At 41.4% G+C, this 72,089-nt stretch overlaps 2 protein-coding genes across 2 annotated transcripts; both read left to right on the forward strand.

Annotated features, from left to right (window-relative positions):
- The first annotated feature begins 364 nt into the window (after nucleotides 1-364).
- On the forward strand, nucleotides 365-1,853 carry HSPB3 (heat shock protein family B (small) member 3). Its single transcript, XM_010725410.4, has one exon. It carries the CDS (start codon nucleotides 487-489, stop codon nucleotides 934-936), a length of 450 nt encoding a protein of 149 aa, XP_010723712.1. The 5' UTR covers nucleotides 365-486; the 3' UTR covers nucleotides 937-1,853.
- Nucleotides 1,854-16,287: 14,434 nt separating this feature from the next.
- SNX18 (sorting nexin 18) lies at nucleotides 16,288-35,001 on the forward strand. The gene is made up of 2 exons (XM_010725415.3): nucleotides 16,288-18,147; nucleotides 34,157-35,001. Exons 1-2 carry the CDS (start codon nucleotides 16,596-16,598, stop codon nucleotides 34,408-34,410), a joined length of 1,806 nt encoding a protein of 601 aa, XP_010723717.2. The 5' UTR covers nucleotides 16,288-16,595; the 3' UTR covers nucleotides 34,411-35,001.
- The last annotated feature ends 37,088 nt before the right edge of the window (nucleotides 35,002-72,089 follow it).

Genomic DNA, 72,089 nt, shown 5'->3' on the forward strand with positions numbered 1-72,089 from the left:
CTTCCTCCCTTAGTATAATGCAATAACTATGTACTTTCATTAGAAGAAATGCATAGTTAATCTCTATTGCAATGTATACTTTAGAAAAACTGAATAATTAAATGCCCATTTAAATACCATTTACATTATTTGTCTACTCATTGTTTACAACAACGAAGAGTACTATTGCATTCACCAGAGGAGCACTGCTTTTTGCTTTTGCTACTTACAAATGGAAGCACATATGAAAACTGTTGATGCCACTCCAGACCGAAGCACTATAAATAGTTCTCTGTTGTTAGAGGATAGGAGATGAAACAGGTCTCACGGAGCTGGAGCACAGCATGTCCTATCAAGTGCCTGTGTTCTGCCTGCCTGCTAAAAGTGAGAGGTGACATCAAGTGATCAGTTAGCCTGTGAGCAAGGCACACGCCTGGGGAGAGTTTGGTCTAATAGTAGGTTCCCTTAGGCAACACGAACACAGCAACTTGTCTTTCTGCCTCAGCAATGGCAGAAGCTGTTATAAGACACTGGGTGGAAACTCCTGTACGCTATCAAGAGCAGTTTGCTGCCAAGGAGCTGGAAGAACACAAACTGAATCACTCTCTTTATGCTTTGCCGGGACCTTTTACAGCTGCACTGAGCAGAAGAGGGCAAATTACAGAAAGTACGGATGGGGCCGAGGCAAGTGGCCAGGAAGAAAAAAAGACGGGCTTTCAGGTCCTGCTGGATGTTGTGCAGTTTCGCCCAGAAGATATCATTATTCAGACTTTTGAAGGCTGGCTCCTGATCAAAGCTCAGCATGGACCCAGGATGGATGAGCATGGCTTCATATCCAGAAGCTTCACCAGACAGTACAAACTGCCCGATGGAGTGGAGAACAAAGATTTGTCTGCGCAATTCTGCCATGATGGCATTTTGGTTGTTGAAATGAAGAACTCGGTGGGAATTAATTAGAGTCTTGTCCTATTGGTGAGATAAATTTATTCTTAATATCACAAATGGTATTATTCAAGCAATGCTGTGGAGTGTAGAAAGCACGTGGCTGCGTTAATATTACAGAAAAGGAAAATAATCGTGTATGTTTTTCAGTATGCTGAATTTGTTGTTTGATGTGAAATGTTAGACCAACTGTCCCCAGCTAAGTATATGCTGAATAGCCAGACTTTTTGAACTGTAGAAAAGTTAGGTTAATCACAGTATGAGAAAAAAAAAAAAGATATATTTGATAATACTGAAAATAAAGCATATTTAATGGTTCATTTAAGGATTTGTATTTCTAAGCAGTAACTATTTGTAATATATAATCATAATCATTAAAGAAGCAATGATCAGGTTGTGAGTTTTATGTAAATCTCATTTACATACTAAAAATGTGTTTTATAATTTTTTTAGATTACTTTTCTCCTGCAAAAGCGCACAAAATAAAGAACATTATCAAGAAAAAAAAAATCACAGTTTGAATTTATAAATAAATTATCCTTGAGAGAGTACGTTTTATGTGTGTTACATATTTGAAAGTATACAAAAACAAAATAAACACTGACTACCTTTGTTTGGAAATGCAGTAAGTAGAAATGATATTTTCTGTCAAAGATGAAGGAAATACTGTAAAAGATTTGGGAAGCTGTTTTTGCTTAACACATTGAGGTATCTGTTAGCAACTAAAGAAAAAAATATACTGCTTACATAACTCAAAAGGACCAAGCCATTACTTGTGAATCAATGCTAATAAAAAGGCACAACTGGAGAATGGATGCGTTGATTATTGTTCACTGTCTTGTTCATCAATCAGTTGAATATTTTATTCTTTGTGCTGCTTGGCAATGTAGGCTGTCACACTCTAACTATATATTAAAAAATTTTTCTGCTAACTTTTTCTCTCACACTCTCTATGGGCTCTAAATCAATCCAATTTTGAGGGAAAGAGGGGGAAGGAGTCCTTACTACAGACACATATCTAATTTCTCTCCTTGTTTCTCTCATCTAAAAAGAATGGTAGAAATTAAAAAACATCTGTCCACTATACCTAGTTTCTGGACTTCTCAACCTTTATAAAAATGCTCCATGTGAATTTGCAAGTGCTCAAACATTTGAGAATATCTACACTTGCAAATTGAACTGTCCCACGTATACAGGAGATAAGTTTGACTGCTGTGCTATGAATAGTACAGGAATGTGGAAAGGAAAGTGCCAAGTTAAATACAGACTCTTTATGATAGCCATCTACTTTATGGCCAAATGAAAAACATATTCAAATGAAATACCAATACATATTCAAATATTGAATACCAATACAATTTGAAGACTATAAAAAAACATCTCATGAACAAAACTCTGGCTCTCACCAGCTGAGAGTTCTTTCAGCTTTAAACAAAAGCCTAAAGTGTGTACTTCTGCACACATCCATTCATTCAGTCGTGACTGTTTAACTTCAAGGCATTTGAAAACAGTTCACTTAGAAAAGCGAGGAGTCCAATTTCTTGTGTTTTATTTTGCATTTGTACTAACATGAAATTCATACAAAAAAAAAAAGAGCAATTATTTTGTTGTTGTTGTTTTAGTAGAAGTCAGAAACAGCTGTTTTCTATAAAACTAGGCTAAATAAAATCATATGTCCCTATATTTTCATTCAATCCACACTTCCTTATATTGCCTTTGTTTAATTTGTGTATTAAGGTAACAAAAGGACAATCATATTAGAAAATTAGGTCTATATTTAAATGCTTCTGAGTCAAGCAGCTTCCTCAGCCAGGAATCCTATGGAACACGTAGCATGGATTAAATGAATTCTAAATGCAGGTCTAGATTTAAATTTTGCACAACAACTTTATGAAAGCTCACATGTTCAGAGCTATGGTTTCTATATCACCTTATGGCACAACTGTTGGGCTGCAGCTCAAAGCAACCAGTTAGTAAATGCCTTGGTGGCTTTTGTTTACAGAGAATTTTGTATATTTGATCATTTAAAATCACAGACATATATAAAAATTACTCAGCTTGTGGTGCTGGTATTTATAGCCCTAGAGATTTTTAAAAAAGCATTTTTAAAAGAAACAAAAAACACATAACTGACTTAATTATTTTAAATTAGGTCATGATTAAACTACTGGAAACTTGGCAAGGAGTTGGATGAGAGACAGCCAAAATCGCACCGTTTGCTCTCTGTGTGTAAATGCCATGGTTACACACAGCTCTGCTCATGTCTGGCTGCCTCACAAAACAAGAGAACATTTGACATTTACCTCCCTCTGTTGTCTTTCCACATCACTCTGCATCCAATTCTGTACTTGCTGATGACACTGTCCATCCAAACCCAGAGGAAAGTGCTGACCCAAATGCATGAAGGTTTGTACACTGCCATGTTTCATCTTCTTCATGAATATCCAAGTCCATTCTCCCTCATGTGTGGGAATAGCAGCAGCATGATGGCAAACTGAGACTATGCTTTAATACAGACCTGACCCTAACTCCCATAACACAAAGCAGAGGGAAGTGTTTCTGTCATTTGTTTAGCTTACTGAAAGCTTTGGGACGTTTGCCAGAACAGCCTCTAAGTACCAGGCAGAGCTCTTGCTTCTGAATTGTCTGTGAGGAACTGTTTCCATTCATCAAATGTGATGTTTGACTTTAATAGTTTGATTAGAACTGAACGCAAACATCAAGGAGAGAGCTGTAAATACTGTTCACGGACAGCCAACAGTGAAATTTGTACACAGCAAAAAGATTGCAGAACAGTTACAGCTTACGGCAGGTTTAAGGCACCCTGATTTGATTAAATTAAGGACCCTGATATTGCCTATCTGCAAAAACCTGGCCCAGAATAATCAATATGGGCTGTTGCAAGCAGTGCAGAGCAAGTTACTGGACATTCTCTGCTCCCATCAGTGAAGAATTTACCTTTGTAATTGATTGGGCTGCTCTTCCAAATTGAGTCAAGATGATTTCATGCATGAATCTAATCATTGTGATAAATGCTCTCATAGAAGAAGATGTCTCAGTATCAGCACAAGGTGCCAAAATCAAGGTCACAAATGCATTTCTGGGTTGACCCCTATGAGTAAAAAGCCACAGATGTCTTGGGCTTTTCACCTTGCTTTTTTATAGAATCTGCCTTTTCCAAGGCATGTGAGACAATGCTGCACGTCCCAATACTTGCAGTGCAGGGAATTGAGGCTGACATGGCATCGTCATCCACTCAATCACAAGTCAGCTACAGCTCTCAATATTGGAAGAGAGGAAAAGAAACCCCCATGGTAACTGTAGAACAGGCCTTTCATTCCTTATTCAGTTCAGAGTTGGAAATTGAAATATGCGTTTTATCTGAGTAACACAAAATTTATCTTTTAATGGGAGTGGAAGAATTTCCAAAAAATATTAAGTGTGCCTTCTCATTTGAAAGAGACACTTGCTTTAGTCTTACTGACTGCCATGCATAATGTCTGCCTCCGGTCATCCAGAGGACAGTATCTCAGCAGCCTTACTCTGAAAGAAGGGGGGAAGTCTGAGGGCATAGACCTGTGCCTTACATCTGAGAAACCTGAGTTGGATGCACCCATGTAAACTTTGGGGCCGGAAGTACCACCAGTCTTCACCAATCCAAGTCCAGAAAGCCTGGATCACCCATTGCTGTGCATAAACTGCAAACACAAACAAACAAATAAATAAAATCCCTCATTTTAAATATTGTCAGGGGTTTCAGCTCTCTGCTCCACTGTGGGTTGTAGCCTTACCACAATTCCCATCAGTCACTGAAATGTCTTCCTCAGCCCTTTAAAATGTTAATTAAAACTAAAGAAGTCAGGTATTTCTCACATACACAACCACACAGTATTAATGCTGATGATTATATTTTCAGGGAAAAATATGTCTAGTAGCCACTTCCACAAGCAGAACTGATACAAGGAGAGAATCATTTACAGTTTTTCCTGACTTCTTCTGTTTGCTTACTGTACTTTGGGCTGATACTGGTGAGCAGTCCTGCTCTGCTGTTGAAGCGTGCCATTTCTCAGCCCTGTAAACTACTATAGAAAGAGCAGTGGGGAGCTCTACACACAAAGAGGAGACAGAAAACTGTAGGACCCAAGAAGTTCACGGGTCCTACAGTTCAAGAAGGAATAAGGAGCAGGAAAAGCCTGCTCCAATTAATTTGAAATACATATTTACAGAATCACAGAATCACGGAATTGTAGGGGTTGGAAGGGACTTCTAGAGATCATCGAGACCAACCCCCCTGCCAAAGCAGGTTCCCTACACCAGGTCGCACAGGTAGGCGTCCAGGCGAGACTTGAATATCTCCAGAGAAGGAGACTCCACAACCTCCCTGGGCAGCCTGTTCCAGTGCTCCGTCACCCTCACCGTGAAGAAGTTCTTACGCACATTCGTGCAAAACTTCCTGTGCTGCAGCTTATGTCCGTTTCCCCTCGTCCTGTCTCCACGTACCACTGAAAAGAGACTGGCCTCACCACTATGGCCGCCACACCTCAGATATTTATAAACCTGGATCAGGTCCCCTCTCAGTCTTCTTTTCTCAAGGCTAAACAGACCCAGTTCACTTAGCCTTTCTTCATAGGGAAGATGCTCCAGGCCCTTCACCATCTTTGTGGCCCTCCGCTGGACTCTTTCCAAGAGATCCCTGTCTTTTTTGAACTGGGGAGCCCAGAACTGGACACAGTACTCCAGATGAGGCCTTACCAGGGCAGAGTAGAGGGGGAGGATCACCTCCCTTGACCTGCTGGACACGCTCTTCTTAATGCACCTCAGAATGCCATTGGCCTTTTTGGCCACGAGGGCACACTGAGGGCTCCTGGCCAACCTGTCGTCCACCAGGACGCCCAGGTCCCTCTCTGCAGAGCTCCTCTCCAGCAGCTCATCCCCCTGTATTGGTGCATGCAATTATTCCTCCCTAGTTGTAAGACCCTACACTTGCTTTTGTTGAACCTCATCTGGTTTCGTACTGCCCAGCTCTCCAGCCTGTCCAGGTCTCGCTGAATGGCAGCACAGCCTTCAGGCGTGTCAGCCAATCCTCCCAACTTCGTATCATCAGCAAACTTGCTGAGGGTGACCACTATCCCCTCATCAAGGTCATTGATGAAGATGTTGAACAAGACCGGACCCAGCACAGACCCCTGGGGGACACCACTGGTTACAGGTCTCCAGCCAGACTCTGCACCACCACCGACGACCCTCTGCGCTCTGCCAGTCAGCCAGTTCTCAACCCACCTCACTGTCCACTTGTCTATCCCACACTTCCTCAGCTCTGTTATAAGGATGTCGTGGGAGACAGTATCAAATGCCTTTCTAAAATCAAGGTAGACTACATCTACCGCTCTTCCCCCATCCACCCAGCATGTGACAGCATCATAGAAGGCCACCAGGTTGGTCGAGCACGACCTCCCCTTGGTGAACCAATGCTGACTACTCCTGATAACCTCCTTTTCTCCCAGTTGTCTGGAGATGGTATCCAGCACAAGCTGTTCCATCACCTTTCCAGGGACGGAGGTGAGGCTGACAGGCCTATAATTACCCGGATCTTCCTTCTTGCCCTTTTTGAAGACCGGAGTGACATTGGCTATCCTCCAGTCTTCAGGGACCTCCCCTGTTATCCAAGACCTCTCAAAAATGATGGAGAGCGGTTCTGCAATGACCTCCGCCAGCTCCCTCAGCACACGTGGATGCACCCCATCAGGTCCCACGGACTTGTGGACCTTAGTACTGCCTAGGCGCTCACGCACGTCCTCTTTCCTGACTAAAGGGAAGTCTCCCATTCCCCAGACCCTCTCACTAACCTCCAGGGTGTGGGATTCCTGCGGGAGAGCCTTTCCACTAAAGATGGAAGTAAAGAAGGCATTCAGTATCTCTGCCTTCTCAGTATCCCCCGTTACCAGAACCCCCCCCTCACTTAGTAAGGGGCCCACATTCTCTCTAGTTTTCCTTTTGCTATTAACATACTTGAAGAAGCCTTTTTTATTATCCTTTATCACTTTAGCCAGATTCAATTCCAGGCGGGCTTTAGCCTTCCTCGTTGCATCCCTGCAGGTCCTGACTACATTCCTATATTCTTCCCAAGTGGTCAGACCCTTTTTCCACATTTCATGGACCTTAACATATTTTAATATTTTAAGGTATAATATTTCAACTTTCTGTGAGAAAAATCTGACTGCTTTTAAAAAGAATGCATCTTTAAATGGCTAAAAAAGGCATTTTGAAATGGCTTTAACAAATTTAGGTTATTAATAGAACCGGAATGAGAGAATAAGACATCCACTATCTTCAGCCATGTTTCTTTCCAATTGCACATTCTGATATTTTTTCCATCCATTAATTCTCCACTCCCTCAGGTAATCAGGGATACCATAGCACAATCTCCAAAGGTTTTTGCGTAAGTAGAGCTGTATGGCATTGGGGTTACAGTGTGAGTGTCCCATCTAAACCAGCCACCCTGAAGTTATTACTACAGACATAACCTCACCATTGCAAGCTGGTTTGCCAGCTTACAGTAAAGCAGAAAACATGCGCAGCTGTCCTTCCCAGTTCTGCTTAGAGGAGCTTTGATCCAAAGCGATGTAGTCACACAGGTGGCACTACACAGCCGACAGGGCCATCTAGTGTCTAGCTCTTACATCATGAAACCACTGCTCAGACAGCTAATTGAGATATCCCAACAGGCTTCTGCAGATGAAAGAGCTGGGGAAACATAACACCAAATCAGCCAGCTCGTGCCATTTGGAGACAGCTGATGTACAACAGCATTCAGTGTTAGCGCTGCCCAGCATTTGTGTGACTCTGACCAAGAGGCAAGACAGGATGAGAAAATATTTTGAGGTTCACTGGCAATAATTACTTTAATATTTTTCCATTTGCCATTTTCGGAAGATGATCTTGTTCTCTTCTTTTCCTGGATGCTTAGAGCTAAGTGCTCTGCAGATGAAGCAAGTACTTGAAGCAGACACAGCTTTTGCTGGATGTCAGGTTTCAATAAATCTGTGTCTTAACTAAAAGACTTAGTGAGACTGCATCTGGAATGCTGTGTCCAGTTCTAGGCCCCTCAGTTCAAGAAGGACATGGAACTGCTTGAGAAAGTCCAGAGCAGAGCCACAAAGATGATGGAGTGGAGCACCTCCCTTATGAGGAAAGGCTGAGGGAGCTGGGTCTCTAGCTTGGAGGAGGCTGAGGGGTGACCTCATTAATGTTTATGAATATGTAAAGAGTGAGTGCCAGGAAGATGGAGCCAGGACAAGGGGGCAACAGGTGCAAGCTGGAACATAGTAGATTCCACATAAACATGCAAAAACCTTCATGGTGAGGGCAACAGAACACTGGAATAGGCTGCCCAGAGAGGTTGCAAGGTCTCCTTCTCTGGAGACATTCAAAACCCACCTGGATGCATTCCTGTGTGACCTGATCCAGGTGCTCCTGCTCCAGCAGGGAGATTGGACTGGATGAAGGTCCCCTCCAATCCATGACATTCTGTGATTCTGTTAAATTTATCATTTTGAAAATGTCAAAGTGAAACTGCCTCAGCAATTTGAGACTTACTACTTACGTCTTTAATGTAGGAAAATCATCACATCAGTCAAATTTCAGTGCTGATTTCTGTCAAACAGCACCTTCTGATATTGATGATTAGTTCTACCATTTACACTAGCTTCCTTGCATTTGCACATGGAACAGACGCATTTCTTTATACACACAGGAAGTCATGCAAAACCATGGAAAAATGAAGGTATTTTTTACATAATCTCATTTTCAAAAGATGTTAATGGAGAATTTGGAACTTCAGCCTGAAGTGGCTACAGCGTGGATACAATCAGTGTTTTCAAATTCATATGCTAAAGGTCAGAATGATCAATGGTAATCTCCAGTGTAACCCCCTGAACAGTTGACTCCACATAATCTTACCTGCTTATTTTCTCATTGCTCATAATGTTAGAGCAAGAACATTTATTTAAAGACTTCAGATGTTTTAAAAACCCATCACTCACTTTCCTAAATTATTCAAGTGTTAATAATCATCATGTTGAAAAAAAGTGGATTTTCCCCACCCCTCTGAGATTTGCTCAGTAAAATAATTCTTTCTCCAAAACTCAAATTATTACTCTCAATAGCTCCTAGGGCAATGTCCGTACTATCCCGATGTTGTGATTTACTTTGTGTAATGAAAGATACAAATATGTATTAATACTTGCTGCTGAAAACCCTTTTCAGTTACTAACATAATTCATTTTCATTAAGAAGCATGAATGTCACTTTCCCACATAAAAAACAGAAATATTTAATACCTTTGGTATATATCTCTCTCCTGTATCACAACTGATAGTTTTGTTATCACAGAAGCATCTGGATTGAAGCAGGCCTTCAAGATTCCTGGAGTCCAACCATTAACCCAACCCATCAAGTGCTGTCTTCATGCCACACTCACCTAAACTACTGCTAGGGTTTTGTTAATTCCTGAGGAAGTTCTGTCTGTGGTCCCCCTGGCCATAGAAATTTTAGTATACTTTTAGCTTTTTCTCATAATGATATGAGTGTCTTTCTATCAGCTTCCTAATTTTTCCATTCCTACTTTAACATGTCCTTTCAAAATAAAATATTTTAAATATTCTACTTACATGAATACAGTTATGTATTTATGGGTACCTAGTAAAAACTTCTAACTGCTTGCAGACCATAAAGAGGTTCTGACACTGGTTCTGTTAAAAAACAATGATCCCTAAAGTTTCTGTAATGGTATGAGATGCCTGATATGTCTTCCCTTCAGAAGGGTATGAAATCCCTTCTAAAATAAGTATTTTATAATGAAAGGGACAGGATGGACTCTAAGGAAATCCTAATATTCTCCTTCTTACCAACCCACACCAACAAATCAAGTACAACAGGAACCTTTTTCACCATCTGCTGGTCAGTATTCAAGGACCATCTCCTCCAAATCCAGAAGCAGTGCATCCTGAAAAAGAGGAAGGCAGGTGAGGACACCAGGAGGCCTCTGTGGATCAACAAGGAGCTCCTGAACTTACTTAGGCACAAAAAGAAAGTCTACAGGGAAAAAAGAAAGTCTACAGGGAGTGGAAGCAGGAATGGGTTACTTGGCAGACTACAAAAAAGTTGTGCTAACAGCCAGAAATCAGGTTAGGAAAGCTAAAACCCAGATAGAACTAAATCCAGCCAGGGACATAAAGGGGAACAAGAAGAAATTCTACAGGTATATATATCAGTGATAAAAGGAAGGTCAGGGAAAATGTGGGCCTCCTCTGGAAGGAAATTGAATACCTGGTCGTGAGGGATACCAAGAAAGCTGAAGTGCTCAGTGACTTCTTTGCCTCAGTCTTTATTGGCAAGGGGTCTAGCTGTACCTCCTAATCTGCAGAAAGCAAAGTTAAGAACTACCCACTGTACATGAAGATCAGGTTCAAGAATATCTAAAGAATCTGAACGTGCACAAATCCACGGGACCCAATGACAGTCATCCACAGGCTCTGAAGAAATTGGCAAGTTAACCACTATCCATCATATTTGAAAGGTCATGGCAGTCTGGTGAAGTTCCCACTGATTGGAAAAGGGGAAACATAACCCCCATTTTCAAGAAGAGAAAAAAAGAAGATCCAGGGAACTGCAGACCAGTCTCATCTCTGTGCTTGGCAAGATCATGAAGCAGATCCCCTTGACGGCCTTACTAAGGCACATGGAAAATAAAGATGAGGTGATTGGTGATAACCAACATGGCTTCACCAAGGGGAAGTCAAGTCTGACAAACTTGGTGGCCTTTTATGATGGAGTTACAGAATCAGTGGGTAAAGGAAGAGCAGCTGATGTCATCTACCTGGGCTTTTGCAAAGTGTTCGGCACTGTCCCGCATGACATCCCAAACTGGAGAAAAATGGATCTCATGGATGGGCTACACACTGGATAAGGAATTGGCTGGATAGTGGCACTCAGAGAGTAGTAGTTAACAGCTCAATGTCCAAGTTGAGGTCAGTGATGAGTGGTATTGCTTAGGGATTAGTGCTGGGATCAGTGCTGTTTAACATATTTGCAGGCAACATGGACAGTGGGATCGAGTGCATCCTCAGCAAGTTTGCAGATGACACCAAACTGAGTGGTGCAATTGACATGCTAGTGGGAAAGGATGCTTGAGAGATAAGCCCATGCCAACCTCACGAAGTTCAGCAATGCCAGGTGCCAGGTGCAAAATCCTGCACTGGGGCAATCCCAAGCACAAATACAGGCTGGGTGGAGAATGGCTTGAGAGCAGCTTGGAGAAGAAGGATTTGGGGGGTGTCAGTTGATGAAATCTCAGAATGAGCTGGCAGTGTGTATTTGTAACCCAGAAGGCCATATCCTGGGTTGCATCAAGATAGGATCAGAAGGTTGAGGGAGGTGATTCTATCCCTGTTCTCTGTTCTAATGGGACCTCACCTGGACTTCTGTGTCCAGTAGAGCCCCAGATTGGAGCCCCTACACAAGAATGACATGTTGGAGCAGGCCCAGAGGAGGGCTGCAAAGATGTTCAGAAGGTTGGAGTATCACCCTCATGAGTACAGACTGAAAGAGCTGGGGGGACTCTTCAGTCTGGAGAAGAGAAGGTTTTGGAGGGTCCTGATAGCAGCCTTCCAGTACCTGAAGGAAGCCTACAGGAAAGCTAGGGAGGGACTTTTATAAGGGGATGTAGAGATAGGAAACAAGAGGAAATGATTTTAAATTGGAAGAGGTAGATTTAGACTAGATATCAGAAATAAATTATTTACTGGGAGGGCAGTGAGACACAGGAACACATTGCACAGAGAGATTGTGAGTGCCCCTTCCCTGGAGAGCTGTTGGGCGGTCAGGTTGGATGTGGCTTTGAGCAACCTGGTCAAGGTGGAGATGTTCCCTCCTTCAGGAGGGTTGAAACTAGATGATCTTAAAGGTCCCTTCTAATCCAAACCATTCCATGATTCCGTGATTCTATGATCTCATCCTGTGGAGGCCTTTATATTTGCCAAAACACCATTAAAGAAAAAGCCCTCTCTGAGAACCCAGAAGCTAAAACAGTTCTAATAGTAACTTTCTGTTGTTTTCAGCCACTGAGCTTCTAAGAAATCCTCATCTCTTGAGCTAACACAGACAATAAGAACATCTATCCCATCTATCCCAGTCTTTCTGCATACTGCATGTCCTCAGTGTGAGAATCCTTCTTTGTTTTTTTGGGGTTTTTTTTTTGGCTCAAAGCTGCTTCCTGAGGTATTTCTTGTGATAAGACTATAACTGATTTATTGAGGAGGCAAGTGATGGGTGCTACCGTGTGACAATCAACATCACTTCGTGGACATTTGAAAGCACCTTCCTCTTGAGCTGTTTGCCTCCAGAAGAGAGTGCTCAAGAGTGTTTACTGGCAGAAGATCTGGCCTGTGACTAAATAGCTCCAGGTTGGTATGGGAAAACTGGGAAATGATACTATCGTGTCCTGTGAAAAACAGGATGTAGGTGGGCATCCCTGCTCCCCGTTATCTGCTGGCAAGGCCTGGAAGATGGGAACAAAGGAGTTTCTGCTGAGATCCCAAAGCCAGAAGCTGCCACTTCAAGGAAAGCTGACTCAATCACTTTGAATTTTATTTGTCACTCCAAAGAGAGCTGACTCGACCATTTTGGACTTATACATAAGTTGGTACTACCATTGAAAATTGTCATCGTCAACGGAACAACAATGCCCAACGACCCACCACTACTGAGGATTGATGACTGAACTATGAACCACGCTGCATCCATGGTGGTGACTATCTCCTTCTTGCTTCCTACAAAGACTCCTTACTTTTATTTCCTATCACCCTTCTCCCCTTCCCCATTTCTCTGATTAGGATCTATAATAAACTGGTTGGACCAACATTTGAACCGTTGTTTCTTAATCTCACGCCAGGTACACACATATCAAAGAACCTTCTCTCCCTCCCATAAATTGGAGCAAGACAGTCAGAAAGAAAGACAAGGTAAAATTTCTTTGAAGACGTGATATCAATGTCACTTAAATTTAATGTCACTGCTTCCTCTAGCAGAATATGCTGTCTCAGACTAAAAGCAAGTGTTAAGGGAATGGAAAATACCTCTGCTTGATGCCAACTGCTGGTTGTCTAAGTTAGTGAGAACTTCCTTTGGTTTCAGGCTGAGACAGAGAAATCATTCTCAAGGTTCCACAATGGCCAGGCAAATCCACAAACATGTAAGGTTAAATTTAAAGTCATCCATCCTTATCAGTGAAGAGGTACAACTGAAGAGCTGCTGGTGACTCTAGCTCTACTTTCTCATGCCGGCCTTTGCCAGCCACCTTCCTGAATAGCACCAGAGCAACTTCATTTCAATGGACCCAAAGCTCACAGATTTCCAGAACTCAATGGCACTTATTTTCCTAAGTTAAATGGCTGTTGGGAGTGTCCAGGATTAGCAGAGGTGCAGAACATTATGAGGAAGTCCTCTGTCCTTTGCCATGAACGAATACTCAATTCTTCATTCTTGTTATGCTACACTTAAATCATTGTTTACAATAGTTCTACTGCTAAAGTTATTTTATTTTCATGTCACATTTATATGACACAGAAACATAATGCTGGCTTTACCTGGATTTCCTTGCCTGTTACCCATTTCATGGCTCAGAGTCTTGTTTTTTTTTTTTTTATACAATTTTTGTCACATAATGGGTATTAGATTGCAATATACTAAGACAGACATTATTCCTCAAAGACCTGTGCAGTCTGGGCTAAAGCCCCCAGTGCCACAGCATGGAAAGATTCATACATAGTAGATCTATCTTAAAAGCATATTTGCATTTTGGTAAAACGTTATCCCTGCAAACAAAGAGCAAAGACAGACATGTATTCCAAACAAAATCAAATGCAGGACTAAGAATTTTCCCATAGAAATCATCTTTTGAGCAGACAGAAGCTGAGATAACTAACACATATTGCAAAAAAAACCCTCAATTTTCTGCTCAATTATCTCTCATTTTACACAACCTAGTTTAAGAAAAAAAGAAAACAAAAAAGAGTTGTGCAATTTCTGATGAATTTATGTTACTGTTTGAAAACACTGTTTTATTTTCTCCTAAATTCCACCATATAATTTTCCTAAATTCTATAGCATGGTATAAAATGTTTTCATTTCTCTTAGACCGATAACTTGTGCTTAAAATCATTTTGTGCCCTCTAGTGGCAGCTCTGTTTGGCAACGGCTGATCTAGGAAGTCTCTGCCTGCTTCCAGCTAGACGTTGCAGTTACAGATGAAGTAGAAAATGGAAGAAACTCATTTCATATACATTTTTTTAAGTGAAATTTACTATCCATCTCTACAGGTACAAAAAACTGAAGTCACTTCTAGTTATGAAAAGATAGTACTGCTGGAAAGCAAAATCATAGAATCACAGAATGGCTTGGGTTGGAAGGAATTTCAAGGATTATCAAGCTCCATCTCCCATGCCGCAGGTAGAGCCATCAACCTCCCCATTTAATACTAGACCAGATTGCCCATGGTCCCATCCAATCTGGCCTTGAACAACTCCAAGGATGGGGCATCTATAGGCTTTCTAGGCAGCCAGCCTGTTCCAGCACCTTACCACTCTCATAGTAAAGAACTTCCCTTTGATATCCAGCCTAAATCTTCCTTCCTTCAACTTAAAACCATTTCCTCTTGTCCTGCCATTATTTATCCTTGTAGAGAGTTGATTCCCCTCCTGTTTGTAGGCTCCCTTTAGGTACTGAAAGGCTGCAATGAGGTCATCCCACAACCTTCTTTTCTCCAGGCTGAACAAGTCCAGCTCCCTCAGCCTGTTTTTGTAGGTGAGGTGCTCCAGCCCCCTAATCATCTTTGTGGCTCTCCTCTGTCTTCAACAGCTCTCTGCCTTTCTTGTACTGGGGACTCCAGACCTGGATACAGTACTGCAGATGGGGCCTCACAGGGGCAGAGTAGAGAGGGACAATCACCTCCCTGTCCCTGCTGGCCACCCCTCTTCTGATGGAGCCCAGGATACCATTTGCTTTCTGAGCTGCAAGAGCATACAGCTTGTTCATGTGAAGTTTTTCACCCATCAGGACTCCCAGATCCTTCTCTGCAGGGCTGCTCTGAAGGACTCCCCCTTCCAGCCTGTATGGATGCCTGGGATTCCTCCGTCCCAAGTGCAAAACCTTGCACTTTGCTGTGCAGAGCCTCATTAGATTCACCTGGGCCCACCTTTCAGGTCTGTTGTAATCCCTCTGAATGGCATCTTTTCCTTCCATTGTGTCAACCACACCATTCAGCATGGTGACATCAGCAAACTTGCTGAGAGTGCACTCAATTCCATCATCAATGTCAGTGATAAAGGGCCTTGCATGTCCATATAAATGACATCACCAAAAATCACTAAAGATGGAACATAAATAGCAACAATAAAATGCACTCTGTAGACGTTTGGCTGAGTTTGCTCTCAGAAATGATATTTGGCCTATTTGTATCCATTTCCTACCACAAAGCACTATCCTGTGTGTTTCCTACTAGGCACTACACAATAACCAGACACATAGTTTTTCCAGGGTGAAATCCTCATAATGGTAAAAGTGAAAAGGCTAAATACTACCAGAGCTTCATCTTCGCTCCTGGAAAATCACCGTGTTTTCCTTCCTGCTTGCTCTCCATCAACTTCCACCCCTTTACTTAATTATTCTCTGGTTCATATATACTTGCATGTCAGATGCCTTTCTGTCAGACTGCTGTCATCTGTCATATGGCAAAAAAATACATCAAAGAATCACAGAATCGTTAAGAATAGAAAAGACCTCTAAGTTCAACAAGTCCAACTGTCAACCCATCGCTATCATGCACACTACGTCCCTCAGTGCCACGTTTACATGGTTCTTGAAAACCTCCAGGGATGGTGATCTCACCACCTCCAGCTGAACTATGGCAGCAGAGGTCCAATCTCTCCCATACAGCCATACAGTCACCATCCACCTCTGACACTGTGGGCCAAAAAATAAACTAGGAGGCACTATTTTCAGAGCATATCTCTTAATTATGTTCATAACTTCAAAGTGTGCACATCGCATCTCCCGCTCTGTCTCTGCTGGTAGCACTGAGAGGACCAAAGATACCTCCCTGAATCAGCAAAGACGCGAGTCTTTGCACAGCGGGCACAGCGTGGCCCCGCAGACGCCACTTGCCTCCCCCGGGGCCGGCAGCGCCCCAGTGGCCGACACGGCGCGGCCGACGACGCCCGTCGCGCGGGCAGCCCCGCGCCGGCCGGACAGAAGGGAACGGGCGGGAAGGGGCGGGCCGGGCCCATCGATGGGGGCGGCCGCTCTGCGCTCGGCTCCTCCGCCCTGCCTCTCGGCTCTGGATTAGCGAAACTGGCGACGTGGGACGGTCCCCGGCCCGGCCCCGCGCCCTGCCTCGCCCGCCGGGGTGAAGCCGGGACTCGCTACCCGCCGGCCGAGCCGCAGCGCAGCGCAACGCAACGCGCCGAGGAGCCGGGGACCGCCGCACCGTCCCTACGGGTGGGACGCGGAGCCGGCGCCGGGCGGTGGCGACGCCCTCTTCCCGCAGCCCCGGGGGGTGAGAGCGGGCGGCGGGTCCGGGTCCGGGTCCGGGGGGCGACGGGCGGGCGCTCGGCGGGGCCATGGCGCTGCGTGCGCGGGCGCTGTACGACTTCAGGTCGGAGAACCCGGGGGAGATCTCGCTGCGGGAGCACGAGGTGCTGAGCCTGTGCAGCGAGCAGGACATCGAGGGCTGGCTGGAGGGCGTAAACAGCCGCGGCGACCGCGGCCTCTTCCCGGCCTCCTACGTGCAGGTGATCCGCGCCCCCGCCGCCGAGCCGCCGCCGCCCGCCCGCTATGCCAACGTCCCTGCCGGCGGCTTCGAGCCGCTGCCGCCTCCCGCCGCCTTCAAGCCGGCCGCGCAGCAGCCCGAGCCGTTCCCGCTGCCGCCTGCCGCCGCCGGGTACCCCTTCCCGCCGGCGCCCTACGGCGGCTCCTACCAACCCAGCCAGGGCAGCGATGACGACTGGGACGACGACTGGGACGACAGCTCCACGGTGGCGGACGAGCCGGGCGCCCTGAGCAGCTCCTACCCCGACTATGAGGCGGCGGGCGGCGGTGCGGCGCCAGGCCGATACCGGCTGTCCACGCGTTCTGAGCTGTCGCTGGGCTCCCGCGGCGGCGGCCATCCCGCGGGACACCCGCACCCGTCCGGCGGCGGCGGGGCCAAGAGCTCGGCCACGGTGAGCCGCAATCTCAACCGCTTCTCCACCTTCGTCAAGTCGGGTGGTGAGGCCTTCGTGCTCGGAGAGGCGTCGGGCTTCGTGAAGGACGGCGACAAGCTGTGCGTGGTGCTGGGCCCACGCGGCCCCGAGTGGCAGGAGAACCCCTACCCCTTCCAGTGTTCCATTGAGGACCCCACCAAGCAGACCAAGTTCAAGGGCATGAAGAGCTACATTGCCTACAAGCTGGTGCCCAGCCACACCGGGCAGCAGGTGCACCGCCGCTACAAGCACTTTGACTGGCTCTACGGGCGCCTGGCTGAGAAGTTCCCTGTCATCTCTGTGCCCCACCTGCCTGAGAAGCAGGCCACCGGCCGCTTCGAGGAAGACTTCATATCCAAACGTCGCAAAGGCCTGGCCTGGTGGATGGACCACATGTGCAGCCACCCTGTGCTGGCACAGTGTGATGCCTTCCAGCACTTCCTCACTTGCCCCAGCACGGATGAGAAGGCCTGGAAGCAGGGCAAGCGCAAGGCCGAGAAAGATGAGATGGTGGGTGCCAACTTCTTCCTGACCATCAGTGTCCCCACTGGCCCTGGGGCTGTCCTGGACTTGCAGGAAGTGGAAAGCCAGGTGGATGGCTTCAAAGCCTTCACAAAGAAGATGGATGAGAGCGCCCTGCAGCTCAATCACACCGCCAATGAGTTTGCCCGCAAACAAGTCACTGGTTTCAAGAAGGAATACCAGAAGGTGGGGCACTCTTTCAAGTGCCTCAGCCAGGCATTTGAGCTGGACCAGCAGACCTTCTCTGCTGGCCTCAATCAAGCGATAGCCTTCACTGCAGAAGCCTACGACACCATCGGGGACCTGTTTGCTGATCAGCCCCGACAGGACCTAGATCCTGTGATGGATTTGTTAGCGCTATATCAGGGGCATTTGGCCAACTTTCCAGACATCATCCATGTCCAGAAAGGTAACATCCCTATATATTTTATAAAATGGTAGTTACATAAATTGGTGATGTGCAGACAGATATAGGAACAAGCAGCTAAACATGCTGCATCTGGCTTGCTGGCCTTGGGTTAAATGTTTCTGTGTTTACTCAGGTAAGCTGTTGCTAAAAAATACCCAAAACACATCTGTGACAGCTTTCATTCTGTGCCAGAGGTGCAGACTTTATTGGGAATTTGGTCGGAGGTTACTCAGTTTGGCAGCGGGTCACTGAAAGAATCCACATCGACCTTTATGGCTGATACATTAAGGATCAGTGAGCTTGTTTATAACCCCCAGTATTAGAAAACATCTCTTTCCGTTTGATGTAATTTAGGTATTTTAGATCTCCAATGTTGCAGATAATAAATCAGAAGCAATCTGAAGATGCTCATACTCCAGTTGACCACCTAGTTTGAGGTATGCATAGTGTTACTTGCTTTTTGCAGCATCAGATGTTTAGATGAGATGTTGAAAGCTGTTGGTATTTGTCAGTTTAGCCTTGCATTAAAACTCTTTTCATGCCTTTGGTGGGGGTAATGATCAATGTTCATAGTTAGAGTTTTTCATACTCAGTCCTAGTTATCATGGAAAAAACGTTGCTCACCTGTTATCCTGTCAGCAACTTTCTGTCTAAAACTTGCTTCTGAAGTTCACATTGTTGTTTTTTAACACTTTGTGACCCATCGGGGGGAAAGAAACACCAAGCATGAAAGAATTGTCTGCTGGATAACTAGGGTCACTTGTTCAGAAAATTGAAGTTTGGAGCACTGTATATGTGTAGGTGATATCCCTGCTGTGAACTTAATGTTATTCATATGTTTGTCATCATTGTGAGAAGAATAGCCCACTGTTCATTGTTTTTGCTGTTATATTCTTGACCTGTGGCTTTCCAGAGGTACAGAGACTTAGAAAAACATCACCTGTCAAATAAAGAAATTGGCGTGCTTAATATTTATATGACAAAATGTAAGAGCTTCGTTGCAGGAATTAATTTTGTAGTTTTGTAAGTGTTGGTCTGTATACTGAGAGGCAGAGCTTTGTCTGTGGCCCATGGTGAATCAGTGCCTCTGGCCCTTATGAGACTTTTTCAAGTGCTAGAAATCTTAAGTTTTATGATAAAATGATCAGAGGAGTTTTTTCAATAGATCACAAAGGCAGGCTTTCTGGAGGCACGCATTGTTGCTGGGGAAATCTGAGGAGGAAGAGTTGATAAAATGTATACAGTTTGTTGTTTAAGAAAATGTTTCACTTACAAGTACATGCATTAAGTTTAGATTTTTGTTCTCCTGTTGAAATTTGAAAGTGTTGAGTGGAAACTTCAATGATCCTGACATTATTTTGAGGAGAAAAAGGAAGAGCGCAATCTGACCTTTCATGATTTGTTGTGCTAGCTGGTGTGGCATTGTATTCTGATAACAGCTCTTAAAATATTTAAATTTGGAGAGAAAGGGGATCTTGGCAATGTTTCATGTTTGGAAGTAGACTACTTTAAAGTGAGATTTCAAATAATGGTGCAATTGTCTGTAAGTTTCTGGAAGGATTCAAAGGGAAAGATTATTTTATTGGGTCAAATAAAACAGTAGATGCTATATACTATTTAAAATTATATCTTAAAGTTGTTAAATAATGTAGGGGTTCACACTGTAGGTTTTTTTGGAGGCTTTACCTTGAGAAGAGAATGGGGAATAATATGATAAGTGCTTGACTCAACCCACGTTTCCTACAGATTGCACATCGCTGTTTCTTTTTCAGTTCTGTTTGAATTTAAACAGTGGTTATATTTACCTTCTAAAACTGGGGAAGAATCATCTAAACAAGCTTCCACCAGAGAAGTGCATGAGCGTGACATATGTTGAGTTGATTTTGTGCCAGAAGACTATCCTGGAGCTGGTTGGAGGAACATACAGCCAGTCTGTGTGTGCGTGTTAATGTTCCAGCACCCCTGGGCCAACGCCGCCTTCAACAGAATGTTATCCCTAGTACATATTTGTGATTAGGAAATGGCTTGGATTTGAAAGGTTGGTCTCCTGAGTGTTCATAATTGTCACAGGAATAGGGTTAAAGCTGGGTTATGTATATGTTGTTGTTGTTCCCTATACAAGAGATAAACTGAAGAAAAATTGAGTAAAAATACATTTTTTATCCAATTTATTGCTGTTTTATTATTCGTAAGAGTTACTTGTAACAAGGTATAGCTTCTCAATTCCAAATTGTAAACTCTGATGAAAACACAAACCATTTGGTCTTTTGCTACATAAGACCTATCTTTTAAATTTATGACCTGGGATAGTTGCCAGTATTTGAGAAATATTATTGTCTTTATGGACCAAACAAAAATCTGTTGGTGAAAATAGATGAGCTGAAAACAGAGTTGTGTCCTTTCAGTATTTTATTTTCTATTGTACAATATTTGTGCAGTGAAATGACCCAACAGTGACCTCTGAGGTGGTACACATAGCAGCGTTTTGATTGATACATTGGCAACGTGGGCTTGGCTGTAGAAAGAATTTATGAATGCTCCTCCAATTTTTCCTACATAGTGCAAATATATTGTTCATATATATGAAGCCATTTGTAGATTCCATTTCTGTATTCATTTGGACCTAAGAAGGACTAAAAAGAAAGGCAGCTGTGCCAAAATCATATATTAAAATGCTTTGTTTTGTTAAGGATTTGATTTACTGCAGATGAGCAGCTGCTTGATGTGATTTGGAAATGTTTTGTGCTGCAAACTGAGAAGTCTGCATGTCTCGGTTGTTTAATAATTTCTACAAATTTTCTTCTGCAAGAAGAAGGCCAAACAACCTGAACTGAAGGCAAGAATCTTCCTCCATTTGGTCTTTTATGTATTCTTCTAGAATTAAGAACCAAAGCCACATAAACCCACTGTTGCTTTGTCTGTGTATCAGCAGGTAAATATATTATCCCTTGTGCTTATAACTGCTCAAGGATCCAGATCTTTCTACATTCTCTGTGAGACATCATGCATTGATCTGAAATCTGCAAAAAGGGATTGCCATTTTGCTCACTTCAGTGTAGATATGAAATCCAATGGAATATTTTCAAGTTTTTGTTATTACTATTTTAAGTGTTTAGTTAAATGGCAATAGCTTCAGTAAGATATTTTTAAAAGCTCCGTTTTCTGTGGCTTCTTGCTGTTGAGTACCCAGTATTAAGGGATTTTCTGTGAGGGAAGGAGGAGTTAAATTTCCTGCTCCAAAAGAAATGGAGGAGGGATTTGAACTTCATTCTCCCATCCTCCAGCTGAGGACCAGCTTGGCAATGCTTTATGAGAAACCGTAACCCATTTTGTGTGTGCTCCAATTCAGGTCTGAACGTTCATTGGATTGAGCCCTACAGTGAGGAACGTAATGGGATGGAAATCCCGCAGTTCCATCTGGAAGTGCTCAGGAAGAACTTCCCACTGAGACTGGAAGCAGAGCATTTCAGTCCCAAGACACGAATTCCTTACAAACAAGTTGTTGAGATACATTTTATTTTGAAAACTAAGCTCTTATGGGAAAAGTGATCTTTGTAGGAGGAGGTGATGATAGAGTGCGGTCTCTGAGCATCTAAGCACCCAAACACTTCTAAAAATCTTGTCCTCAACCCCTCACAGAGAAGTTTGTCTAGCATGCTTATGTGAAATATTTCTGTGCATACCTGTGTTTTTTTGGAATGGAAGATGCAAATAGTTAGATGAATATACTTGTACTTAGTTTTCTTTTGCCTCTAGCAAAACGTTTGTTAAGAGGAATATTAAGTTCAGTAGGCCTGAAAACTGATCTGCACCTTTGCTCGCCATTGTCATTTTGCAGAACTAGCGTGTCTTTCAAGAAATAATATATTCAGTTGCTTTAGTCTTGAGAAGAAAAACATCCTGCCCATCTTTATTTCTGTGTTTTTAAGGTCTACTTGTGGAAATTCCCTAGGCAATTTTGGCAAAATAATTCCTAAACAGTAATTACTATAGCTTCAATAAACTGATGAGATCGCCTGAATTCCATAATCTTCAGCATAAATGCTCACTGCAGGCTGGTGCAAGTTTAGGTTCAGGAAATGTATGCACATGTAAGTGAAATGGTGTATGTGTGTATACTGTTGGTGTAGTGCATTCTTGTCTGGCTGTCTCATTGTGATACTTGCTTAGTGAGAGTAGAGAAGTTATTGAGGCTTGTTTGTTTGTTTCCAATCCTCTTCGAGGAATTACTGTAATTGGACTTTATTGGACTTTTTTTTTCTTTTTTTTTCAAATTTCTGACTGTTGAAGAAACACTGGCTAACTTTGTTTCATCTCTGCTTTCCAGAACCCTTCTTTATCTTATTTTGTTAACACTAAATAAATTTCTGATTACAATTTTTGCAAAACGCACTTGAAATAGTGGTTTACATACTCTCTAAGATGTAGGTGGCACACCAGGATCTAAAATAATTATTTTAAGAAAATCTGAATGACGCAATTACTTCTTGATCACTGTTTGTGAAAAGTAAAATAAAGCGAATGTCCATATTTGCTTGAAGCAAATTTGATTCTACACACTGGCTCTAAAAATGTGCTGGGTGTTGTTTTAGAATAACTTTAAAAATTTGGGCTAAAAAAGCATTCCAGCTGTTAATGCACTGAAATTTCAAGCATGGAAAAACCCCAAACAGCACTGAAACTTGGAGTTCTCTATGATGCTTTCTACAGTTCTTGTGGGAGGAGGAGGAGGGAGAGGGAAGAGGGCTTGGTGCGTCACTGAGTGAATAAGGCTGGTCAAAATTCATGCCTAATTTTTAATAACAATGTAAAAGCAGTGCCCATCTCTCTTGCTCGCTTTCTAGCCCATTAAATTTGTTGTAGAGACTTGTTCTTTCCTCTGTCTCTTATTTTTCCTTTTATCCACCTTCTTCTGTCTCTAGTACACAAACACATATACCTTGCATGCAGTTCAGCTCAGTTAACTTAAGTGCCTGAAAGCGGGGCATGTAATCCTAGCCAGATGACCCCTATAGCAGTAAAGAGAGATGGATACCAATGTTTCATGTGCTTAAGGACTTTGATGAACAAAAATGGATTGTCTTAGGATGTCTGTTGCCATCTCTCTCAGCTTCCCCATTGTTATTACAAGAGAGATGTGGCATTTTTATACTTGCTGCCTGAATCACCCAGTTTCAACCTCCCACTACTTGAAAGTGGCCTAAAGGAAATAAATGTTTAGGTGTCTAAATACTGAAAGAATCCTCACATTTAGTACCACTGTAAAGTTACAGTTTCCTTTGTGTGTGTAAGTCACACAGAGACCAACAATGGGCAAGACTGAAATTGAGCAATGCCCTTATGTGAAGAGGCTTAAACAGAAATCAGACTTCTGTGTCCTATCTGCCAAAAAGTTGCATTTGTCTTTTTAAACTATTGTCTGTTTGCTTGTTTTTTTTTTCTTTTTTCCTTCCTCTCCCTTATCTCTTCTTACCTTATCTTTCTGAATGAACAAGATTCATGCAAGTAAGATGTTTCTCTTTCCCAGTGCCTTTTGAACTTCCTAGCCTGATATCATTCAAGTTTGATGGTTGCAAGACATTTCAAGAATGGTAAAATCCCCGTGATCATTTTTCAGCAAACAGCTGGTAGCAGAGGAAGGACTGCATGCGTTACTGCAGACCCCCAGGTCTGCATGCTGCAGGACAGCCATTCAATACCAACAGACTAGAAGATGTTGACTCAGGCTCACACTTTCAGTTCTGACTGCAGGCAGTGGATATTCTTGACTTCTTGCTAAATATATGCATTAGAGCCTTGTCTACTGGAAAGACCTTGAGAACAGCTAGAGAGTATCAGGACAATGCAGAAATTAAAGTAGAAATTATTTTGTAAATGGAAGAAGCAACTTTATTTCAAAGATTGTGCAATAGCTTTTCATCTTGAAGTTTCTAATAATCTTGATGGTGAGAAAGGATTCCTTGCCTCCCTCCAGCTGGGAGGTTTTCAGGTCATGTTAGGACTTCTATGAAGACAGAGATTACCAGAATTGGCATACAGAAAGCAGAAAGCAAGTCCTAGAGCTCTCCCATGTCTTTGTAACTGCATTATCAATACTGAACAAGCTGGCTGATTTTTCTGTTTTGTAAGTCACCTTTGGAACAAGGACACGTTTCAGCCTTTCCAACATCTTTTCCATGACTTCATCATTAGACTTTGTTTGAACAGTTAAAATGCCAAGTTAATGTGTGCAGACTGTATAAACTCATCCAGATGGTACCTTACTTATTTTGAATTGCCTCATTCAAACAGCAAAGATTGGAAATTTTAATTTAAAAAAAATGAAATCACATTTGGCGTAGCCCCCAAAGCTTTTCCTTATCAACAGACTGGGGCAAATAAATAGCAAGTGCTTTCTACACAGTCTAATATATATCCTTCATGAAGGCCACGAGGATGAACTTCAATAAAATTTATTTTAAAAACATTAAAAATGCGTTTTAAAATTTTGAGTGAATGCCTCATGAAATTGGGGACAATATCTGTAACTTAACAATCTGCTCTGGCCTTGTTAGTGTCTTTGGGCTGTCCAGCCTGTTTTGGGTAGGTATGCATCATATGTGAGCAGCTTCTCTGTTTGTGGTGAGAAAGCTGCCTTTTTATGTCTGCATGGAATGTGAAAAGTGATGCGAAAAGCAGGTTAATGCTTTGGTTTGCCTTGGCTGTTTGTATTGCAAAGAAGAGTCTGCTTTGCTTTGTCCTCATAGAGATGCTGAAGCATGAAGGTTTCTAGAAGAGAACATTTAGATGCACTAAGGAAAAATGGAGCAGGATCTGCATTTGATTTGCATCTCTACTCTTCTCATATGAAGTTATGTGAGTGAGCCGTGCTTGTTATATTTACTCACCCTAGGACAGTTTATGCAGAAGATGGTGGGCAATCAGACTCCATGAATTGTCCTCATTTTTAGCATCTCTTCTGCCTTTTTGGGGAAAAACATCCACAAGCAGGCCTTTCAAAGCAGGGATATGAGAATAGGTGAAATCTGCATTTATACTTTTCTTGATAACATTGTAATACAGGTATTGATATATTTTGTAACCTGTATTCTCCTTTCCATACATATCCTATAAAATTCAAGAAAATTTTAAAGCTACTGTTTAATATTGTGTTGCTTATATCAGCTTTGGCAATACCTTATGTTCATCTTTTATAGATCTGGAGTGCTTGTTGCTACTCCTGAATGTAAGCTCATAAGACATGCTTAAAGTCACTGAGAAGTTCCATCTCAGTACTTGTGCAAGTTGCAATTGCTTACATTTTTAAGTGCCTGTCCAGAAACTGTTCAGTTACTCACAGTGTTACTTGCTTTTTGAAGGGCAGATGTATTGCATTTCCAACAACTAGCTTGATTTTACAGTTCATGCCTTTGTGTACTTCTAGCATCAGCTGAAGTGCTTTGGTAGCAAACCTCCTTAAACTGGAGATAGCTTGTACTTTCGTACATTTCTGTCTATGAATTGGGTAAAGTCTGTGCTAAGGAATGTTTGCCTCTCAAGCTGTAATGCAAAATACTATGTTTGTGATAATGGAAAGCAGTGGACACCATTTAGCTGGATTAAATTTCTGCTGACAGTTCTTCTCTCAGGCATCATTATAGGTAATGTATAGTGAGACGGAACACTTGCAAGCACATGCTGCACTGCTAGAGTATAGTCATTTGTTTGCTGGAAATGCTGTCTGCATGTGATACATCTAAAATGTATGTATTTTAAAACTGCTACATGCAACCTTTGAAAAAATAACCTTTCAAAAAGTTTTCACAATTTTTATCTAGCAGTGTGTGTTCTGTTAATGGGATTGTGCGGAGTGATAGATGCTTGTTATTCAATTGTGTTTGTGTCCTTTGTTTAGCTATCTTGTTCTCACCTCCTCTTATCAACATTTTTAAAGGCAAACTGTGGCATGTTGCTTCTTTCTTGCCCTGCCTGGCTTACTGTAACATCCTTGCTGGAGCTGCTAGATTTATCTGGGGGACTCTAGAGCCAGTGTGCACCTTGACAATGTGATCGTGAACACACTCAAGTATGATAATGGTCCTTGTTTCACTGGATAAATAGGTGGGCCATACCCTTCCTGTATGTGCACGCCAGCTTGCAGCTATATGTGTAATAATTTAATCAGATCTTAAATAAGGCTTTTTTTTTTTTTAAGATTGCAGTTAGGCATGTGTAGTATCTATTAGCACTGGCATTTCTTTAAAATTGAATGACATTTGACACTGTGCCTTCTAAAACCATTATTAATCAGTTAGTAGGAATTAAATCAGTGTGCATGCTAAAACCACCAGAGACTGGAATTTGTCACGTTTCTGAAATCCATGGAAAAGACTGCTTTATTTTTGTACGATATCTGCATTGTGTAAACCAGTGCATGGTTTTATATGAACTGAAGAATACATGTAAGTGACAGCTTTCAGTGAGCTTTGCAGCAGGGTAGCTGGAAGAACAAATGGTTCTGTCTGACATTAATAATGCTGCAGTCAGTCAGCGTTAGCCTGGACGTTAGCAGAACTCTGTGATTTGTGAGCCCGAATTTATGGGACAGTGTTATTTGACTCTGATCTTTTTGAGCAATGGCATAATAAAAAATATTTCCTGCTTATCCTTAACCGTTGATAAGCTGCATTTTCTAAAAGCATTAGAGCCACTTTCCCATATCTATACAAACACGTTCAATACTAAAGTAATCATCATTTTAAATATTTTGCTTTAAATTTCTGGCTTACTTTCAGGATGAAAAATAGAACACCCTTAAAAGAGTTTTCCTCCATCAAGGAGAAGAATATGAGTTAGAAAGCTTGGTTTTGAAAACTGTTTCATGTTGACACTTTCAGGAAAGACAAGTAACTTCCTCATTTTGCCTTTGATGTTGAAGATTGCTTGCTTTTTTTTGTTTAAAACTCTAAAACCAGATTTCAAAGTAGGGGGTTGTTCCTTCATTAGTTACAGTAATGCTGCGTTTTCCCTGTGACCTTCTTTTATGCAGTTAAGTCTGTACTGGAGGAGGCTTCTGCTTTTAATTTCAGGGAATTCCCATTATACTGCTTTCCATTCTAAATCTCTGCCAGAAAATGTAAAGAATTTGCAGAATCTTAACTTAATGTAGGCTCCTTTTGTTAATCTGTGCTCACAGCATTCTTAAGCAAATAATCTGTCAGTGTAATAAAATCTCTATTCTACTATATGTTATTTCATCATTTTGATTTGAACCAAAAGGGGAAAGTTTTGGAGCCCACTTCAGAATGGGATTCCATGTGAGATGTAATCCCACCTTGTGCTGCTGCTCGTTCCCGTGTTTTGAAGGTCATCATTGCATAGCCATGAGCTGAACTGGGTGGAAGTGCTGAGCCATCAGTAATGCTAAGCCCCATGAGCTCCTTTTCTCCAGGCCCAGTGCGGTACTCTGTGAGTTACTCATGGTGGCCTCATGCAGCGACGTAAGCGGGATGGCCGTGTAGGTAGCTCAGCTTGGCGGCCATCAGCCTGATGGTGGGAGACCTGTTCCTTACAGGGTTGTTTGTTTCAAAAAGAGAGTAAATCAAAGCTGCACCTACATGTGTGTGGGCTGCCTGGGGTTTGCTGCCAGTCTTTCAGCAGAGAGCTGTAGTTAAAAAAAAAAACAAAAACATTATGAGGTTCTGTGGTAAGGAAAGAGTAAACTCATTTCTTGTTATTTTTTTCTGTTTTTGCATCCTTTTATGAAAGCCACTGAAAGCGATGTGAGGTATTTCTCCCTTTTCTTAGAGATCATGTCTCATAAAGCAAAGGGAGTTGGTGTTTGAAGTTCTCCCTTCAGCAGTGAGTAGTGTGCTTTAAAGACCACTGTAGACGCCTATGTTTTACAATTTAATATGATGGGTGGCCAAATGGCATGGAAGCACAAGTTATTTTGCTTCCTAGCAAGTGATGCTCCAAATCTTATTTTGTTGTTTGCAGACAGTTGGAAAGCAAAACTGAATGTATTACACAGGTCATTGCATTGTCACAGGATTTCTCAGATAAAACTGCTGAACAATCCTCTTTGTTAAACCCCTATGTTTTCTGACTTCGGCTTTCTTCCCTCATGAGGAAGCCATCCTTCAGAGGAACCTTTGTACTTTGACACAAATTCTTGGGGGAGGCTGTCTCATCAAAGCTTATTGGCCAGAGGACTTCTCAAAGGAGGCATTCAGGAGCCTGCTGCTCTTTGTTTGTGCTACACTTGCCACTGATACAAAAGCCAGAACAATCACGTTCCCCAGATTTTTCCACCCTGCCATTTCTAGGGCTACTTTCTTTCTCAGTGCCACTTATGAATGGAATAAATGTGGATTTGTGTTTGGGTGGCTGGTGTCCACGCGCTGCATTTCCATTGCTTCTTCTCACCTACAGCAGGGCCAGCAGCTCCCACGATGCTGGGGCTGGGTGGTGAAAGAGCAGCATGTGAGGAGCAGCATGTGGTTTTTTCCCCCAGCCACATTAGAGATATAATTCAGAAAACTGTTCTCTGAAATGTGTCATGAAGAACCACAGGGCTAACTTCTATATCTAATTTCTATATCTTCTTTCATTCGTTTTGTGTTTTGTCTCGTTTTTCAGCATTTCTCTAGCATGAGGAATAAAGTAAAGAATAACAAAAGTGTAGTGTTTGAAGGAAGGTTTTGTAGTGTCATAACAATTTGCATGTATGTCAGTTACTTGTGAAAGAAAATTAGTTGTTTCAATTTAGCACAGCATCACAGAATCTAGAGTTGGGAGGAACCTTTAAAGATCATCTCATCCAATTCCACTGCAACGAACAGGGTCACCTACAGCTACATCAGTTTGCTCAGAGCGCTGTCCAGTTTGGCCTTGAGTATATCTCCAGAGACATGGCACCCATCACCTCTCCGGATAACCTGTTCCAGTGCCTCACCTCCCTTATTGTAAAAAACTTATTCCATATATCCCTGTCCTTTAGTTTGAAAATAATTCATCACTAAGTGAAGGAAATACTTGAATATATGTAATTACAATTTTAGTATCTTAAAAGTTAACTTCCTCTCTTCTTCAGTCTAGGTAAGTTTTTAAGTTCAGTATTTTGGACTGAAATAGCAAAGACATTGATACATTGGTGATGCACATTCTAGAGCATGACTGTGAGACACAGACCTGCCTAACTTCACAGATCCTCACTGCTGCTGCACATGTTGTATTTTAGCCATCTCATCTCACATTGCAAGCCCATAGGCAGTACTGCTGTATGAAGTTAAATCACTGCTGTTTAGATTGCAATTTCGTAGATCTTTTTCAGAAAAGAGAGGTACAGTTTTGAGGTAGCAGTAATGACTGCTTCTATTTTCGAAGATTTGAGCAAGCCCAGCCATGAAACAGATGTCAATTGTACTAAGTACTGTACAAATACAAAGCAAAACGGGGCACCTGCCCCAGAGAATTCCCTTTCTTGAGGCTTCTCTTCGTTTGGATTCATGCAGCTGGAGTTTCCCTGCTGTCTACTGTATGCACATTCCAAAGTTGAATTCACGTGCTGCATCAAGGTGTGGAGCTAGGCCATGGGAAGTTGTTTTCATGAGCTCTGATCTCCAAGACTTCTGCATTCTAGTGACAGTGCAAGCTGCAGCCTTGGCCAGCGTTGCGCATGCTAGGCGTGAGGAGCAGGTTAGGGCTAGCTGCTGGCTGATCATATGTCATTTGTTGTTACCCTTAGAGATATGTACTCCCATGTGATGTGACCTGCATTTTGGCTTTGGTGCACATGCTTACAGAATGGAGGACAGTGAGTATGTGCTCATGTGTAGGTTTGAACCAATCCTTGGTTGACTGCTCACACTATCTCGAAGCATTTTTGAGTGTGATAAAACTCCAGTTGATTGGAAAATTTATTGTTTGACTCAAACCTGAATACTCTCAGGTTGAAAAAAATCTTTTTTTAAATTTTATTTTCCTGAACGTATTTGATTTCTTCTGCCTGATTGCAACCTCATGCTTGTATGACCAACTTCCTTACTCAATACACTTCTTTTTTTGCCTAGTAACCCCTCTGCACCTATTTAAATTGTTATTTGTATAGCATGTTTCACAGCTTGGAACTATTTATTTCTAGCAGAGTCTTTGTTGTCTCTGTCTTCATGGCTGCTAGCACATCACTATAAACGTTCCTTGTTAAACATGTTCATATCATCTAGTGTTGTCTAATCTCATACTTCAAAGCAAGTACTGAAACCTGTGGGTTTCTAAAAGCCCATAGCAGCATTCAGCAAGCAGAACTATCTGTTTAACATCAGGCTTTGGGGAAATGAAAAACAGCATTCACATCTGCTCTTCCTTACCTTTGGGAACAGAAATAGATGTAGCACAGCTTTTTGCATTGTCTGCAATCCAAGCTGTTTTTGCTCATTGAAAGGTAGCCCTGGTCCTTGAAACCTCCTCTCCAGACAGAAGAGCTTTTAATCAAACCAGAAGGTTTTATGCACAGGGAAGTCTTTACAAGTTTCAGCAAGCATCAATGAATGTCAGCAGGTACCATTTTTTCCGCATGGAGGAATTCACTTCTTTGTCTGATGCCATTTTGTCAGACTGCCCCTCTGCTGCCATCTGTCCTACGGCAACAACACGTAACAGAATACTGGCAGGAAGATTCAACTTCTACTGCCACACCACCAGCATCTGCCTCTGATGTTGTGGGCCAACAGAATACAAAAGGAACCATTACTTTCAGAGCAGCACTCATAAATTAGGAGATGCCTCTTTTGATGCTTTTTCCCTAAAATGTGAAAAGCCTTTTCTAGTGCTGCCAGAATTCTTTTTGATTTTGTTTGTTTCTTTCCAAATACACCTTTCTGTTTTGGATCATACAAACCAACACTTGATGCGCAGATTTCTGAATCCAGGAACCAGGAGACTAGAATGGAGTACTTGGAAGGGACCTGCAGAGGTCATTGATCCCACCCTCAGGGTCTGTTGTTAGCACACTCAGCCCCAGCCTCATGACCAGGAGATGCAGGTGTGGGCGAGGGGGTCAGGAGGGGCTGACCAGGCCAAGGAAAGGTGCATATATTAGTGTTAGTAAAGCTGCTTGCAAAGCTGTGCAAGCTAACAACACTTTTTTTTCCTAAGATTTGCTAAACTAAAGCTTGCAAACTTCAGTAGATGCTGAATTAGTGAAAAATTATATTTAAATGTTTTTATGATTGATTTTTTCGTGATTGCATATCTTTTTAAATAAAGCGTGGGGTGGTTTTTTTTTTTTTGTACTTGAGGAAGGTTCAGTGATTCTCGTGCAGTAACTTAAATCTTTCTCTTTATGAGGTTATCTTAAGGTTAATTTTTATTTTTTATGGTTAAGGTTTTACTGATAATACAACACGTCATTTAAAGATACATGATGAAAAAACAAAGGGAAATCTATGCTTAAGCATATCTATAATCTCCAGTTGTAGTCTGTAGATTTTAAAGGAAAATCCACTGAAATACCTGCATGAAAATATCTGTGTAATGAGAACTGTATTAACTGCAAGTTTTCCCTTTGGATTCCTTTTCCTAATTGTAAGCCCCACCCTCCCCCTTTTTTTTTTTCTTTTCCCCATCTTAATTGGCAAAAAAGTCATAATGTATAATATATAATATAATGTATAATAATATCTGGTTTGATTAAAATATCCAGACCCTCCAAGAGTCTGGAGGGACTCTTTGGTAATTAGCATAGTAATTATTTATGTAAAATATTCAGAAGATTATGCATACCCCATGAACTTCAGCTGCTGATGCTGTCAATTTCAGTATTTTTTCTTCCAGTTTAGTCATTCTAGAAATAACATCTAATGTTGTTTCCCACATCACAACCAAGGAGTTGTCATATTTATTTAACCAGCTCCATCTGGCTCCCAGTAGGTCCCAAATTTCATTTTTTTTCACTACCTCGCACAGATTCCTCCAGTGCAAACAGAGTGCAGAAGGAAAAAAATTACCAAGTCGGTTTTTGTTTGCTGAAAGAAATGTCTTTATTGTAGAAGAGAGGATTCAATATTTTTTACATTGTGTCCTGACTCACAGATTACTCAGTCTTTGAAGGGGAAAACACAGTCTTCTGGCACAGACTGATGCTGTGCTGCTTACCTGTGGGAGGGTTTCTTGGTTTTGTTTTTGGGCTGAAGATGGTGAGGTCCATGAGCAGCTGGTGCCAAGGCTTTAGCTGCCATGCCTGTAGGCCATGGTGTTGGGGAAGGTGTGGGTGGGTGAAGCATTACCAACCACCCTGCAGCATCCTGGGAGCCATTGGTCAAACACTTGCACGTTAGGTGACTTGCAAGACTTTGATCTAAATTTGCTTTGCTTATAATTTTCCTGCCACAGTGGCAGAAATGGTTCTTGTGGTTTTACTGCAAATCAGGGAGTTTCTGGAGCTCCTGAAGCACATACCACGTCTGAAACTTTTTTAAGATCCACCATATCATCAGGTATTTTAGCTTGTCTCTAGTAAGGGTACGCAGTGGTCAGGCTTTGTAGCCAGCTGCCAGAGGAGGTGGTGGAGTTCCCATCCCTGCGATATTTAAGGAACATGTGGACATGGTGCTTGGGGACATGGTTTAGTGATGGAACTCAGTGATTAAACAGCCTTTTCCCACCTGGAAGATTCTGTGTTTCTATGACCTTAGGGATAGGAAAAGGAGCAAACTGCACTGAGCTATGAGAAATGCTGGAGCAATGGGTGTTCAAAATATCTTGTTATAAGCCATAGGAAGGAAAGAGTGGAAGACGATGTTACCACAGCAGAACTATGTTTTTACTTGTGAATAGCGTTTAGAACATAAGGTGATGCAGGCTGATAGTAGACAAAATTACTCCCCCTACAGAAATATTGGAAGTTACCCTTTCAATACAGAGGTAGAAGGCTTCTCTGTTAGCTTGCTGACTCCCTTCACTGCAGGGAGTATAGAAAAGCATTTCTTGAAGGCAGTGTGAAGAGAGTCCTGTCCATGAACTGTAGTCATTTGTATGATATAAAGTGTAGTACAAAAGAGGGAGTCATTTGAGACATTGCAGCTAGAAACAGAGCAGCTTAGGTTGGAAGGACTCTTAAATATCATCCAGCTCCAACCCCCATGCTGCAGGCAGGTTTGCCAGAGTCTAGATTGGCTTGCCCAGGGCCCCATCCAACTTGGCCTTAAACACCTCCAGGGATAAAAGTTATGACAAATATGTATAATTAATTTTTTTTGGAGAAGACTAAGGCTGTATTGGTCTGACTATTCCTAGTTTTATGAAGAAGTACGTCGTTCCTAAGGATAATAAGTTGCTTTTTGGGAAGCTGAGCTTGTGAAAATTAATATTAAGATTTATCCTGGTATTTATCTATATCACTGTCTGCATTTGGTAAAGGTTTTGTGAGATGTGTGCTTTAATCAGCTGGTTGGAAGAGAAAGGTTCCTTTGCTGTATTTTTTAGCATCTCTTACAAGGCTGTGTTATTTCTGCCTGGACTTCTGTAGCTTTGAAATAAACTTTTAGGTTCTCCAGTCATCAGTAATATTTGGGGGTACCTGTACTGTAGAAGCAGAATCATGCATTGTTATTTTGTGTATTCAGATCTCCTTTTGATGTTTCACAAAGCCTGAAAGAGTTCAACGTTTCAGAAGGACAGATTTCTGAATGATGTGACTTTTTTGGTGATAATTGAGGCAGAAATCTACTTTTTCTACCTTTTTTCCTCACTGTCAGTGTATTTATTGATTATTCACTGAAAGACATGATCTGATATTTTAAGATTGTGAAATAGGCATGTTTTTCACTTACTGACTTTTGCAAACTAAAGCCTTGCTTTTTAAAATGATACAGTATTCTGTGATTTTTTTTAATCTGGAAAAGTTCTTTATTCATACGCATAAATGCACTCAGAATAGGCTTTGTACACATTGTTGTTATTAAATCACTTTGAAGTACAGCAAAGATTGTTCTCACAGTTAAACTCTTCTGTTCTCCTCTTTACCCAGGAGCCCTCACCAAAGTAAAGGAGAGTAAGCGGCATGTGGAAGAGGGGAAGATGGAGCTCCAAAAAGCAGAGGGCATTCAAGAACGCTGTAACATTATTTCTTTTGCGACCCTAGCAGAAATTAATCATTTCCACAAAATCCGTGTGAGAGACTTTAAATCACAGATGCAGCATTTCTTGCAACAGCAAATACTTTTTTTTCAAAAAGTGACACAGAAGTTAGAAGAAGCTCTTCACAAGTATGACAGCGTTTAATCTCTGGACTTCAATTTGTGGACTTTGCTCAGTACGAACATGACTTAAGCAGCGGAACAAACTCTGTTGCTGTTAAAGAGCTATTACCAGTGGTAGATGTGGTACAAGAATGGTTTGTGTTCACTTGGAATCAGGATTTTATCTCTGATTATGTAGGAAGGAAACAGTTATACGGCTATGTAGTAGAAAAAGTACCACGCATTATAACTAAGTTATACTGTGTATGCCTACACTACCATTGTAACTTTTGAAATAATGAGTATACTATTTGCCTTATTGCTTTTTGAAACATGGTATTTTAGTGCATACTTTGTAGACCTCAAAACCCTTTGGGTCTTTAAGGAAGTTGGCTAGATAAAAGCCTGCTTCAGCTGCCTTTTTACTTTCCTAGATTTGGATTTCCTAAATTCAAACGATTCTCTGTTTACAGATTCCTACTAGAGCAGCTATGTGATTCTGTGCCTTTAGACTCTATTTTTCCTTTTCTAGTAAGTCACATTTTTACGATTGAATGAATGAAGGGTTGATGCCTATGACAAGAACTGATTATGAAACCTCATATTAACTGGAAATAAATGAGCTGCCATCCAATTTGCACAGCAAGTACTGTCTTACAATAAACGTTGGCTCAAAAGTAGAACTTAAATCTATTCAGACTTTCCCTGAAAGTGGAGACTACTTGTTACATGTACTAGGATGTTAAGCACATATACAAAGTACACCACTGACCCCCCTTTCAAAAAAGAATATTACGCTGAGGGGATTTTAGTATAAAGCATTACTGTGAGTGGAAATTTGAACTAGCCTAATAACAGGGATGTTTATCATGGGGATATAAATGCTATGTTGATAGAACTTTTTTAAGTAGGAAATTATTTGCTCATTGTTCATTTGCTGATTCAGTTTCACTTCAGACTTGCATCTACATTGCCTGTTGTCTAAGTTGGGACTCCACTGTGATTCATTAGTCTACTCTAAGGTTACAAATTTTCAGGGATGTTCAGTAATATAAATGGTCTGAAATAAGACTTGGCTGAACTAACCTGGAAAACAGGTGGCATGTTTATGTTTATAACACTTGTCTTAATTTTTGTATAAATATTTTTGACAAGCAGGGTGCATTTATATATATGTAAACACTATATTTTAAAGAATTTTCTGGCTTATTTCCCTTGAATTAAGTCTGAAGTCTGTCTTTATAACCTATTGGTTCCCTTCTTATAGGTCAGTATCAGAAGGGGTTTTTATTTATCCTATCCTTTTCCTCCTAAACAAAAATAACAGAAACTTCCGAGGAGGCAAAATCTTTTCTTTTCTTTTCTTTTCTTTTCTTTTCTTTTCTTTTCTTTTCTTTTCTTTTCTTTTCTTTTCTTTTCTTTTCTTTTCTTTTCTTTTCTTTTCTTTTCTTTTTCTTTTCTTTCTTCTTTTCTTTTCTTTTCTTTTTTTCTCTTTCTCTTCTCTTCTCTTCTCTTCTCTTCTCTTCTCTTCTCTTCTCTTCTCTCTTCTCTTCTCTTCTCTTCTCTTCTCTTCTCTTCTCTTCTCTTCTTCTTCTCTTCTCTTCTCTTCTCTTCTCTTCTCTTCTCTTCTCTTCTCTTCTCTTCTCTTCTCTTCTCTTCTCTTCTCTTCTCTTCTCTTCCTTCCCTTCCCTTCCCTTCCCTTCCCTTCCCTTCCCTTCCCTCCCTCCCCTCCCTCCCCTCCCCTCCCCTCCCCTCCCCTCCCCTCCCCTCCCCTCCCCTCCCCTCCCCTCCCCTCCCCTCCCCTCCCCCTCCCCTCCCCTCCCCTCCCCTCCCCTTCCCCTCCCCTCCCCTCCCCCTCCCCCTCCCCTCCCCTCCCTCCCCCTCCCCTCCCCCTCCCCTCCCCCTCCCCTTTCCCTTCCTCCCCCTCCCTCTTCCCTTCCCTTTCCCCTTCCCTTCCCTTCCCTTTTTCCCTATCACAGATAGAATAAAGAAACAAAATCCTGGAAAACAAAGTTAAGCAATAGTTACCTTAAAGTACAAATTATTCCTCACCTATGCAGCAGAAATGTCCACTTATTTCACTTGATCATGTTGGGTTCTGTAGCTTTAGCCCCACACCTCTATTTCACATGAATAAATAGGTTGGTTGTTTTGAAAGTAATACCTCCTATTCCATGGAAACTACAACAGATACAGAGAGCACAGTAACACTATTTGATAGAGGAATTACCAACTCTATATTTCAACACAGTCACCACTGCTTGGCATGCATTTTCAGTAGACAGGATGAGAGCCTTCATGCTGCATTCATATACATTGGCACAAACAGAGATGACCAGCTGTCACTGTTGCCACTGCTGAAATGCACCACCCATTGCTTCTGTATGCTCACATCTACTACAAACATTCTGCAACCATCGATGAATGTCAGGGTGCCATTTTTTCTGCATGGAGGAATTCAGTGACACACCTTTGCATCATCCACATTTCCACGTCAGACGCCATTCTGTCAGACTGCCCTGTGTTGCCATCCTTTCCATGGCAACAACATGAAATGGAATATTATTGGGAAGGTTCAGCTTCTACTGCCGTACCACCAACGCCCACTCTGATGCAGTGGGCTAACACAATAAAACAGGAGGCATTACTTTTGGAGCGGCCCGTATATACAAATGTGGTTTTGGTTTTAAGATTCACCCCAGAGTGTTTGGCAGATTGCTATATTGACGACTTGCATTCGGCAGTGCTCCTAATAGTCAAATACAGAATGATGGAGAGGGAAAAATCACACTGCTTGTAAAAGAAAGGACAATCAGTGAGGAAAGAATGCATTTGCAGGCTACTGAATGTGTGCTGCAAGCATCGATGTTGACTGTAACAAGGACCATAATCATAGGGCTGACTTGCTCTTTATCTTCCTCATGGTATTTCATTCTACATTCAGAAATCATAACTTCCTGTAACAGCTCTTCCCACCTCTGCTCCAACTTCCTGAGTCATTTAATTACCTGAGCCATCAATGAGCCAGGTTTGAGCTGTTATGTGGCTTATGGTTGCTTAAGCCAGATACTGTTTTGTTAAATGATTTTGCAGTAATTAGATCAGACTACAATCAAAGTAATTATGTGTGATGGTATTAAGACCTGATCGGAAATAGATCTTGGTCCAGTTGAAGTATTCTAGGTGGTTAGTATTAACGAAATGTACATGTCCATGGGGATATTAAGTTGTGATATGTATACAACATTATCAGACAGATACAGTTTTCCCAAATAAACTGTCATGGCCTTCACCTTACTTTCTCATTTGTGATTTTTTGGGGGCGAAGAGGATGGGGGTGTGCTAATTTGTTAAACCTGATGTACCAAAAAAGCCTGTCAGGAATCCTGGATCTGAATTACTGCAGTCTGAACAAATAACTCTCATTCACATTAGCATCTTCTCACACAGAGCCAGGGTTAATCTGTAGTGGAGCCTGAGCTCCATTCATGCTTAATGCACTGCGTGAGGACTGCAGTTTTAGTTTTACTTGGAAAAAGAGTCACATTGATCTCCTGTGACTGACAAAATGGTGTGCTCTGAGGTCTGAAGGTACTCTACAGGAAGGTGTATGTGTATTGCGTGGGACTGTGGAAGCATCAAAGGAAATCTAACTAAACCTTTTAAATAAATAGATGTAGAGGAGAGGAAGGTAGTTCCATATCGGGATGTTAAATGCATTTGTTTTATTTTATTCCTGCAAGTTATCCAGTATATGATGCACCACAATTTTTGCACTGATGGTACAATATATTTGTTGGGGTAAAGGGGAGATAAACAGAAAGCTGTAAGAAAATTCACTGTTGGTTTTGGTGAAAGTGCTCCATCCAGTGAAAAATGTAGAACAAACCCATCAGTGGAACATAGTCTACATATAATAACCTGCAAGCAGAAAGTGAATTATGTTTCTGTTTAAGTTTCAGGTTTTTGACTTAGACATTAACAGCCTGCTAAATAGGTTTGTGTCTCAGCCCTTCAATTGTATGGTGCTTGCAAAGTAAACAGTTGCCCCTGTTTTGTGCCCTGTCTGCATTTTCTAGGTTCTCCCTACCAGAGTCCAAAGGCAGAGTACATTTGATTTGGGAATGTTGCATGACCCAGCTTAGAGAGATCAGCAGTAAGGTTGTGATGATGAAACATTCAAGACAAACACCAGCAAAATCTGGAAGGAAAAAGATGAGTATGGAAGTACATGTTGCATATAAAATTGATACATTTTTAGAAGACATGAACTGCCCACACAGAAAATACCTGCATTATTTTGTGAGGCACAGGGTGTCTTTCTGGTGATCTACAGACCCTGTTCACACTCCCTGATTGTTTTCTCAGACTTCCACTGCTGCAGCTAACAACTTCTCTGCTGACTGTGTGCTCCAGCCTGAATTCTTCAGGGAAACTTTAATGAAGGATATTTCTGAGAAGAAGATTGTACAACTAAATTAAAATAAAAAGTTTTTGTTGTTGTTGTTATTGTTGTTGTTTTTTTTTTAATTGTTCTCTTGAACAAAAATAACAGTTTTGTTTAATTCTGTTATATTTTGGAACAAGGACTTGTTACATGGCAGACTCATTACCTTTTGGGTCCTGCAATGCCAGTGAAAATTCGCCCAAATATTTCCAAGTTGAAAAGGTTTCTTCAGAACCATTTATGCTGAAGGTTGACAGACATTTTTCTGTAGCTCCCACTTACTTCAGTCTGTCCTTTTTTCTAACCTTGGTTAGCAGCAGATTTCCTCTGTAACTGTTATTTCCCCTCATCCGAAGGGGGGTGAGCATCCAAGAGCAGAAACTGAGCAAGAAGCTGCCTAGATCCTGGCATAGCTGCTCAGTACCTGGAGATGGGAGGAGGAAGCAACAGGCTGGTCAGCTGGGCTCTGTTAGGGAGGGTGTTGCCTGCATCATCATTACCTCTTTTGCAGCTTCAGTTCTATTGTGCACACTGAGAAAGAAGGAGGTTCTGCTTCAGTGTGCAGTGTGGTGCTCAGACAGCTAGGATTAATTCCTGCCTTTATCCCTGCCCTTCTGTGCAATACAATCCACAAAAGTAATTTGTACAACTTATATCAATTATTGTGTAGACTTGAGTTTAAAGCCAAGAACATAGAAAAGTGCTGGGCATTCACAGTTTTCATGGCACATTGCACACATTCTTCAAATAGGAAAAAAAAAAAAAAAAGCAAAATGCAAAGGAATTTGTTTCTCTAAGCAGACCACAATTTAGAGGACACTTTTCCTCTATTAGCTGCAAAAGGAGAAAAATAAACTCAGGTCATGTCTCAGCTCATGTTGCTGGTATGCTGCTGACAAGTTCCTTGAAATAGTTTTCAGACAGTGAGTTATTATCTTTTTTAAAAATATGTTTGAGGTGCAAGTATTATTTGAGAAATAAAACATGAATCCATGTGTAGAACACCACTGGAAGCTCACTTAGTTACTTTCATCTGGTGAACTGAAGGAAGGGAAGGTGTTATCAGAAAAAATCCTCAGTGGTTTTATCACTGCTGCAGAATATGGACACACATTCACAGGGAAGCTGAACTGAAGAGCAATGGTTGCCTTACTTCTGACATCAATGTAGTAGGTAGTACACATGAAATTATAAATGGTAATATAGAAAAAATAGAAGAAATGTGATCTCACTTTGCTTCAGAGTTATTCAGTTGACAGCAGAGTTCAGACACTCATGAAGATAATAAACGAAAGTTTTGGATACAATAAAGAAGCTCTTATTTTCTAAAGCTAAAGGTATTTCCCATCCTGTGTCTGATAGCCTCGCTGCTCTGCAATTCTGTCTAAAACTGAGCAGTTAATGTGGTTCTGCTTTAAAATCCAGGGGAGGTTTTTTTTCTGCTTGACTCTAGTGGGAACAACACCAGGCTCTCCCTGTTGAGCCAGGCAGTCTCCAGCCCAGGGTGTTCTCTCCTTTGCTAAGGAACACCTCAACCTAAGCTACAGAATTTTACAGAAATTTAAGAAGTTACCTGTTACAAGGCTCTGTCTTTCAGTTTTAATAAAAATCTGTGGCTGTTTTGAGAAATAAGAAATTGTCATTTTAAATAAAGCATTGGAGGAACTTGGCTTGTCTGCATGTTTGTTTTTTTTTCCCCACTATTTTTAGTTTTAAAAAGCATTTCCAAGGAATAGAAAACCATCCTCTGTTAGAAGACAAAATCAGGAACTTTTAAGTCAATAATTTTCTCTTTTGATTCATATAATTGACCTTAACAGCTAGCCTTTTACTAATTAAATAACACTGCAGGTGAGGAGAATAATATAAATACACCAAAAAGATAGAGGTGAAGTAGTATGAATTTCTATTTGCAGTGAATTAGGGTGGCTGTACATCTCACAGTTGGTATGGATTCACCCCATGTTATTTTTTAAGCTTTTTCTTTCTGGAAAAAGAAAAAAAGAAGTTAATAATAAGTAAAGAATTAGTTTTTTCACTAAAAATCTTGTTTTAGGTACTAACTCTTCATTCAGAGTAAGTTTCATCCCTCCTCTCCTCACTGTCCCAGGAGCGCATCCTGGGAATGCAGCACAGCTGCTTGTTGCTCAGCCTTCACCTGTGAGGGAAGCTGCATTCAGCTGCAACATTGTCCCAGTTGGGTGCAGTGCTGTGAAGCTACAGTCCAGAAACACAGTGCATCTGCTGGATTCACGCTAACAAGGCAGTGCTGATGAAGCATTTTGAGCACCTTCTTTAGAGTCTTTAACTTGAAAACTTCAGCATATGCATTTTCTCTGTTTTGTTTTTCCATTTGCCACCAATTGAAATTGCACAGATTGAACACTGAACAAAGCAGTGCTTTCGTATCCTCCTGTGGCACTCATGGCCAGCGCTGTCACCCTGCCCTACTGGTCTTTCCCCTGAATGAATGGAGCCTTGCAGCATCTTGCAAAGGTGCTTCCAGGCTTGGCGTTCCCCAGTGCAGAACAGTGAAGAAGCACTCAGAGGCCATGAACTGGTCACTTATGCCTTGAGGCATAGCTGTGGAATGTGTCTGGCAGAAGGGTTGTGCAACTTACACCCCGCGTCTCTGGGTGGAGAGGAGAGCTCCAATGGTGAGCAGTGGGGCTGTGCATCCTGAAGCACTGCTCAGCATATGACTGTGGCAAGAAATGGCTGGAACTGGTTAGGGCAGGAGGATGGGAAGGAGAAAGCAAGTTCTTTTCTGAGCAGGAAGCAAGTTGGGAACTGTACTGACAGCAAATAGCTGGGGACATAGTAGGCTTCCACATGGAGAACTTGGAAACCAGGAGTGCCCAGTTAGAGAATGAAGTCTCTTGCAGAAGGCAGTTGCAGATACCTCTTTAAAATCCTTTAGTGAAAAACTACCTGGTGTAAAGTACAGAAGCAGTCCTGGAAGCAGGCATTGTGGGCAGTAAGAGCACAGCACAATGGGCCTCAAGGCCAGGTTCTTACCTCACAGCCTCCCTTTGCACACTTCTCTGCACAGGGAGGCAAAAACGGAAGGAGGAGCCCTCGCTACAATTTCATTGCAGCTATTTGCTCCCTGGGATGTACATGGTTGAATCTCTCAGAGGGGAGAGTCTGGGATTCCCCTCCTGCACAAAGCTGCCTTACTGCCACCACGGGCAACGGAACTTTCAGCATGGTCTCAGGGTTGCTGCTTTCCAAAAAGAAACACTGAACGTGTCAACCACCAAAGAGAGCTCCAGGCGATGCCATGAGGTTATAAAAACATCCATCTGAAGCCATAAGAGGGCATGAGCCCTCACAGGGGCATGGTTGGCCATGACCTCGGTGCTTGATCCATTTCTGGATGCTTCTAGATCTTCTAGATGTCCTTTTGCTTGTCTTCTTGGAGACTGTGTATGCGAACTGTGTGGGGAGCCAAGCCTGACTGTTGGTAGGCACCCCAAGGCTTACAGGATCTGCATTCCTTACGGGCCCTAGCCTTATTGAGTTGTCTACTTGGAGACTTGAGGAATTTTGTCCATATGAGATCTAAAGCAGATTAGCTAAACCATGTTAGAGCCTTGTGTTCATGTTCTCATTCAGAATTAATGTTATTTCCATTTGGCTTCATTTACTTGGCTAATGAACTAAATTAAGTCAAATCAAGTTTACATTAATTCTGAGCAAGAATGTCCACTGTTTCCATAGGGAGCTATGCAGCTCCAATAACCTAAATTCATATTGCTAATAGAAAGTGGTACGCTGAAAATCCCTGCACTGAAAAGGCCACGAGTGGTTTGCCATGTATTTATGCAAAGCCTGAGCACCTTTCCTGAACTGGAATTTCAGGCTAACATTCCTCTATACAGAACTGCCTCATATCTAAGGCAGGACACGTGAGCTGCCCTTCCCACCGCCACACCATGCCGCTGGAACAACCCCTGCATTCCCGCAGAGCAGTCACCATCCCCACGGAAAGTGTGTCTGTGGCACCCGGCAAAGCTGCCCACTTGATTTTGGGTAGAGGTGACAGCTTTTTCCCTATAATTGGTGTACCAGGCAAGTTCTGGCTATAGCAGCTCTTTTTTCATTTGAATTTACTCATAAGTATCTCTTCTATATTTGCTCTTTTTTTTTTTTTCCCCTCCAGTTTGGCAGGCAACAGTCTTAGAACTTACATTAAGTATTCATGAAACCTTTTCTCTGTCAGGTACTATTTTGTCTCTCGTGAATAACTGTCACTGAGATATTGTTTCGGCAGTGAGTATGAAATCTTTTGTGGTTCGTTTTTCGTTCCTGCTCATTGACATGTCATTCAAAAGCAGCCTGGCAACGAGCAGAACTTATTTCCTATCAGTAAGAAGGAAGGTAGCACAGCTGAAGACTTTTTCCCTATTTCAAGGCACTAATGATCACCAGACACCCAGAGTGAGGTGTGCCCCAGGTTGCAGGGCAATGATGCAGCAAAGCCAATGCACAGGGGCGAGCTGCAGAACTAGAATGTTTGGAACAACATTCAAGGAGGCAATTAGGCATCTAATTCCCAAATTATGTACCTCGTCAGCCAACGTTTGATCCTGGAAGCACCTAATTCATAACTACAAACATTTTCAGGGTTTGGGCACAGTTCAGGCTGCTGCAGGGGCACAGTGCACCTCCTCAGAGGCTGCTCAGGCCTCACAGGGCCACACAGCTCCACTTCATGTGCTTCTGAGACTCCATCAGGTCAGTTAGGCATTCCTCTGCCAAGGTCCTTCAGGCTGAGATGGGAATGCTGCCACTCTGTATAAGCATCTGGTCCCTGGGTGCTATGCCTGCTATTGACACACTGCAAGCTTTCCCCAGGAGGAGAGCTGGGGGCTGCAGAGGGATGAGCCCTGAGGGCTGTGGGTTGGGCCCACAGCCTCTCTTCAAGAGATTCAAAACACAGGGTTCATTGGAACTCACAGCCAGCTGGAAATGTGTTTATTTATTTTGCTTAAGATTGACCTTTTATTAAAGGTGGGAACAACGCTGGCAAGATTTCTTCCCTCTCAGGAGGTAACCTGATCAGCACGGAGAGCATCAGTGTGACAGGGGAATGTTTGTGGGCATCTAAAGCAGTACATCCCCTTGGAGATTGGTGTTTTAAATCACAAAAATCTCCTGCCATATGAACTTTCATTATATCAGGTCCACTTCTTTGGTTCCAAGAGAAGAAGTGCTCTTACCAAATTTTTACTTCACCTTGTCCAGGATAAAACTTAGATGAAGACTTTTTGAAATCATTTCTCAAGATGAAGAAGAAAAGATGAAAAGAAGTCACATTAGTATCTGTTACTATCAAGTAATTATTAGAGCTGCCAAGCATAGCGTGGTAGCTACAGTCACACCTAGTATTACATGCATGCAGTGTGGTGATCTTGTCTCATGCTGACAGCAAACACATCTGAAGACAGTGATCAAAGTTTCAAGTCTTTCTAGAGGAGATTCTTTTTTAGAAACAAGACTTCCAACTACCCAAGTGCAGTGTATATATTTGAAATGTTCTTACAGAAAAAAAAAAAAAGATTAAAAAAATCAGATGCAAAACAAACTCCCAAACAGATTTTCCTGCTTAATCATTGATGTTAGGTCCTGCTTGGTAGAGCGATGCTCATTGGGATGGAAATGAAATGCATAGACTGAATAAATCTAATGGGTATCATATGTTTTATTGGCCAGAGGGACACAACCAGAAAATGGATTAGAGTACAGTGCAGACTGTAGTCTTCTGGGTGTGTATTTTGTAAGACACCAGAGGGTTAATTATCAACACAATTTGATCTGGACTCTGCTGCTGTGCTAGAGCTGTGTACATCAGGAAGTCTCTGAGCTCCTCTCTGAAGTCTGCTTTGTGAAAAAGGAATTTTGTCCTTCAACAGCAGGCAGCACCTCCACTTTAATCTTGTAGGGGAATAAACAGAAGGGGCACACTTGCTTAGCTCTGATACTCAATTATTTAGCAGCGTATGCTATAATGTAAAGTCCTTTGTTAAAATAAAAATAGCCAATCCACACTGATTGCAGGATCTGCCAGCTTGGTTTGTTGGATATTTACTGCTCACAGTGACAGTAGGCAGCATATGCACAGCATGTTTCTATTACTGACTGCTCACTGAAAAGGAAGACAAAAGGGCTAAATGAAAAGAAAATGTGATAAAACATCCCCTCGCTCAGGTAGCAGCTCCTTGTCTCAACTATATCTCTTCTATGCATTTGATAACATCTCCATATATATTTTTCCTTCATCCAGTCCTGAAATTGTAGATCACTTTATTACCCATTTCTGTTAATTGGTTTGCTGCTGGCAGGCTTTGAAGTGGTGCATTTTTCTCTTGTCATACAAGCTGGAAAAGAGCCCAAAGCACGAGCTCATCAGCCAGCCGCTTGTACCTGCTGCTCTGTCTGCTGCTGCTAAGTACATGCTAATAGTGCGATCTGAACCTGGGGGGATCGGGATGAATTTGTAAATTGTGCTCATGCCAGGAAAATGAATGCGACTTACATGGATAACAAAGAGAGCAGCTGCTTTTAGATGAGATGAATCACCGCGTTACATATTACTCTGGGGTAATAAATTACATTTCCTCCCTTGAATTTTTTTGGAGGCCTGTGATTATGTGGCAACTATAACATGAGAAATGTTTTCAAAGCCATCTTAGATGGAATAAAAAGTAACAGATTCACTATTTTTGAATAGATTTATGTTTGAACACATTCAAGTCTTTTATGTGTTTCTTTTAGAGGTCATTTCACACATTGCACACTCATTGGAAGATAACATGTTTAATATTTTGTAAGTTTTTCTTCTCTTTCTTCTAGCTGTTAATTATGAGGGTCTACTCAGCAGTAGAGAGCAGAGTTCTACATTTTAAAAGGTTATGTATTAAATATATCCAGAGCAACTGAATAAAATGAGAGTAAATCAAGACAGCTTGAAATTTGATGTGAAGTAAAGCAGACTCAAGCGTGTTTATTATGAAAGAGTGATTGAAGCTAGTTTTAAGTATGGATGAAGTTTGTGTGTGCTTTAAGCTTGTGAGGAAATGATTAAGACATACAAATAACAGACTGAAGGCATAGGTTCTGTGTTTAACCAAAATTCAGAGAAGAGTCAAATGGATGAGCAGAAGTGGGTATTATTTTGAAAAGCACATCAGTGCCATTCTCCGTGGCATTTCTGTGGTAACAGGGCAGGCAATGCCCTTCCATAGTGCTTTTCCCTCTCCCATCCACCCCCCAAACAAAGCCTGGAGTGAATGTCAGGGGAGGCTGCATCTGGCAGCACACCGAGAGCTGGGGACACAGAGCTGCCGTCACCAATGCCAGCAAACATAGTCCAAGGATTTGAGTCCTTTTCCCACGTCCAAAATGTGCTGGACAGGGCAAGCTGATCTGGTGATCTTGGAAAAAATCTTTCTCCAAGGTCTTAATGCTTTCTGAGTAATTCATAGATTTTCTTTCATGTAAAAAACCACTGGTATTAGAAACTTTTCTTCCTTGACTTCACAAGGGATAAAACAACATGAAAGGGCCTTAGTGTAGTTATGTTTAACCACAAAAGACTTCTCCAGAAGCAGTGGCCCAGACAACAAGCTGAAGGTGTGACTGAGAAATGCAAGGAACGCCCTGTGATGAAAACAGAGGGCAGCAGGTTCCACAGGAGGTACTGCTACTGCAGCTCCAGAACATCCTGGGCCACGTGAGAACCACCACAACATGTTTTAGGGTCATCTTAGCTCAGTCATCTTCTCAGCAAGATCTAACTTTAACCTCTTATGGACACAGCAGAGAAATTCACTGTATGGATTTTTGTACAACTCATCAGTTTAAAAAAAAAAAGAAGAAAAAAAAAAGGAAAGAAACCAGCTATTGAAAGCCTTTTTTTTTCTTTTTTTTTTTTCTTTTTTAATTAGAAAGTTGGAGCAAGGGGAGCATTTAAGTATATAAAAACTATGAAAAACAAGCAAAGCAGATCTTCATGATGGCTTTGCTCAGTACTATGAACCTACCTCCACTTCCCTGCCACTGCAGCTGCACGTCTTTGGAGGACATCTGTGCCATTCTATACCACTGCTTCCATTTGGGAAAATATATGTTTATATGTTAAAATGAGTCCAAATCTAGGGAATACTGCAGTGCTGCTGTAAATATCAGAGGACCAGTGGCCTGTTCGAAAAGTCAGAGAAGAGTGGAAAATTCATTATAGCTCTGGCAGAAGGAGGTGGATGTGGGAAGAGAGAGTTTTCATTACAGATACCCTCTGATGGTAGTCTTACCAGGAAATAACTGTAAATTTATATTTTTGAAGGCAGATTTCCAGACTAACAAAGCTACTACTGCTGCTGCCCTCTGAGAGCTGCTATGCTTCTGAGAACACCATGTGCTGTGCCACGTGCCGTAAGGGCACAACTGCGCTGTCATGCAAAGTGAGGGCTTTGCTTAAAAAGAATATATCAACACACGCTGCACATCTGGGGATACAAGTACACACACAGTGCGCACAGGCAGGGTGCAGAGCAAGCTTACAGGGAAATGAACTTTTATTTCTTATTGCTTTCTATTGCCTGAAATACCAGAACGCCAACTGCAAATTATGAACACCTGCACACTTATGTACACATCCACATCACTTCAAAGCACTTTGAAAATAACTGCACATACAACAAACTCTTCTGCATGATAATTGTCACCAGCAGAGGTTTTGTGCAGCGCTAACTGCTCCCTCTGAAACATCCTACTGTATATCCACACACCTCAAAAGTAAAATTTTCTTCTTTTTCTGCTTCAAATCCGTACATAATTTAAATTTAATCCTGATTTGGAGTTTCTAGATCCAGTGTTAATTATACTTCTGCATGCACATGCTAGAATACCTATGGACATTGCTTTGACAACACACCAGAATGTACTCTGAAAGTTTCAGGATATGTACCGAATGTGGTGGGTTTAGATATATTTCTCAAAGAAATCCACTTGTATTAGAATATGATGCAAACAACTAGAACATGTGGCATCTAGCCTGAAACATGTAATTTGCATCTACAATAACCTCAGAAAGATGCACTCACTAAGTGGTCTTTCTCTTGGAAAAAGAGTTCAAGTCTATCCTACTAAGTAGGCAGTAATTAGATTAAGAAGTGCAACATTAAATGTAGCATTATTGTTTCAGATTTAAATGAGGAGGTTAAGGACAAAATGCAACAAGTCCTTTCTATTAGGGCTGAGATTAATACATTCTTTATTCCTTACTTAAACCATCCTCCAAATCCTGCCTCTATTTAGGTCCTATTAGTGTTTTCCTGATCTAAATGGGTTGATAAAATTACCACTGAGTTGTCTGAGTTGTACTGGTGTAAAAATGCTCTCTTCTGTCTTCTTGGGAATCTGACGCAAGCCAGCTGCTGTGATTAGCTTCCATGCATTTCCATTTGATTTGAAAGACTTCACCCCACCCCCTGAATCTGTTAAGTTTTGAACTACTAGTGCAGTTATCGTTATGATGCTCTAAGACTATAAGACAAGCAATATCCATAAATGTAGCCACTGTCACTTGAAGAAAAGAAACAACATTTCATAAGGTTTGGGATACTCAAAATTCTACTCAGGATCCTTTTTTGTGCATAAAGGGGCAGGGAGGAATACCCAAAGGAACATGCTTTTCACCAATTGCATTACTTTTTATATAAAAGATTTCACCTCTTCCTTCCTTGCATTCCAACAGTAGTCAAACACGTGGAGAACACAAGGCAGTGAGAGAATTCTGTGTTCTGACTAGGTGAAAAAGTAAGTATTAAAATCTCAGCTAAAACAGATCATCTGTTCTGAATTCAAGCTGATCCACGGAGTTGACACTGTATGCCAACACTAAGTAAATCTTAGATGGTGATGTGCCAATCCATAAAGCCAAAACTGTCTATGGGATATGATTAATGGTATGATGAAAACTGAATATGCTTTACCATTGCATGCTACTGCACTGCTGAGTTAGCCCACTTTGTATTTCTTAGAAGCTGGCCAGATACATGATTGGATATCAAAGAGAGAAAGCTTTGATAGTAACATTTTGTAAATTTGTGTAAGTAGAGCATTTATTAAAAACAAAAACAAACAAACAAACAAACAAACAAACAAAAAACTTCCCTGGGCTAAATTCAAAGCTGAGGTGGAATTTAGGGCCAAAAGCAGTATGAAAAAAAAAAAGAAGAAGAAGAAGAAGATACTCCTTCAGAAATGCAGAAAACTCAGGCTTTGAGTTTGATTGTCTTCACTTATGAGCCACTGTAAGAAGACATCACGTCTACTCCCGGTATGGAAATTGAGCTTGGCATCAGATGCATGTGAGCTTCTTTCCAGCTCCAAAAGTTCAGGAGCTGGAATGAAGCACAGAATTACAGCCACTGGAAAAATACAAACAGTGATTTGTTGTTTCTGGCTAAGGGCTCCACCTGTTCTGGACGGCAAAGGCCCCATTCCTCACCTCACCGTTAAAACTGTCAGTAGGCACCTCAGTGCATGAGGTTGAGAGTATCACTCAGAGCAGGAAAGAGAAGTTCTGCTGGAGGACCACTCTCCCTAGGCTCAGTACAGCACCCACACAGATCTCATCAAAACCAATTTGGAAAAGCTGCAAGATACTTCTAGTGGCTAATTTACTAAGTGATTTTTTTCCTTCTTAATACTTTTTGCAGTAATGTCCCTTATCAATATTTGGTACTATCAAAATAACTATATGTTGAAGATGCATTGTTGCTGTCAGTGGAACATACACACGGGCAACCAGACATCACAGGCAGAAACTAAGTAATGTGATGCTTTTAGTGCAATCAGTGCTGACAACAAAAATGGACAGATGAAAAACATGAAGTTATTCTCTAGTATTGTTGTTAATGTATGGTGAACATTTTAGAGAGCATGAATCCTGCAGGGACTAGCAAATGCTATCTACCAGCTGATGAGTTTCCTGCATTAATGGATTGGCTGCTCTCCAGACTGAACCTCCTGTATGAAAATAGACACATTTGTAAAGAGTTTACTCAGCAGATTCTTCCTTTTCAACAAAGAAACTAACACCTTCCCAAATCTTTGCAGTGTTTGTGTTACAATGGCAAATTAATACACATGTGCAGACAATGCTAGATCCTAAACTGGTTTCTTGGACTAATTCAGTTATCACAGATGGCTTTATATTTTGCTTTTCAGATACTAACAGTGCTCTAATTTTTGGCCTCAAGTGAAGGGGAAAGCATGAACAGTTGTGTTGTTTATGGAATATGGAATTAATCTTATACTCTGAAGTAATAACTTGTGCAAGATTTGGGGAGGAATGGCAGGGGCAGAGACAAGTGAGGAAAGAAACAAAACTGAAAGACATTCAGAGGGATACACTGTTCGTAAATACATTCAAGAACATGGCCATCCCCTGTGGATGGATCTGGAAAGGCTAATAAGTAAGTCCACGGTGCCTATTAAGCAATTTTATCTTGTTCCTGTCAGAAGTTATTTGCTTCCATGAAAGTTACTTCTCTTTGAAGTTGTTCCTTGCTTCATAGTTACTGAAATAAAAAAGAATGGGAAACAGAAGTAGGAAGCTTGCCTCGCTGAGGTGGCAATATCTCTGAAACCACGACAGATAAATGCTCAGAAACCTTGGAGGAACAGAGAACCAGAACTTGAAGTTTTAAGATAGAAGTTCCTTAACTGGAACCCCAAACTAAATGCTTACTGAGCTTTGCACACTTGAAATCCTAACTTGAATCCTCATAACAAGTTTGAGGATCATTTCAATTTAGATGTGCAGGAATATAGTAGTGCTCAGCTTTGCTGTGTGTTAGGATGCTGGACAGGGTAATTTTTTAAGTGGCAGGGAAATTCAGTTTGTCCTATTTAGAAAACTTCTCAATTTTCTGTCTCATTAGCAGCATCTACCTTCATTTTGCATAGCAAATAATGCCTGTGCAACTGCTGTTATTAAATTTGAAAAATAAAAAATATAGAAGTGCTGTAAACTTCCCAGCTAGTTGCAAACACATTCATTACAGGTTTTAAAACTTGGTGTTTGCTCAGTAAGGTCACAGTGCTACTTCTGAAATTATTAGTGGAAAACTGAATATTTTGGCAAGTATTTGTAAGAAGCATTATTAAACCAAAACAATTCCTACCAAACTTGGGCAGTGCATTAAATAGCATTTTGATGTGCATAAGTTGGCATAAGAATAAATTATTTTGGCTGCTTCCTATGTTAACTGAGTGAAATGAAAAACCTGCTCCTTGCTAAATCCAAAGCTTTTGCCCTAGCAGGCAGGGGTGCTCTTAACTCTTCTTTCCTGCTTTCCTGTCAATGCTACTTACAGAGTTGTCCAAGTCTTCAGAGGAGAAGCAGAGGAAGGCAGCATATCCTGCACAAAAACAGGAGATGCAGTTCCTCAGCACAGGACTAGTAAATATATAGTGAATAAATAATCGCTTCACTTAGAAGCAGTTTCTGAGTTTAGCAGTTGATAAGGAAAATGGCCACAGTTTTCTATCTTCAAAACTACCATGCTTCAGCAAGTTGCAAAAGCCTCCAACACAGGACAGATTTCCATCCTGAGCTCTCTCTATCCTAGAAAAATAAAAACTTAAGATATATTTTAAGCTTTTCTTCAAATTAAGGTATAACACTACTACCTCCATGTGTTACTAAAGTGACATAAATCAACACACAGTATCCGCAGGAACCCCTCTTTGAAGTTGTTCCATGAGGTTAAAATACATACTCTACTGTTTTAGTCACAATTTAATGATAACTCCAAATTACAGGAATTGATACACATTTCCATACATCTTGTTTATATTTTGGATCATGAAACTGAGTATCTGGAAAATTATACGGCATGTAACTTGAGATATAGGTATGGTTAGAATTTCAACTGTGTATGAGAGAGATTTCAAGCTTAAAGATGATAAAATGAATAGGAAAAGAAAAGAAAAAAAAGAAAAAAGAAAAAAAAGCAAAAAAAAAAAAAGCAAAGGTCAGGCAAATGATCTGCACATTACACACAAACAGGACCTTTTAGAAGTAGGATCTTACTTCCAGTGCAGACCTGGGCAGGAGGATGAGTGGAAACAGGCTTTAAAGCTGTGAAAAGCTGACTTCAGGAGCCAGAGCAGTCCTGCTCCACCTTGTGCTGCAGGTGCAATCACATTGCCCTTAGGCAGGAGTACTTGTTTCATGCCAATTAATATTTATCTTACCATTTAAACTGTGCCTGGTTAATATGTGTAGAGAACACAGATGTATGCAGTCAGACATCAGAACGCGAGATCTCAGTCTCTATTTCTTGTGATCTCAGTCTCTATTTCTTGTGATTTTCTTTTGGCCCTTTAGCCTTCCTGAAGTATCTGCAATGAGAGAGATCTTCTGCTTGTAGCAGTGTTTCTCCACACTGGAGAAGGAAAACAATGCCAAATGTGGCTGCAAGAAACCCTTCGCTGGCCTGTGAAGAGTCATATGCACATAGAAGTGCCTCTTAGAAACACCTCTCCTTAGGAAACTGCAGCTTTGCACCCCAAGCAGCTGGCAATTCTCATTCTGCTCTCTGAACTGCTTCTTTAGTGTTTGGCTCACTGCTGTATGAGAACACCTGTCAGGCACCTGAAAGTACTTCTATAATCAGTATTCTCCAACATTACCACCATTTATCAAATTATTCTGTGGCAATATCTTATCCCCAGAACCCTTCACAAACAGAAAACTATGATGTGCTAGGACCAAGAGTAACTTATTTGTGCCATCCATGTAGGTCAAGGATATTCAGATCTTACTTAAGTTCATCCTATCTGAATATCTTCCCTACATGAGGAACACATGGAACTCCTTCAAAAAGATATTAGAAAGATTCTGACCATTCAGAAACATCCCTTGAAAATAAGAGTGCAGGATATTGGTAATGAATACTCTCAGGAATGTATACAGCAAGGACAGGGCTGAATATATTCACAATGACTATTTCAAAACAGCTTTTACGTGCCCTGCCTAGAGACATAAAATATGTGTAGAGAGCCTTGACACTAACTATTCTGCCAGAGATGAGTGATGGAATAAATGAGGCAGTGTAATGGAGGGAGTCCATTTCGTTCCTAGTTCACAATAAACTAGAGCTCAACTTCTTTATGAGTTGGCCATTGGCAAGAAATATAAAGTCAGCATATCAAGAGCACCTGAGGACAAATCTGAAATACAAATGCTACCTCATTAAAGCAGCTCAATAGAACCAAAGCACATCAGACTGTACCTATAGAACCAAAGTAGGTAGTATTTCCTGGGCTCCTCTTCAGTGCCTTGGACGCTGATTAAATTCTGTCTATTTATGCAAACAGACCCAGCTGATGGAAGAGCTATCACAGTTCCTATGAATCCAGTAAATTTTTTCCAGCTCACCACTCCAGCTAACAAAACATCTGGCATCAGAATGCATCCAACTTCTAAGCAAGGGCCAAACATGATGCTGCTCAGAGACAGATGGGATCTATCCCCTTACAGATGGTGAAGGTCCTTTTTCAAAAATGACTGGTTGGGATGAGCTCACTTAGTTGACAGTGCATCAGACCCAACAGCTGAATGCCAGCTCAGCAGGTACAGGAGTGGCAGGACAACTCTAAGAAGGTGGAGGCACATCTGAAGCCTGTGGGTCCAGCTGCTGCAGCATATTGGTAGGTGGCAGAGCAGTTTGTTCTCTGAGAGCAGGGATGCTGCTGACTCAGGGATCCACAGCTGCCTCTGGACAGCTGAGTTGAGTCTTGTGATCTAAATCCCGCTGTGTTTGTTTTGCCCATACAATGAGACTGCAGTGAATTACAGCAATAAAGATGACCTAATGAGGTGGGGTGCATAGGGACCAAACACACTCACCAGTGTGCACTGACACAGCCCTCATGATGGGAAGGTTCAACTGGTAACAAGACCAGTACCAGAGGATGTAGATGTAGTCAAGAAACAAATAAACCCCCCACATTCATCTGATTTGCATTTATTTAAAGAACATTCCTGTGTGATTTTAGCAATAAATGGACTGAAATGTGTGTTGAGGAAGGACACTGTGAAATGAAATTGTTAGAGAACCCTTATTGGACATGTTTCTTTAGTAGTGTCTAAAAGAGATATTAAGTACAGAATTAACTACAGATTATTCAAAATAAGATTAGACTGTGACCAGTAAAGACTATCAGTTCATGTCAAACAAAGGATGATTTATGTAATTGGCTTGTGCAATGCTCCAGAAACTGAATGGGAGTCAGGATACAGCTGCCTTTTATGTCCAAGCCCTAGATGGGATGTAGACAGAGAATTTTGTGATTTGGTCATGCAGAAGAACAGCCAGCTTTAGCAACTGGATGATACTTTGTTGATTAGGTGCATGATTTGTCAGATGTTTGAGGTGTCCCAGGAAGGTAGGGCATCCAAGCCATTCATTCTATATATTGAATGAACATTAGAGAAGCACCACCAGCAAGAAAAGCACCAATAAGAAGACAGGATCCTGGAGTTTCAGAGCAGATTAAAAAGATAACTGTGCCTGTGTCCTATCAAATGAGAGTCTATAGAGAGAAGCTTTAACATAAATGGAACAAAAATTCATCTTAGCAGAGCCATCTCTAGTGTGCAAAAGGCCTGCAAGCATATTTAGGATACAACTTTACTCCTAAACATAATCAGATTGCACAAACCCAGTCATTCAGTTCTGTGGTAACCTCACCCTTCATCAGTGTTCATAGGAGTATCTCTAGAGATTTAATGGCCCTCTGGGGCTACAATAAGCTACTGCAGCTGCTAGAATCACTCAGGGAGTTGTGACATCTCCAAGGCACAGAGTACACATTGTTTATGGCAAGGTGTTAGGATATGGCACATCTTCTCTTTGCACTAGGTGTTGATTGCAATGGCTGACAATTAGCAATAAAAAAATAAGAACAATGTAAAGCAATTAACAAGATCATTAAGCTGACACGGGAGGTGAGTAAAGTAGATGCAAAGATAGGTGTGTTTTGAAGCATACCTTATCATGTAGTCAATATGATAAAAGAGACATACAAATGTTGTCTCCAATGACTTCAGTTAAAAAGATCCTTTAAAAGGTCTGCTTCTGAATCAGAGAAAACTGGGATTGTATGGAATGTCTTTGCATATCATCACAACTGCAACACAAGGCTAGGATCATTCAATGGACAAACCTGAAAGATTGCATCAAATTTGTACTGCCTTTTGATATCTCACATGGAAGTTTTTGTGATTTTGAAAGAATATATGTGTTTGATATGGCATCTCCACTAGACTTGCGGCTGAGAAAGGATTATGCTCCTTCTTTGCCACATGTTTAATACTGACAAATCATTTTCTTTAATCTGACATTGGCTTCCTATTCTAATTTTCCTTCTTTCCACATTCAGATGGGATTTCCCTACCAATAGGAAATCAGTAGAAAATCTCTCATCAGCTGGAAAAAGTAATTAAAGAAGAGAATCAGGCAATTTTAATGTATGGAAGAACAAACTTTCCTGGAATCTGACTGCTAGCAAAATCATAACTTACAACTGCCTTCACATCCAGTTCTTGCAACGTAAGTAGGACACGGAAAATACAACAGTTTTACAAAGAGCGGAAATTCTAGCTAGAAAAGTTTTTCACATTTTGAAGATTGACTTCACTTTAAACTGGATAAAAGCCCAAAAATTCAAGTTTCTTCCTAGTAAAATGCCAAAGCATTTTCCAAGCTGCTTGGTTTCAATGTAATATACTTTTCAAAAGCTGTTCCAAAAAGAGAGTGAAAACAGCTACATTTTTTTCCATTTTTAAACAATTCGTGTGCACCATTTTTCCTTAATGAAGTATTTTTTTGCAACTGCACATTTCAGAGCAATGTTATTCTGCAGTCTGTCCAGTGAGTTCCAAACCGATCTTTTAGGTCTCATCGCTCCAGTTTTCCCCAAACTGTTGCTCTCTGCTTTTGCAACAGTGGAGAGGGATGAGTGAAGGAAATGGATTTTTATAATGAGTTTAGTATGTGTTTAAGAAGAGTCTTTTCTTAGTAGACACCAGCATGGTATTTTCCAGCCCAATACTCAGCCAGTGACAATAGAGCAATTCCCACCATGGCTGTCAGAGCCCCACACAGACTGTGTCCACACCGCAGAGTTCAGCAGCTCCATAGATACCAGGGTGTGGTACTGAGCAATGTGCAGCTGGTGGGCATTATTTATGGACAATTTAGCAAATTAGGCCGATGCTGCACATGAATGTTGGTGCAGCAGGAGGGCCAGAATGAGGCTTTCCCCTCCGAGCTGTTGCTGGTGTTGGAGGACAGTGCCTTGAGAGAGGCTCTGCTGACTTCAGAGAGCTTGCAAATACAGGGGGAGATACCTGAGCGTCTGACATGGCAGGACGAGCCTTCATGATCACAGTACTCTTTGCTATGTAAGTGTTCACAGCAATTACTGATCTATTTGCTTTCCATTTGTTGCTGGGATTTGATTAGCAGGTATTTGGTCATAGAATCCTTTGATATTTGCCTTGTATTGATGGAAGACTAGGAAACAGGTTAATCCTTTAAAACACTTCAATATAATAAAAGATAAAACTGAAACAGGAATATCCTGTTTCTGTTCAAAAGACGCAATGCTATCAGATGGGGAAACTTTTTGCTCCTGATAATTCCCCCTTTTTACAGTGGTAAGCATATAATCTGCTTAGTGACTGTAGTGATCTCACGGAGGATTTTAAATGGGCTGGGCTACAGGAAGACTCTAACCCAACAATGTTTACTTTAGCCCATCTAATGGATTCCAAGTCCCCATGAAGTAATCCAGTTGGAGTTAAATCCAGCTGGCTGCAATCTGATTCACTGATGAGTTCAGTTAATATGTAAAATGAATAAAGTGACCTAGAGTTATGTTACGAAGCAGAAAAAATACAAGTTCAACATCAGTAGTAACAGAATGAGCTAAATGATGTTGAACCAGTAACCAGTGTTGTGATGTTTGTAGAAGTCATTAAAGCACTTGTTTTCATCTGAAAATGGCCTCAGTGGTTGGCAAATATTTTTTCTAAGAACTTGGGATTGAAGAGGACACAGTCTTATCACCAGACACAGCCTCCCTCCCACAGCTTGAGAAATTAGTGAAATGGGTGGCAGCTGGGTTGGCTGGTAGCACTGGATGGATACAGCAAGGGAAGCCTGGGTGCCCATTTGTATTGCATTAAAATCACCAAGGTTAAGAACAGACCTAAACTTCTAGTCCTCCCATAGACCTCCTTCAGTATTTGCTCCATGATTCATTTCTGATGCTGCTACAACAAAAAAAATCAGATCTCATCCGAGGTAAGGCATCTACTGTAGTACTAATATTTTAGGTCAGGAGGTTTTTTTCCTGAACAACTTCTGTCTAGGAATGTTCTGACTTTGAACAAATAAACATATATGAGATAAGTGTATATTAATCTGGAGGTTTCTAAAGATTTTCTGTTTTGAAATGAAATAATTTACAAACTGCAGATTAAAGGCTTAACAGTATGCATAAAAATTACATTGAATAATAAAGAGAACGCAGTCAGATGCTATACTTAATTGACAACTGACACTTACCTACAACCAAGTTGACCCAGTTCAGCCAGTTCTATTGACTTACCAAAAGGATCTCCTCTAGACCATCCTCTCCCAGTACTGCAAAGCATCAGGATAGGAAGTGAAGGACAAGATTTTAGGTCAGGTTCCCGATGCTATTAAGGAGGTATCCAGCTGGACCTGCTGGTGATTCATGCACCCATCAGCAAGAGATGTGACCGAATCAGGATGGCAAGAAACAAATGTAGATACCAAGCTGGGACTGACACAACCTTACACGTAGTTTTGGGTTCTACAGGAAAGTGGAGAATTCCAGGAAAGATGAGATTTTTCATAAAGAAGAAGTTAAAAGATTTGATCAGTGTGGAAGAAAGGGTATATGAAAGGGTATATTCCAGTACTTTTTTTTTTTTTTTTTTAGAGAGTTTTTCTTTCAAAGTGTCATTTCTATTTATGCCAGTTAGTTGGTACTATTTCTTTTCCCACTGATTTGTCCAGCAGAAATGCTGGAAACATCTAAGACTAGACTGATGGACCAAGAAAAATGTTTGGTTTATGGATCAGAAAAATATGCTACACAATCACAACAACGTGACAAGTTAATGTGTGATTTGAGTAGTATGAATTTGATATCTGAGTAACAATTACTGGGATAGCATTTGTTAAAGATAAGGTAACTCAAATTCATGGTTTGTTTCTTACAGGTCCCACAGTTGCTGTCATTTCCACAAAAATACTTCAAAAATTGCTTACATAATCTCATTACTTAACTTAAGAAAGACTCTCTCACAAATTCCTTTCTGTGTAAAAATAATATTTTCTTCTTTAATCCCTTTCTAAATCATAAGAAATCTGTTCTGTTTTAAATGGCAGAAAGCACTTTTCAACACCAAGGCAGTATGTAAGTCAAGCTCTCACCCTAGATCAAGAAATCATGCTTTGTGGATGCGCAGAACAAACCATGTGGCTGCTACTGTATCATCAGCTCAACACCATAGCCTTGGGGTGCACAGTCCAGCTGGCAGTGCAGAGAATATAACAATGATTAAAGTAACTTAATCAGTCTCCTCATCCTCCCTCACTTTCCTCCTTCAGTTGTCTCTGCATTAAAGCTGGCAAAATATTGACAGTCATTAAACAGCTGGCATGCAGAGTCCTGTCACTTTATCACGCAGTATTACATGGGTCTATATGACAGAAATAGGACACAAATGTCTCATCTACTAAAATTGTATTGTCACAGCAATCTGTGTTTTATCTCCTAATAACGGTGGTTAATGGATATTTTTACTTTGGCTACTAGCATACGTCAAAACAAGTCACCACCTATCCACTGCCATGGTTACCCACAAGAATGAACTCAAATATGAAGGTGCCATAATCAGATCTATTGCCTACTATCCCTTGCACCTCTTCTATCTGTTGGACTATGCACTTAATGACATTTGAGAGGAGGAAAAGGATCTTCAGTTCCTTGGTATGGGCATGTTTAGGGCCATCCATAAGGGTGAAGCATCTCACTGCTGCTGCAAAGAGGGATTAATTAAGAGTTTCAGAACATAGACATGAAAAAAACAACTATGTGGGTTTGGAAGTACTGTCAATAGAAAAAAACAAAAACAATTAAAAAAAACCTTTTTCCTGTTGTGAGGAACCTTCTGTGTTTCATTTACACCTTTTAAATATACCACGGTCCTTGTATTTGAAGTCTGCTCTTCCAGCTTAATCATCGTAGGTGAGAGAGTAGCAGAAGACTTCAGTTGTCCATTTACTTTCATTTAGGATTTGTATTTTGAGGAGAGATTGATGGTGATGAAAATACAACTCAGGAGGCTGTCCCAAGCTCTACTAGCCAACAGAGGACCAAAGTAACAAAAACTGTAACAGTGCAGTCCCTTTAATTGCAATGAGAGTCCATACATTGTCACCAAAATCCGGGAATAAAACTCACCAACCTGAGTGACAGATCAGAAAGCCAACATTACTATATTGCAACACTGGATGCATGGGAGATGTCTCCTAGCATGATCATCCAGGAGCTAAAGCACACAGATTATATACATTCAGCATGTGAATATTCGTACAATTTACACAAAGTACCCACTTATTCCATGAATTGCTATACGTATTAAAATCTAATCTAACACTACACATGCGCTGTGTTAATACTTGGCTCTTGCAAGAGGACTTTGGTGGTCATGGGGTTCCACTGGGAGGTGTTATTCAGGAAAAAGATCATGCGTAATGTAGGCCAGGTCCCATATTTGGTCAAGAATTTATTTACAAAAAACGTGGCTGTTGATTAGGTTTCCAGTTAACACACTGACCTTGTTATAGTGCTTACATTATCCACCCAAGAATCATAGAATCATAGAATCACAGAATGACAAGATTGGAAACGACCTATAAGATCATCTAGTCCAACCGTCTTCTCATTACCATTGCTACCACAAGCCACTAAACCATATCTCGCAGCTCCTCATTCAGACACCTCTTGAACACTGCCAGGGACAGCGACTCCACGACCTCTCTGGGCAGCCATTCCAGTGCCTGACCACTCTCTGAGAAAAAAAGTTTTTCCTTGTGTCTAACCTAAACCTCCTCTGATACAACTTGTGGCCATTTCCCCAGGTCCTATTTGTTGCCTGGGAGAAGACGCCAAACCCCTCTTCACCCCAACCTCCCTTCAGGAAGTTGTAGAGTGCAATGAGGTCTTCCCTGAGCCTCCTCTTCTCCAGACTAAACAATCCCAGCTCCCTCAGCTGCTCCTCATAAGACTTGTGCTCCAGACCCTCACCAGTTTCGTTGCCCTTCTCTGGACACGCTCCAGGGCCTCAACATCTTTCCTATAGTGAGGAGCCCAAAACTGAACACAATACTCGAGGTGCGACCTCACCAATGCTGAGTAGAGGGGGATGATCACCTCCCTGCTCCTGCTGGCCACTCTATTTCTGATGCAGGCCAGGATGCCATTGGCCCTCTTGGCCACCTGGGCACACTGTCAGCTCATGTCCAGCCGAGCATCAACCAACATCCCCAGGTCTCTTTCTTCTTCACAATCAGCCAGCCACTCGTCCCCAAGCCTATAGCGCTGCATAGGGTTATTGCAGCCAAAGTGCAGAACTCGACACTTGGCCTTGTTGAACCTCATCCCATTCACCTCAGCCCAGCGATCCAGCTTATCTAGATCCCTCTGTAGGGCCTCCCTACCCTCAGGCAGATCAACACCACCTCCCAACTTGGTGTCATCTGCAAACTTACTGAGGGTAAGTACACTCAATCCCTTCCTCTAGGTCATCAATGAAGATATTAAACAAGATGGGCCCCAGTACTGACACCCAGGGGACACCACCAACAGGTCACCAGCTGGTCTTAACTCCATTAACCACTACCCTCTGGGCACGACCCTCTAGCCAGTTCCTTATCCAAAGAAGGGTATACCTGTCCAGGCCACAGGCAGCCAGTTTCCCCTGAAGAAGCCTGTGAGAGATCGTGTCAAAGGCTTTGCTGAAGTCTAGGCAGACTACATCAACAGTCTTTCCCTCATCCACCAGACTGGTCACCCAGTCATAGAAGGAGATGAGGTTGGTCAAGCATGACCTGCCCTTCATGAACCCGTGCTGGCTGGGCCTGATCCCCTGGACACCACGCACGTGCCTTGCGATCTCACCGAGACAATTTGCTCCATTACTTTCTCTGGTATCGAGGTCAGGCTAACAGGCCTATAGTTCCCCGGATAAAAAGGGCATAGTATACATACTCAAGGCTTGTGGAACATTGAGACTCTGCTTTTAGGTGCCAGGTGTCCTGCTTATCTAAGAAAAACCTTCCCTAGACAGAAAGTCAGTTTGCTGAAGAGTTTGAATTAATTGCTTGAAGGCCCTGAATTTATTGCCACGTATCAGCATCACCACTGATGCTTTCTAAATTTACATGTTGTAAATTCTCATTCTGCTTTCTAAATTCCCATTCTGCTTTCTAAATTCCCATGTTGTAATATAAGTTTCACACTAAGAATTTTAGCAAGATATAGGATATCCTAATGGTAGAAAGTAAGTTTGGAAACTGTGTAAATGCAACTCATATTTTTACTACAATACAGATAAAACAGGTGTAAAGCTCAAATTTTACAGCCCTCAAGCCTAGTTGCTTTTCTACTAGAAGAACAGAAATAGGTGCCTCTGAATACTCTGATCAGGAAACTACCACTGTAACAATAGCTTTTAATGGGATATAGGTTTGCTAGTAACAGCGTGAAATGCCAAAAAGATTGATGAGAAGGAGCCCATGAAACATGAAATTAATAAATCATAGCTACATAGCAACTAAATCCATAAGTTGCCTTTGCCAAGACACAGCATAATGTAAAATGTTATTGCTTTGTCCTGTAATATGTTTCAAATGCCTTAACCGTGAGAACTGCACTGCTTACCCATGAGGTTATATATTTTACTGCGTAATGATTCTCATTATAATGGAAGAAGTGCATCTGGTAAGACTTTCATTTATTGAAATAGTTCCTAAAACTTCTCAGGATACACATAATTGAGCCTCTTCAATATGAGTGAGAAAAAGTTTTTTGTAGAACCTCCATAGATTTGAAAAACTTAAAAGAAAACTTAGAAAAAGTTAAAAACAAGAAAAAAAAATCAGAAGTGAGAGGACAAAAGTCAAATTTTTAACATAATAACATTGCAGAAAGATTGAAAGGCAAATTTGAATTTAGATAAAACTTGTATTAAAGTCATTTTGCTAAAATGACCAACATCCTAACTAGATTCACATTCAGCTAGCACACATTACCTATGTGTTGCATCACTTCCTTTTAGCAGTAGCTTCACTATTGTCTTCACATATTAATTATGAAAATCTGAATAAGAAAACAGAAATCTGAAGTTTCACCATAACCATACCTACCATCTTTTGCAATGCTGCCATGGAATAAAACAAATCTCTCACATCTTATAACAGACATGTTCACAAACAACTGCTTATTTTTTTGCCCTAGTTTGGGGTATGTTTTGACTTATCATATTAAGTATATGATCATTGCTACTATAGTAAGAAGAATTAATTCTTTCTTTATCTCTCCAAATGTATTTATTAACCTTGTATTGGTTAATAACCAATGGTATTTGGTAACCAAAAATGGTTAACTGACCATTTAGTAGAAAAAAATGTAGTCATGTGTGTGACCAACTTGGCAGAAAGCATACATAAAGTTCTCTTACTAAAAATACAGAAAGGTTTAGCTAATTGTAGAATTGGCTTGAAATCCAGAGCTCAAAAATTAGTCATAGATTTATGAAAATACTCCACTGCCCTTGGGGAAAACACAGAAAAAGCACATGACTGTAATTAAAAAGATTTTCTACCCCTGCTGTTTTCCTACACAAGACCATATTGTTTTAAGTATCGGAATCATTCTTCCTAGTTCCTACACCTCGTATTTTTCTGAATATAATTATTTTCTTTGTGACTGTCTTTACAGGTCTGACATCTCCTGTTCTTGTTGTCCAACACTTCTGGGCACAACATATCCACAGCAGCTCCTTGGTTTATGACCTTCAGAACTGACCTTGCAGTCAGCCTGTGAGGACTTCAATCACCTTCAGTCCTCAGGCTTTTAACTTTTTGAAATGCATGCACACAATAAATTCTTCAAAAATTTCTGTTTGGAGGAATTTTAGAGAAAAGTGATAGCAGTACAGTCACTGCTTCCAGTTTCAAAAGCTGGTACAAACATTACACAGGCTGCCCCTTTCAGTTGAGAGTGCACCTTTCTGGCTGCTGGCAGCAGTTAGATCCTAAGCATGGCAGAAGCAGTCTAGCAGGGCTTGCTGCACCACCTGGGACATCAGAGCAGATGTGGCTTCTCTTCGTTCCTCCTTAAGTGGCCTAGTAGTTATGACTTACTTCCTCAATTCTGTGTGGTTGCGCATGCTGTCTGTGGAGGGAAGTTCTGCCAAAAAGAGAGGAATGGAGAAAAAAATCTTGCAGAGCATTACATCCAGGTTGTTAGTTACTTATCAGTTACTCTGCTTATGCATCTAATAGGCTTGTGAACATACTTCTAGTGTGTGATTGGTTGATTGGTTGTGATTGGAGCTGTAGACCTGTCCACTCTGTCAGCCTCTCTTTTTACATCAGCTGTTCTCACTCCATCATTTTCATGGCCTTTTGGTGGGCCTGGTCCAGTAGATGCCCAGTTTCTTGTGCCCAGGGACACAGCACCCCAAGTGTTGCCTCTTGTGCTGCTCTGGCCTGCAGTCAGTATCATTTACAACTCAAGGACTTGTGAAGAGTTCAGTCTGAATGGAAGTACACAGACTTAATCTCATTAACCTAGTTTTAAGTATCAGAGCAGCAGAAACAATCCACGTAAGCCCTAGGGCATCTTTAGAAGATGAGTCAAAGGCTATGTCTGTCTGCCAGGAGTGTGTCTGAGCACTGGCAGCCTGATTGTCTGCGCTGATTAACCTCTGGCTCATCTCAGGGATCCTCCAGCCAGCTCCCTCCCAGGCAAGCCTTGGAAATGATCAAGGACCACTCCCAAAAGACAAATCAAATAAAGTGGTGCTTGAGAGGCACCAAACAATTGTGCTTGTTCTTCAGCAGGAGACTCTCAAGTTCAAGCACCACTGGCAACGCAACAACTCGTGGTGTTGCCAGGATTTTTGTTTGCATCTGGACTTTGCCATTTGTGACTTGAAAGCAAGGAAGAACACTCAAAAACAGTCAAAATGATGTTGCAAAATCTGATATGGGCTGTCAAGCACGCATGACGGGAAAGGAGAAAAGAAACTGATAAACTGATATTTCAGAGTTACACCTAGACTTGGTTAACATGACTCACTCCTGGTTTCTTACCACATGCTCAATGAGATTGCATTTTAATTAATTACTGATTAGTAGTTACTATTTTATAATTGATCACGTTTGTTTTCAAAGGAAATAACAAATGGGCAGAGTAATCATTCTTCATTTTTATAGCTATGTGCTTTTGGCCAGGTGTTAAGCGTAAAATGATCTAGACAAATCTTTAGATAGTAGTAAAATAATTTGTCTTAAGGCACAGCACATAACTCTTAAATGAGCTCTCACCCACCACTGAATTTACAAAGTAAACACTGATAAGCTGGAGTCAAAATCATGCTGCTGTTAACTCAGGCCACAGAAAAATTCTACAAATTCCACAAATTCCATTTTATAAAAAATTTGAAAATTGTAATGCAGTTCTGGTTATCACATCCCAAAGAAAATCACTATTTTCTAGCAGTTAAAAAGGCTGGTAGAAATGTTAACAGCTTGAAGACTCTCAAAAAGCAGCAGGTGTGAACCAAACTAAACAGAAATTTTTCTGATGAATATAAGTATTGGTGGGGGAGGGAAGAGAGAAAGGGAAAAGAAAAACTATTTACCATCCCAGCAGCCAGCTGATTGATTGAATCGATCATTCTTGCACCTCCTCCCTTCCACAGAAGGAGACAGAAAGTCAGCATTCAGGCTTACAGAATTTCTCTTATCTTTCTGCTTGTTTTTGTTCCTGAACATATCTTCTTGCTCCTACTTCAAATATGTTCAATCTAATTTATTTTACCAAGAAGCAATCACTAAGGACACGTTATCATTAAGAAATGGCCTAAAACCCATGAAAATAGGCAAGGATGTGAAAATGGAAACTGCATGGTGAAGAGTTGGTGAGCTCTGGGAGGTAAGCAAACACATTTACAGTAAGACTTGGCTTTAAATGTACTCAATCAATCAAAGGGCTCCAACATTGTTATTTGAAAAAGGACACAAGCAATATTTCTGTAAAACTCAAAAGAAGTGGAACCTCTCAGGAGCAAATAATGTAAAGGAAATGAAGAATTTGAGGGAAATTTCTGTGAACAGGGAATGAAGAATGAGCTGATGAAATTTCAAGAGGAAATGAAAAATAAAAATGAAGAGGTAGAGTGAAAAAAGACTGCAAGAACGAGAGCTCAAACACTGACTTTCCTGCAGGCCAGATGACTTACGTCATTGGTTTCAGCTGGGACAAGAGTTCACTGAAGGAGCACTGGAACTGTTAGCAGTCCAACCAAGATTATTTGGTGGAGGAAAGGATTTGAGGCAAAACAGTCTTATTGTGTTAAAAGCCACAAGGAGAACAAAAGTTTTTGAAGCTATAGCAAATTTCCACTGTGCTGAGACTTTCACGATTGGGAATAAAAAATAACCATTTCTAGCTTCAGCTCTATAATCCGCTGTCCTGCTGACACACAAGAAGGAGCTTTTTATTTTTTTTATTTTATCCCTGGAGCTTTTTATTTTCCTGAGCGCTAGAGGTAGCCAATGTCCATTAATATATTTTTACCTAGATGACATACTTGGGAAAGATTTTAGAGTGTTTCTGAAGAGTAGGTTAGCCGTTGCATCAGTTAGAAACAACTTGAAAAGCACTACGGGTACAACAGGAAAGGGAGCCTGAGGTGGTGGCTGTCCGTGCACCATCAGGCCATTTTGGGGGCAGGCAGTTCTGCAGTGGTAGCACTATTTGTGCTGCTGAAAAACCTGAACTTTGCAAATGCAAATGGCAAATGCAGATGGCTCCTGGATGCTGAAGACTGCAAGCACATTTTTGAATGGTCAGCCATCTGCAGAGGAAGGAGAGAAATTTCAGAAAAATTTTTACAAACATAAATTTGTGAAGACTGGATGACAATATAGCCTTGAAAAGTTTGCCATGTGAGCATTTTAAACCTTTTTTTTTTTTTTTTCCCAATATGAAATAATATTTCTGCTGAAACTTTGTCTATTTATTTGCTTGGACAATCTCCCCAGTAAGGAGTAGGGAATATACATTTATTCTGCAAGTCTGTCAATACGAAATTTAAAAATATTTTGAAAACATGTATCCTTTTGTTTCTGCTCCTTACTAGGAGCAAATACTATAGTGCTGCATCTTTGTGGAGTGAGTAGGGTAACATCAGAGTAAAGGGTCTCATCACTTACTGTATTTCAACTCTGCTAAAAAAAATCTCAAAGCAAGCAAAAAGGTCACTGACATATAACTGGATGACCATGACAAAATAAGCCTGACTTAAATAATGGAAGATCTGACCAGAAAAAACATGAATTTCCAAAGCATTATAACAACAATAAAAGAAATAATAATAATAGCAACCATTAATAACTCCTTGTTATAATACAATCAAATTAACAGATATGCATTATGCTTTTATTAGGATCAGATGATTTGCCTCAGCTTCAGAAATTTTGAGATGTAGTGTGTAACTATTATGCTAATTATCAGATATAAATTACATTCATTCTGTTCGTTTCTCAATTCTCAAGGTAAAAATTTACAACATATTATTTTCCACTCTACTTTATTGATCGTAGTCTCTCTGATGCATTATGGAACATTAATTCATTTTCAAAAAGTTGCTGTGGTTTGGCTAAGAGAGAGAAAGTGTTTTTCATGGCATCTATAAAACATTTTCCTCTCTATTTAGCAAAAACATTTACTGGAATTTGCACAGAAGGAAGAATGTGCCAAGTTAGAAAATAGATGCTTGGCAAAATACTCTGTACATGCATCGATGCAGGAAGATTGCTCCTTTTGTGAAACAGTCTAGCTCAAAGAACAGAAAAGAAGGGATTAAAATATCCTCTGAGAAATTGTCAGAGGTTTAACTTAAAAGGGAGCCTGCTTTAAACCTTTCTATGTTTGACATGAGTAAAAACTGTACTTCACTTATTATCTTCCTGTACCCTAACTTGTTCCTGGAGTCTTCTCTGGGCAGGTGTTGTCGGAGCAGCTCACCTTTGGTGACCAGAGCCTGGTAATGGGTGATGCTAGCAGAGGACAAAGAGGTACCTTGATGGGGAGCAGTAGTGGACCCTGAATGCTGCAGCCAGGCTTGGAGTTGAAAGTTTTATTAATTAAAACAAATCCATTGGAAGAGAAAAAGACTGTTACGAATTCATTGCAAATGCAATGCCTGAGTATAATTGACATGCAATTATCAGTCTCACCTCTGTGCAAGACAAGATCATGGGGCAGATCCTCCAGGAAGATATACTAAGACACGTGGAAGACAGAAAGGTGATATGGGAGAATCAGCATGGCTTCACCAAAGGCAAATCCTGCTTGAGAAACCTAGCGACCTCCTGTGATGGTGTCACTGCATCAGTGATTAAGGGAACAGCCACTGATGTCATCTATCTGGACTTCAGTAAGGCCTTTGACACGGTATGCCCCAACATCCTTCTCTCCAAACTGGACAGAGATGGATTTGATGGGTTGCCTGTTTGATGGAGAAAGAACTGGCTGCAGGATAAAGTCCAGAGAGTGGTGGTCAATGGCTCCATGTCTGGATGGAGATTGGTGACGAGTGGTGTCTTCCAGGGGTCAGTGCTGGGGCCAATACTCTTTAATATCTTCATCAAAGACACTGACAGTGGGGTTGAGTGCACCCTCACTGAGTTTGCTGATGACACCACGCTGTGGGGTGCAGTTGACATACCAGAGGGATGGGATGCCATCTGGAGGGAGCTAGACAGGCTTGAGCAGTTGGACCCAGGTGAACTTCATTAGGTTCAACTATCCAAATCCAAATACAAGATCTTGCTGCAGGGTTGAGGCAACCCCTATTACCAATACAAGCTGGGGAATGAAAGGACTGAGAGCAGCCCTGCCAAAAAAGACCAGAGGGTAATGGTGAATGGCAAGCTGGACATGAGCCAGCAATGTGCCCTTGCAGCCCAGAAAGCCAACCGTATCCTGGGTTGCATCAAAAGAAGCATGGCCAGCAGGGTGAAGGAGCTGATCTTGCTCCTCTGCACTGGTGAAGCCCCACCTGGAGTACTGCATCCAGATGTGGAGTCCTCAGGACAGGAGAGACATAAACATGTTTGGAGCATGTTCAGAGGAGGGCCACAGAAATGATCCACAGAATGGAACACTTCTCCTACGAGGACAGTCAGAGACAGCTGGGACTCTTCAGCCTGGAGAATAAAAGTGACAAAAGTGACCTGATAGCAGCCTTTCAGTATCTAAAGGGTTGCTACAGAAAAGCAAGGGACAGACTCTTTAGCAGGGTCTATGGTGGTAGAAGGGGAAATGGCTTCAAGCTCAAAGAGGGTAAATCTGACTGGATTTAAGGAAAAAGTCCTTTACAGTGAGGGTGGTGCGGCACTGAAACAGGTTATGCAGAGATGTGTCTGATGCCCTGTCCTTGGAGACTTTCAAGGCAAGGCTGGATAAGGCCCTGGGCAACCTGATTTAGCTGTGCATGTCCCTGTTCATTGCAGGGGAGTTGGACTAGATGACCTTTGAAGGACCATTCCAACTCTAAGGATTCTATGATTCTGTGATTCTATAATTACACAAACGTGTACTCAACTTACCACCCATGAGCACTAAAAACTGCCTATTCAAATATTCATTTTAAGTATTGAAAGAAAATCAATGTAGACTTTCAAAACCAGAAGGAGTAACCAAAAATAGGTATCCCAAACTACCTCAACCATTGTTGCCACGGATAGTGTCCTAATCAGATTGTTCTCAAGCAGGGAAGCACAACAGTACTCAATATGAGTGATCAAGCTTCACTTTATTGCTGCACACACAGGGTTTATGTATGCTTCCAATACACATGTGTTCGCTTACTATTGGTGCACAACGTGGGTGGCTAGGTAGGCTGCCTAGCTTCAACCAATGCCCAGCCAGCATTTACACCTGTGCTGCTGAGCTCATCCGCTTATCAGCCCCCCACATATCCACAGAGCACAGCTGCGGATGTGGGCCTGCTGTTTACATGCTGCACCAAGGATGTTGTGTCTCCCATCTTAACTCCTAATATTTTCTCATGGGTATGCACTCTGTGCTGCCACACTAGCTATGCTCGTACACATTCTCATGGCTGCCCTGCTCCTGAAGCCATTCCCCAACACATCGTCTTTCTTCCATCCTTAGCGACCTCGCAGTGTTCATTCATTTTTCTTTCTCCTCTTGCTTTCAACAGCTCGCTGTCTTTGTAATAAATTGTACAATCTTTCCTAGCTCTTGAGGGAGTCTACTTGTTATTTCATCATTTCTGAAACTTGGCCATAGCTTGCTCTTTGCCATAGTCTGCAACTGCTGCAATGTGTCATGGCCTCTCCAAGCTCCCCATCCCCTAGCTGAGCACAGAGCAGGCACAGCTTCCTCCCCAGGGGTTTATCTGACTTCATGAAGAGAAACCAAGCAGGGCAAGTACAGCAGGCTTGTTCACTGCTGCGCCCTTTTGATGAATGCCGCCACACAGTGCGCACAGAGTTAGATGTGAACACACAAAACCAGAGATGATATGTAATTTAGCACGTGGTGTATTTCCAGTATACTAAAGGCCCAAGGAAATGATGTGGCTGAAACTAGGCAAGCATTAGATGAAACTTATACCAAACCAAAAACAAAACAAAACAAAACAAAACAAAAGACACCACTCAGAGAAATTTTTGTTCAAAAAACAAACATGCCATATCTGATTTCTTAGACATAATCCCCAAAGAAGGATGTTGAAATGAGCATCCCAGGAACCCAAATCCTTAGCTGTACTAAAATTAAGGTCCCAAGTAGTACATAATTTAAGTATTTGCTATGACCTTCCTCATATCCCTCCCTGTATCATCCAGGATGCAACTGCACACTTACCTACTCGGTTAATGCAATTAAATATAACTAAAAGCAGTCCTATAGAATCTGCATTTAGCTTGGATTCTACTGTTTTTTTACCACAACCTTTCAGTACCTACAGGGAGCCTACAAACAGGAGGGGAATCAATTCTTTGAAAGGGTAGATAACAGCAGGACAAGGGGAAATGGTTTTAAGTTGAGGGAGGGAAGATTTAGGTTGGATGTCAGGGGGAAGTTCTTTACAGAGAGAGTGGTGAGGTGCTGGAACAGGCTGCCCAGAGAGGTTGTGGATGGTCCGTCCCTGGAGGTGTTCAAGGCCAGGTTGGATGGGGCCCTGGGCAGCCTGGTCTAGTATTAAATGGGGAGGTTGGTGGCCCTGCATGTGGCAGGGGGGTTGGAGATTCATGTTCTTTGAGGTCCTTCCAATCCTGGCCATTCTGTGATTCTGTGATTCTGTTTTCTGGCCACATAATTAAGCACCCTGAAGCTTTTCCCCTCTTCTCCTGCAACAGCAGATTCAATCTTACAGAGGTTGCCTCTGTAAGGGAAGAGATTGCTTTGCCCACTCTTCTCCTACCCCAGGACACTGGTGTATGTCATATTCTTTCACTGGTAGATTAAAACAAACTGAAGTTTTGATGTTTTTTAATTGTCAATTTAGTGTACTTGGGAGATTTTGGCACAACGAATAGGAGGGGCAGTGCAGACTTTTGGTGCCAGTGAGATGATGGGTTGCCTTATCCCTATTCATGTTGGTCTCCTGGTTAGAGGAAGGATATTGTCACCCTATAAGATTTCAGAGCAGAGAAGATAGTGATTAACATAGCTGTATAAGGCACTTGCCAAATCAAGTACTGATCAGAAATCCTCAAATCTAGAGTGAAATACTAAGAAGATGTACCTCGCACAAACACGTCCTTAACACAAAAATTCTGTGGTATGCAAGAGGTCAAACTAAGTGAACTAATGATCCCTTTGCCTATTAAAAATGTAAGAAAAAGGAAAACATAAATAAGTAAATAATTTGTAAACAGCTCACTGCTGGAATCCAGGATTTTTTTGGACTTCAGTCTGGCTTTGAAGTCTCTCTCCTCCACTGCTATGTCTTTTCAAACTCCAAATAAAGAAAATTGATTCAGATGCATGGGCTTCTAGAAAAGGGAAAAGATGCTAACTTACTATCTTAAATGAGACAAACTGGCTAGTACCTCAAATTATGTTTCAGACTGAAGTTCCTGTTCTAGTACTGCTTTTTCTCTTCTCCATCCAAAAAGGCTATTGGAAACCTTTTGAGTTTAAGTATTGCATCAACAGTGGGTAAATAGAGCAGCTCTTTGGTCTTGGCATGGGACCAGAATGAGGTCAGATTTGCTGCAATAACAAAAACTGGTAGAATTTAGAAAATGATTGAACAGTGGCAACGCTATTACCTCTGGCACTGGCTTGTTGCATGCAAAGGCAGCTGTACCTTAAGAGTCAAAGCATTTATTTTGCTCTTTGGCATTCTCTATCTTCAATTATTTTTGTACCACTACTTCTATGGAAGATTATTTCAGAGCTGACCCCCTGGGCTAGAACTAACCACCTGACTTTATTCAGGACTTAACTGGGAAATGCTTTTTACAATAAGTAATAATGGGAAATAGGACTTTAAATTGTCTTATCTCCAGATCAGGGCAACAAAAAGAATCCTGCTTCTGTTATGTTTCTGCCTTCACTTCCCTATGGGTGGTGCTGCTCTAGCTACTCCTAGCATGCAAACCTAAATAGGCTAATCATATTTTCAGTAAAATCTCTCTGTGGCTAAGGATGAAGTCACTTGCCTTCCCTTATCTCTGCTGGACCAACAGCTAAGCATAGTGCCAAGGCTGATGTTGCACACTGCACTCCCTAGTTGCCTCGTGATTTCCTTTTTTTTCCTTTCTTTTTCCATTTGGGATGCTTCAACCTCCCTTCTGCCCTTCAAGATGAATATG

The sequence above is a fragment of the Meleagris gallopavo genome, chromosome Z, assembly GCF_905368555.1.
Source record: "Meleagris gallopavo chromosome Z, MGAL_WU_HG_1.1, whole genome shotgun sequence".
In the NCBI taxonomy this organism is placed as follows: Eukaryota; Metazoa; Chordata; class Aves; order Galliformes; family Phasianidae; genus Meleagris; species Meleagris gallopavo.

What these genes read in the sequence shown, in the direction of transcription:
- HSPB3 (XM_010725410.4), top strand. Translation starts at nt 487, where the DNA reads ATGGCAGAAGCTGTTATAAGACACTGGGTGGAAACTCCTGTACGCTAT.
- SNX18 (XM_010725415.3), top strand. Translation starts at nt 16,596, where the DNA reads ATGGCGCTGCGTGCGCGGGCGCTGTACGACTTCAGGTCGGAGAACCCG. An exon ending in CATCATCCATGTCCAGAAAG is followed by an intron (nt 18,148 to 34,156) that starts GTAACATCCCTA and finishes CTCTTTACCCAG; the next exon opens with GAGCCCTCACCAAAGTAAAG.